The sequence below is a fragment of the Phragmites australis genome, chromosome 14 (genome assembly GCF_958298935.1).
Source record: "Phragmites australis chromosome 14, lpPhrAust1.1, whole genome shotgun sequence".
Classification (NCBI taxonomy): domain Eukaryota; kingdom Viridiplantae; phylum Streptophyta; class Magnoliopsida; order Poales; family Poaceae; genus Phragmites; species Phragmites australis.
In genome coordinates, this window is record NC_084934.1 from 15,642,181 (window position 1) to 15,714,269 (window position 72,089).

The 72,089-nt window shown below is 41.9% G+C and overlaps 1 protein-coding gene across 2 annotated transcripts; it reads right to left on the reverse strand.

Annotated features, from left to right (window-relative positions):
* Positions 1-10,283: 10,283 nt before the first annotated feature.
* LOC133890932 (putative aldehyde oxidase-like protein) lies at positions 10,284-33,932 on the reverse strand. 2 transcript variants are annotated; one of them, XM_062331573.1, is made up of 10 exons: positions 33,628-33,932; positions 20,416-22,071; positions 20,054-20,313; positions 19,706-19,915; positions 18,770-18,988; positions 17,257-18,222; positions 17,035-17,130; positions 16,826-16,924; positions 10,819-11,008; positions 10,284-10,725 (listed from the first exon to the last, which is right to left on the reverse strand). In XM_062331573.1, the coding sequence occupies exons 1-10, from the start codon at positions 33,788-33,790 to the stop codon at positions 10,493-10,495; spliced, it is 4,092 nt and encodes a 1,363-aa protein (XP_062187557.1). In that variant the 5' UTR covers positions 33,791-33,932; the 3' UTR covers positions 10,284-10,492. The 2 variants fall into 2 exon arrangements, with proteins under 2 accessions (XP_062187557.1, XP_062187558.1); XM_062331574.1 differs by lacking the exon at positions 33,628-33,932 and adding an exon at positions 22,838-23,215.
* Between the last annotated feature and the right edge of the window lie 38,157 nt (positions 33,933-72,089).

A 72,089-nucleotide genomic window follows, 5' to 3' on the forward strand; every position in this document is an offset into this window, starting at 1 on the left:
CCGCCATCCCCATTACGCCATGGTCAGTAGCCATCCCCTCCTCTCTCTCTCTCTCTGTATATACTCTCCTCTTTGATCTTGCAAAGGCCACTTGCTGAATGAGTCATGCACTGCTACACTTCTTTGTAGTGCTCAAATTTCATATCATGGTGTTGGGGATGATCTCCCGCCCCCCTCTTCGGAGGATAGCTCGAAGTCTACTGGAAAGACCACATGCTTGTCACATGTTTGTTTCAGGAACTGCATCTGAAGGTTGCGAAGATTGCGAAGCTCCATCGGTCGAAGGGTGTAGGTGTGCCCGCAGTCTTGGTTTCCCATGCCGGCAAAGACGGTGGCGAGCCTTCGACCGAAGGCTAAAGTCCGTGCCAGCAGTCTTGATTGATCGCGGTGGGCGAAGGTAGCAGTCGGTCTTCGTTCAGAAGCCGAAGGCCATCCCGCGGACGACGGAATAGAGAAGACTTCGACGGATCTTTGGAGCCAAAGATCACGACTGGATAGTGGGGCCCACTTTGGTCGCTCGGGGCAGAGTTGTAATTATGTAAATATGCTTAATTGTACCATAATGCCCCCGAATATTCCGAGAATGTAGCAGGTAAAGGGGTACGACCTGTAAACCACGTCTGGAGTCGTCGAGTACAGGCTATAAATAGGACCATACTGTACCAGAAAAATCGATCGAAAAACTGTTCCACCCCAAGCACGTGTCACCCCGAAGACCCTTCGGCATTTTCGTAAGTGAAGGTCCACATTGTCTGGGATTTCGGTCCCAACACATGGTTTCTGCAAGGCAACATATTTTAAACATGCAAAAAAATAACTTGTTAATTATTTCATATGTGATATATACAAATGTTTGGTAATGGTGCACCCTTGCACCAAATTCAAATTTAACAAATGTGAGGTCAATGAGCTAATGAGGGTTACAACTCATGCAAAGGGAATCTTCTTCCCTCTACAGATGCAACGCATCATGGGTTGTAAAGGTCACACCACATGTCACCGATTGGATGCAAGAATAGATGAGGCTCATTAGCTTTTATGTTAATTCACCAGCTCGTCAATTCATCACAGAGAGAAAGCAAAAAGGTGGTTAGACTTTGAAGGCTCTCAATTTGAGCACATATATTTTTGCTAAAATCATGCAAAAATGAAGCAAAGAGTTGGAGAATATGAAAGTTAGCTACACCGAATTGGGCATGAGTTAGTTAGGCCTTCAATTCTCAAGTAGTTTCTTTAGTCAATGGAATCAAAGGTTAGAGTGAGATTTTTGCCTGGTATTGAAGAATGCCACGCTTTGTTAGTTGGGCATTAGCTTTGTTCATCTGTTAGAATGCTTCAATTCTCTCATGATCACAATGCTAGCACGTGTATTCATTCTGTTGCTCTATGAACACAATGCTGCAGTGTTCTGTAGCCTCATGTATCCAGCTCATGTGTTGCTTGACAAACTGTGGCCCTCTGGCTGTGTGTGATGATGCATATTTACTGCATGATGTCCCATGCCTTAATTCTCGTATTAGTTTTCTTTTTATTCTGTTGTTTAATAATCGCTAACAAAAGGCAGACATTCATCACCCTCACATCTATAAACCCCAGCCCTCCATATCCCTTTGGTCTGCACAAAACTCCTCGTTTAACAGCAAAACCATCTGATTATTCTTTTTGCTGTATATACTGTACATTCTTTTTGCTGTTGTGTTAATAGAAGCAGCAAAACCATCTGATTAACAGCAAAACCAGAGGTGTATTACAATATTGATATCACCTGGCTACACACTTGGTAGGGAGTCCAGGGTATGTAGAGGACACATTTGTTATCATCTCTTACAAATTCATGTGAAAGATGTATCATTCCAACAATAATGCCCTCTATGGATGCACTAATATATTCCAAACCTTTGGCTATGACTTCTGTACTTCACTTGGTGGTGGTGTGCCTTGTTGTGTTAATGATGTGAGGTGAACAAATGTCCATACACCTCTATTATGGGATCTTTCTTTGTTTCTAACAACCGAAGTGGTGATGCCAAATCCCAGGGGGCAAGATTTTCATACTTCAACTGTCTAGCACCTCCTTGAAGGAAGCAAAAACAAGGGCCCTTTCCATCAAACAACTTCATCTTCACTTTCCTTGTTTTATTTTGAAAAGGGGCTTTGTGGTACAAAGCAATCTAGTTCTACTTGGAAGAAGTTGTACTTAGGACATGCATGGTGAGATATACTCCTATCATTGTGAATGCGTTTTACTTGGTGAAATGCATCTCCACATGTATACGTAGGTACATGCATGTCCTATATATCCTAAAGGAATTACAACGAATTGAACATGGGTTGGTTGATTATTTTAGTTTTGCAAAGTTTGTAACAATCTCAGTCGAGGCACATCTGATGATCGATAGTACAAAAGGATCCAGGAAGAGCAAGGCATCTGATAGCGAAGTAGAAACAAGTTACCATCTGGTACTTATACAATAACACAAGTTGGTATTGAAAAGGAGCCTGTTGCACCTCGTGAGGCATGCACCAAATTTCACAACAGTTGCGGATTTCTTGTCAATGAGTACATCCCAATAACAATAAATGATTAGCGGTTTCTGTCAGATGAGACGAAGGAGTTCCTGTGGGCAACATTGCAGAGAACCATCCGATTCCCTTCGGGAACAGAGGAAGCTGCCAAACAGAATGCATTGAAAACTATGGGAAAGAGCTTTGGGGGCTAGAAGAGTGAGCTGAATAAGGACTTCGTGAAGAAAAACTTGGTACCCTTTAATAAATATGGAAAGATTACATCAAACCAATGGGCGGAGTTTGCTAGGCAGAAGACCACACCTGAGGCCATCAAACTGGGTGAATCGTTCAAGTACCTTGCGAAGAAGAACAAGTACCACCATCACTTGGGCACGTCTGGGTACGCCCCAAAAATTTCTGAATGAAGGAGACAAGAAGAAGAGGCTGCCTGGGTTGGGAAACTCAACCCTTTGGAAAATTGTGATGAGTGAAGCAGGAACTGTGTCTACTCTCGGTTAGAACAAACCTAGTCTGGGGACTTAGCCTTCAAAAGCCCCGAGACCATGGAAGTGACCCAGACCATTCAAAGGATTGCTAGCAAAGGGTCTCTAGAGCCTGACAGGGAAAATGATCTGCCTACCAAGGCCCTGGGGAACAAGGAACACTCGGGTCGCACTCGAGGCATCGAATCAAAAGTGGGCTGTAAGCATGGGTTCCCAGATGCCGCGGGCCAGTATAAGACCCATAGTAGATATAAGAAGACCCTAGCAGAAGAGATGCAAGAACAGGTTAGGGTTCAGTTCATGAAAATATGGAATGAAAAGGAGAAGGAAAGGGCGGCATTAGTGATGATAGAGTAACCAACCAGCCCAGGTGATGAGAGAATTAGGCCCGATCTTCCGTTAGGTAATGGTAAGTCAATTGGTGAAGACTCGACGTTGACGATCCAAGGCTTCCGATTAGGACAGAACGCAACCCTTGCAATCGCTACACCACTGCTCTGTTGGTTATCAACCGCGCACGGCACGATTGACCTTGCCAAGAAGGCTAATTCCTGCAAGCGAATCGAGAACACAAGCAAGAACACGGATGAATCCAATCTGAAATTGCAAATATGATTAAGCTCATGAGTTGAGGTTTCACAAATCGAACGACGGCGAAACTGTTCAATGATAGATGAATCTAAGAAAAACCCAAAAAGTCTATGACAACAACTGCTAGATATATGAAGAGGGGCATGCTAGGGTTTTGGGCGACCAAGGGGGCATCCACAACTTGGTCTTAGAACCGAACACGTTTACAAGGCCCGATATGGCCCAAAATTGTGACACAGCACATTTTTTTTATGACACAAAATAATCCACGGTGAATCTGGAGCTGGGACCAGTACCAAGACAAAGCTATCGTCCTTAGCTTTCCAACGCATCAAATAACACCTTATTTGGACTCCATATGAAGTAGTTATGGCCGTTTTAGTGCAGCGCTGTCTGCTGAATCCGAACCGAGTTCCGACTCGGACTTGAAGTTGGCTTTAGCCCCGTCCGACTTGGCTGTTCCATAGGTGCTTCTCCCATATTCCTAAGCATCAAAAATTCACAAAAAATGAGTAGCATATCATCCTTATAATTAGTAGTATGGACAGCGAGTAACGAATTTACCTCATGAGTTAAACGACGTGCACGAGCCCGTGTAATCGGTCCTTGTAATGGATCAATCACCGGAGGATCACTTGTAGCGCGTGTATCTAAATGAGTGATGTCCTCATCACCAGGCTTTTGGAACAGTGTCGGATCTACGCAGGTCGATAACTAGAGATATCATGTGGATGATATCACAAAGGCTACCCCTTGCATGCTACATGTGCTGGTTGGCAAGGGAGACTTCACTGTCGAGGCTGCCATGGGCCATGCCATTCCAGGTCGTATGTTTCACAATTAAGACATTCTAGTCGGTTACGCCAAGGTACAAGTGGACTAGGTACAACCACTTTTTATAAAGTACAAGCTAGATATCAGCACACTTGAGAGTATCGAGATTCTCGATGAGGCTGTTGGCAACTTCATTTTATGACCCAGACGGGATATCATCTTCAGCCGTCAAAAGTCACAATTGCCAGCGTCACGGCCACCCCCGCACCTAGCATCTCTGCCCCAGGCACCTCCGCCACAGAGTCAAGCCTCTCCGTCTCAGGCACATTTGCCCAAGAGCCAAGCCTCTCCGCCTCATGCACCTTCGCCCTCACACCCATTATCTCCGCCTCAGACACCTTCGCCCCCACGCCTATTATCTCCGCCTTAGGCATCATATTGTGCTTCACCGTCTGTGATTCTAGCACCTCTGCCTCCAGCATCTGCTACTCTGGCATCTCCGCCTCCAGCGGTTGTGCCTCCGGCACCTTCACCTAAGCATCGAAGAGTCCCTATCATGGTTACCCCATACGAAAAAACTCTAACATCTCCGCTGAAGAGGTGGCTTCTATCCTCGAAAGCAAAGGCATCATCCGCTCCAAAATCTCCAGTGAAGGGCGATCTTACGAAAGAGACCGGCAAAAAATTAAGTACCCATCAATTGGATTTCTTGCCTACACTAGATGTTCCTGAGAAATATGAGAATGGAAAGCCATTTGTACCATTGTTCAACTCCAAGAAGGTCCATGGGAGATGAGGAGATTCCACTAATGGTACATGAGGGCATGTTGCGCAGGGTTCTCCATAATCAATGTTTCTATCCCTGCTAACATTTTTTTAAGCGGAGACTCCTATCTCATGGTAGATTTTAAGGACATGCATGCTTTGTTCCACCACGACGTACTAGACATCAATCTCATGAGAGTGTGGTGCCTATAAGTGCATACAATCTACCCCTATATTCATATATCTACCAATATATGCTATAAAAGCTAATGACTAGTGACTTATTCTGTAGAATGCAATTTAGCGATGCAGAAAAGTTGAAGGTATCGGATTCATTAATCCGCAACGAATTTTTCAGCCTAACTTGATCGTGAAGTTGAGGACAAATGACCCCCAGATTAAGGAAAAGACTAACAAGGAGAAAGTAAATGTCATAAGAGAAATGATCAAATCACACATGCTTGACATGTCAACCTACATAGGAAGGGCTATGCTAGAAATACAAGATAAGGACTACATCATGGCTCCCTACAACTTTAAGTAAGTGTGATACGTCCAGAACCTAACATAAGTATTCAATTTAATTGGTCGATCAAGAACCTAACATAAAGATTCATGTAGTGATCACACTTTATTTGTATAATGTTGATACCGAAGTCGAGTAGACCTGTAGTCCTTGACGCAACCGATCTCCCCAAAAAAATATTACAAAAATCTCATCGATATTATACAGAGGTAAAGAAAATCCACATATAGAAAATTCTTCTAAATCATTTATGAATTGATAATTACTTATTGGCATTCGAATAAGTCCTACAAGTGGTACGTAACGAAAGGTGGGATACACGATACGGCCAAGCCAGATGCGATGATGTTCCATACATACTTTCTGGTAATAACACTTCTAATACTTGTATCTCACTATTTATAACTAAGAGTCTTATTAAACTAACGAATACATTGTTTTTTTATTTGAAGTGCTACAAACAAGGTTTTAACACCGTTCTTTGTGGATATTATGTTTGCCAGTTCAATGTGACATATGTCGGTTCATTATGCACGAAGTCATTCATAAGAGTAGTAGGTTCTTTGACCTCGGAAGTAAATTGGCTAGCCATCCGAGGTTTTGTGAGTGGGAGGTGAAAGAATACTTGCGTTGAATATTTGGTTTGTGATGTAAATTGACTTGTAATGTAAAATATTGTACTTGTGAATATTATTGTATTTTTATTAAATATTGGACTTGTGTCGATTCAAATGTTATTGAAATCTGTGATATTGAAAATATGTTAAAATCTAGAGGAATAAAATATATGATCATTATTAATTTTAAATAAAATAAATAACACAGGTGGATCATTATGTCACCTATTTGTAGAAATCTATCTATCTATAGGCAGACGCTAAAGTGGTTCACTTAAGTAACCGTCTGTGGTATTAATTTTTTATAGTCGGTTACTTAAGACAATCACCTATATAAATCTATTTTCGCAGACGGTTATCCTAAGAACCCACCTTTGAAAATATATTTCTACAAACAGTTACTTAAGTAAACTGTCTGTGAAAATAAATTTTCACATATGGTCTATTTTAAACCTGTGAAAATCGTTCGTTTTTACAGGCCTTCGATTACAAACGGTTGCGTTAAACGTCTGTAAAAAACGGTTGTAAATTGTCTCTAAAAATAATTTCTGTAGTAGTGTATTAGCATGTTACGAGGATCAACACCGGAATTGTACAAAGGAACCTCATCTTTTTTTTTCACGTCCGAGCGACGAGTGTACACCCAACACCTGATGGTAACCTATAAGATACCTGACTCTAAACCGTCGCATGCACTTCTACAGGTATAACCATGCCAAAGCAAACAATATATTGTGATCACGACCACGATCAACATAATCACCAAATTAGTGAACAGGTATAACCATAGATTAGCGTGTGCACCTGAGACGTACACAACCGATCGAGGAGGGCGCTCCTATACTATACTAGTAATTAGTTGACAGCACAACCGCAATTAGCACCCTATCGTTGTACATCGGGTGTACACCATGTGTACTTTCCAAATTTAGAATATATTGTGTTCTTTCACAAACGAGAATTTGTTCAGTTTACTGAAACTTACTCACAGATCAAATATATTTTTTGGTACACCTCTCGTGTGCAATTTCGGGAGAAGTGAACCGGCTCTCAGATTTATGCAACAAACTTTTGTGTTCTTATCATAGACCCCGTGTTGTACACATATTTATAACAATTAATATAGTTTATTAGTGAACATACATTGAAAAATTGCACAAAAGATAATGTATGCCATGCCCTCCAGCAAGACATGAAATTATTCCTCCAATTCTGGTAAAATAAAAAAGCAACGAGCTTAACTTCTTAATTGGAATACGAAGATTTGTAATTTTTTTTACTATTCCATATTTGTTTATCTCGGATGCATAAAGACCAAAATTATTTCCTGCACACTTCGCAAAAAATTATTTCCTCAACAACAGGAAACAGTATAAACACTAGATTGGGAGATTCATGTATACTCACAAAAAACACAAATCACATAAATATATGTGTACATCAATTCCATATCACATTTCTGTAAACATGTTTTTTTGCTACAAAAAATCACATCCCAAATTAGTACAGTAGATCACATATTTACATTGAACAGATCACAACTACCTCTGCACCACAGTTTTTGTGCCAATTAGATGAACAGCTCGGCTACAAACAAAACATGTACAGATCCACAGCCAAGAACATTGTTTTTTCAACCTAAAAAAAAACAAGTACACCCATACGCCAAGAACCTCGTCCGGGCCGCACGCGCTACTGCTCATAATTGGGCCCGATCCGGAGAATAGAAAGGATGTGCGTTTGTGCCTGAGATCCAAACAAACCCAAACCGAGCTCTCTGATTTTACACCGCCTCCTCTTCCTCTCCATCTCTAGCAAGTGCCGCCTCAATTCTTTTTGCCCCCACAACACCTCCTTGACGCAAGAACTCATTTTTTTTTTCACGAACGAGACCCACACTCCCAGTTTTAGAGGGCTAGGGACGTCTCGCGGGTGAGCAATACCCACCAAGGCAGGGATGCACCACGAAAGGGCAGTGCGCCCGTATACAAACACCGGGGTTCGAACCCACAGCAGCAAGCAAGGCTCCACCGAGCCTTACCGCTGGGCTACGAGCCCGTTTGCAATGCAAGAACCCATATGAGGCATCAATTTCGCTATCCCGTGAGCGAAGGTCCGTCACTACGGGCGTCTTCCTCCTCCGTCCCTAGTCACCGCTGTCGCACCGCCTCGGTCATCCGTTGCCCCATTTACTAGCACTGTCAGGTTCCTTGCAACGTGAGGATGTGGATGCACAACTAAAATGGAGTCTTTGCTGCAGCCACGCGCCGATATGCCCCCCTCCTCCTGTGAAAGGGTAGCAGCGACTTCTTTCGAAAATAAAAACTACAGGGTTATTTTAGTCCTATTTCATGAGCCCTAGAAAGTCAACAGAGCTTCTTGACCAGATGGAATGAGATGGCAATGGTAGTTGTGAACAGCAATTTGCAAAAAGAGTGGCAAAAATGAAACATGTGAAAAGAGAATGGCAGAAGCAAGATATCCGGAATCTAAATCTTATTAGAAAGTTCTTTCTTTCCTTTGTCTGGCTTAACGGCAAAAACAATATTGTCCCTACAATAAAAGTTTTCTGTTATTAGTGATATACCCTAGATGCAAGATCAAGATGATTGTGTGACTTCTGTCTTAACTTTTACTAATATGTTATTATGCCCTTTCAAAAATATTATTTTTCGTATATTGATCAGCAAGTGTGTAGTTTGTTGGAGTCTTCTTATTTATAAGGGTGACATTATTCTAAATGAGCCCTTCTCTAATCAGCAATATGTTGTGACTTTTATAAGGTGTTTTCTTATCACGTCTGATAATGAACCTACATGGTTTACACACATAGTAAGTCTATAAGATGTTTAATTGTTAAGTAAACTGTATTTTGCACCAGGTAAAGTGTTCTTTGTTTCAGTTTACACCAAGGTTAATAAACAATCTCACTTTGCACCCGGGTATGTTAAAGTAAGTTTTATTTCGCACTAGGGTACACTACTATAGAAAACGCTATTAGTACTGATTCATAACTGGCATTGCTGTCGGTTTTTGAATCGGCACTGTGAATTCGGTACTGATAATCGTCGATTATCGCTACCTGTTCATGTCATGAACCGACACTAATAATCGATCCTCAAATTCTATATTTTCAGGGCTGAAAAGAAAACAAAAAAAAGTATTATCGCATACCATGGTGAAATGAAACACGGTGCACCTTACCTAGTGCAAAGTGCAATTTACTCTTATAATAGTTAAAAAAAAATATATTAAGAGGCCTGTCACCCCTTCTGGCTCTCGAGGCTCCTACCCATAGCCGGGAAAAAAGGCTAGCGCAGCCCTCTAGAGATACATACAGATAAAAAAGTACAATTCTGTTCAGGATACATTCGACATTAACACACGTATAAGGATCTTTATTTAGCATTAGTCCTGAACGAAGCTACAAATTCCGCACTAGTTCAAGGTCAAGCTAGTGCGTTGATACATCTCCCATATTATGATCCCTATATATACACTCTAAATAAACTTGCAGCGAAGAACTCTAAATAAATTGGAAATAATAACCATATACCGAAGGGTATGCCTAAAAGAAAACGGCTATGGTTGATGCAACATTGTGATCTTCTCCTTCAATATTTTGATCATCTCTTATAAGAACATGCATAGTATAAATAAAAAGGATAGTGTTATTCCACCAAAATCATGATGGGCCATCTTATCTATTAGAAGTTGATTTCTCGAATCAAACACCGAGCGATCCTGTTTTCTGTTTTTCTTTGCTACTTCCTATTACAAAGCCATGCAAAGCTTTTTCATGCTGTCGAAAACCAATCCTAAAAAGAATACAGGTAAAGGGAACAATAAACCTTTTTATACAGATAGCATTGATCCTAAGTCATAAAATGTTCGTTCAAACAAAACGGTTCAAATTTCTGCCTTGCATTTTGTTTAACTATGTTAGCAGAAGAATGTTCTGTAAAACCAGCACCTGAATTTCATAACAAATAAATCATATAAACATTAAACACAACCACTTCATTTAGGTTTAAATAGGATTTATCAATACAAACCATTTATGTTTTAATTTTCGGGTGGCGTGGAGGCACAGCCATACAATGTTTAAACGATTCAAGCATTTGTGCCTATTTGACCATTCCCCTTTATTGTAAACAACACACGATAGGATCATACTGCTCCTTTGGATGAGACAACAGGACTGTAGATTATGCCCCAGTTCCAAGTTCATGGGTAGATAGGCTTTCTAAGTACTTATCCACAATATCGAAACCGCATAGTTCCTTCACCACTGTCATTGGTGCAGGGACGTCCATCTGAAATGCCAGTGGTGAGCTTCCAGATCTATTGCTGTTTGCAAACTCCTTTCTAGCTGCTCGGATAGCTTCTCTCAATGCACAATGGACGGATGATGCAAGAACCAAGGCAGGTTCACCAGAAGCTGGCAGAAGCAGTAGCTAATTGATATCAGCCAAGTTCATTTCAATCTGAAAAAAAAAACTTACTGAATTGAGGAAATCACAAAAGTGTCTACCTTTTGAAGAAAGCACACGGTTCTTGTGGATTCCAGTGTTCAGCACCTCGGCATTGAACTGCTTTGGGATGGTGTCGACGCTTGGGATCTTGTAGTCCCATGTGCTATTGCTAATCATCAGGCCATCACTGTTCGTGAGGTATTCTTCATATATGAAGAAACCAATTCCCTGTATAAAGGAACCTTCAATCTGCAAGTTAGATGACATAGATCAGATATGGTTCCTTTGTAAGAATCTACTAGAGCTCAATAAGTATGTTGCAAAACCGATGCAAGTATTTAGTTGTATGTGATCATTGCAAAGTAGGATAGTGAACTGAATATATATTTTCAAAACAGATGTCCATGTTTGTTTCAGAAATAATGTAGAACATAGTGGCATATCACGGGAACATAGTGTACAGCATAGTGGAACATAAGGGAACATAGTGTTGCCTGCACTTACTTCAGACCTTCACATGTCTCTGTATCTTTGTCACGTTTCATTCCTTATTTGATTCACAAGCATCTATCCAATCTATTGTGTATTAAGTTGTGTGTATGTGTGACATGATTCACCTTAACACAACCAGTCCAATGCATTATCTCTTAAGTTACCCAAAAAACATTTATCTTTTGCAGTTAATTTACACAAGGTGAGAAGCGCTATTGTGGACATGGCCTAGCCTGGCCAACGCACAGCATCAGCTTTACAGCATACTAAGTCAGTGCCAACCACCCGCACACATGGGTGAAGGATCAGCATGGCGCGCAACAGGCAAGAGAAAACTCTCAACAAGGGAGATGGCCAAATAGCTCAATGTAGATTCTATCAGTTATTGTGAGCATGTTCTGTTCCACACCACCAGCGATCATGCACACCACCCACCGCCGCGCGCTGTCAGCCAATATGGAGTTCCCAGATTCCATAAGCTGGATTTTCCCAGATTCGACAGGAGAGAGGATCCACTTGGTTGGTTAAACCAGTGTGATCAATTCTTCTGTGGCCAACGGACGATTGAGGAAGACAAGGTCTGGCTTGCCTCGTACCACCTAACCGGCATCGCTCAGCATGGTACCTCATGCTGGAACACGACGCGGGTATGCCGAGCTGGGATCGCTTCAAGGAGTTGTCACCTACGGCCCACCACTCCGTAGCAACAAACTCGGCGAACTCACGCGCCTGCAATTCCATGGTACGGTTGATGATTATCAGGAGAAATTCTTGGCTCTTCTTTGCCACGCAGGATAGCTTGGGTCGCTCCAACAAGTTCAGTTGTTCATGGCTGGCCTACCAGAGCATGTTTGTATCGATGTCGAGCTCTACAATCCCCAGGACATTTAGCAAGCCATGAGTCTTGCGTGCGCTTATGAGCATTGGACTCAAGCCACCGACGGCACATCGCAGCAACAGCCGGGGCGACCCGCGCCTCGCCCAGTGGCCGCGTGTCAACACCCAAGCCCACAACCACAACCGCAACACCGACAGCCACGCCAGCCCCACCGCCCCATCTCTTCCGGCGGCTCAGGCCGACAGAGCTCACGGAGAGGCACAAGTAGGGCCTTTGCTATAACTGCGATGAGCAATACGTTCGAGGCCACCGCTACAAATGTTTGTTCTACATTGAAGTATTCGACTACGATGACGATGGTAGTCTGGACGCGATCCCAGAGTTTGACTCCAACACGCCAATGGTGTCTCTTCATGCCCTCAGCGGCATCCGCATGGAAGACACCATGCAGGTCCATGTCACCATCAATGGTCATGAGCTCGTGGCCCACCTCGACACCAGCTCCATGCACAACTTCATCGAGTCAGTGGCCCGGAGCACCCACCTGCCTGTCTCGCCAAGCGCTGGCCTGCAAGTTGTGGTGGCAAATGGGGACCGAGTGGCGTGCGATGGGCTATGCCGGGACATGCACGTGCGCATTGGTCTCGAGGATTTCATGATCAATTGCTAAGCCATTTCCTTGGGGGCGGGGGGCTATGATCTTATCCTCGAGGTACAGTACCTTCGCACGCTCGGGCCAATACTATGGGATTTCGGCGACTTATGCATGGCATTCTGGCGGGGTGACCATCACGTTTTCTGGAAAGGCCTGGGATCCTCTTGTCGTGACATCGAACACATGGCCGTGCGCGCCATGCATGCTGAAGGCGTGCCTATGTTGAACTGACTCTTGAGCGTGTTTGATGGCCTATTCATGGAGCCAACCGGGTTACCACCTGCGCGTTCCCAGGATCACAGGATTCACCTCCTACCGGGGACAGCGCCGGTGTCCGTGCGGCCATACCACTACCCGGTTGCAGAAGGACAAGCCCGAACGACAATGTGACGCCATGCTCGCCCAAGGCATCATCCGCCCCAGCACATTGGCTTTCTCGGCACCAGTACTATTGGTCAAGAAGCAGGACAACTCATGAAAGTTTTGCATTGATTACCGAGCGCTCAACGAGAAGACCGTGAAGGACAAATACCCCATCCCGGTGGTCGACAAAATACTCAATAAATTGCACGGCGCCAAGTACTTCACCCAGCTCGACCATCGCTCCAGCTACCAACAAGTTCGCGTGCACCCAGTCGATGTCGAGAAGTGACGTTTCGAACACATCACGGCCAATTCGAGTTCCTTGTGATACCATTCGGGTTAACCAACGCACCAGCAACATTCATCGTTGCGACCCTTTCTCCATTTATTTGTCCTTGTATTTTTTGATGACATCACGATATATAGTTCATCCTGGTCAGAGCACTTGCAGCATGTCAAGACTAACTTGGAGCTTCTACGGGCGCACTCTCTTTTTCTCAAATGCTCCAAGTGCACGTTCGGCGCCGGCTCGGTCTCCTACATCGACCACATCATCTCGGTGGACAGAGTGTCAATGGACGGCGACAAAGTGCAGGCAGTAGCCTCCTGGCCAACACCGAGCTCAGCTCGGGGATTACAAGGATTCCTAGGTCTCGCCGGGTATTACCGCAAGTTCATACAAGATTTTGGCATCATCACTGCGCCGCTCACCAAATTGCTCAAGGAGGCCTTTCACTGGTCTCCGGAGGTGGACACAGCATTTCAGGCCCTTAAGAACGCTTTTTCCACAGCGCCCGTCCTCTAGCTCCTGACCTTCGACAATGGAGGAAGTAGTGGTGGTAGACCGGTGGGCGGGACTTGGACCCTCGGCGTTCAGGTGCTGTCGCGACGCCCGACAGTGATGTGAGTATGCAAACGATATGAGGCAAGAGACTCTTTTATTGGATCTTGCTTGAACTGATGGAATACATTGCCGTGGTACTTATAACTGGCTGGCTAACCAAAAGATCCTAACAACAAACTAACAATTAACTAATCAAATCTCTAACCTAACCAACTGGAGTCTCTGATGTTTATCCGGCTGCCGCGTAAACCGCAACCGCGTTGCCTTTTGCTACACTGGTATGTTTGCCTGATCATAACATCTCTCATGTCCCCGAGAAACAGCTTGTCCTCGAGCTGATAATTTGGGAAAGACGTCCGAAACGTGTCCACCAGTTCCAACATTGCATCGGCTTCAGCCATGCTACTCCATTGAACCAGGACGTGCCAAATCCCTCGGCGTAGGCTAGCTCGGAGGACTCGATCTAGCATTGGCAGGGCTCGGCCGTTCTCCATGGGTGGTAGAGCTGGCAAGGTTGCTGGAGGCGCACCATGGAACGGCTTGAGCAACCCGATGTGGAACACGTCATGCAGTTGCACACCCTCTGGCAGATGAAAGCGGTAAGCGATAGAACCGACGCGAGCTGCCACTTGGAACAGTCCTACGTAGCGAGGTCCCAATTTGCCAGTAGATCAGACTTCCAGGGACGACGCTTGGCGATGGAGAAGGCGAAGCCATAACCAGTCCCCGACGTTGAATTGCAGCTTGGGGTGGTTCTCGTCGTAGTACTTCTTGGTGTACTGCTGGGCTTGAAGGAGTCGCTCCCGTACGTCCTCCAGGAAGGCATCGCGATCGAGCATCATCTCTTTGGCTATCGCCGTCCGGGCCATGCCGGGGGTGAATGGGATCAGTGCCCGCGGCGAGCGGCCATAGACAACCTGAAAGGGCGTTGTGCAGAGAGTCGAGTGGAACGACGTGTTGTAGCAAAATTCCGCCCATGGCAGCCACTCCAAGAGTGTGGGTGATCGCCGGTGATGCAGCGCAGATACATGGATATGGCTTTGTTCACAGCCTTAGACTGCCCATCGAACTACGGGTGGAATGTTGTGCTCATGTGGAGGCGAACACCCGCTATCTTGAACAGATCGCGCCATAGATTGCTGGTTAAGATGGGGTCTCGATCGCTCACGATGGAGTTGGGAAACCCATGTAGCCGCACAATTCCGTCGAAGAAGGTGCGAGCGACCAAAGACGCCATGTACAAATGGCCTAGTGCAATGAAGTGCGTGTACTTGGAGAACCTATCGACCACGGTGAGGATAACGGACTTGCCATGGGCCTTGGGAAGGCTCTCGATGAAGTCCATCAAGATATCTTCCCAGACTTGAGACGACATGTTGAGAGGTTGGAGAAGGCCAGCGGGGTGGAGAGCTTCTATCTTGTTTTGTTGGCACATTGTACAGGCGCGCACGAAATCATGGACAAGGCCACGGTCATGCGACACATGAAAATCGCGCAACCTGTGCAATGTCTTCTGGATCCCCTCGTGACTGGCTGCGTGCGTTACTTCAAGCAGCACTGGAAGTAGAGGTGATGACGCCGCTAGGAAGAAACAGCGCCCATACAAGATGAGACTGTCCTGCAGGCACCATGGCTCACCACGGTCACCAGCTCGAATCTGGTCTCGGATGGCCACCATGTCCAGGTTGGCATTGACTTCGCATCAGATGTCATTGTAGAGCTTGAACATTGGGCCAGAGACAGCAAGGAGCATGCCCTAGTCCACATCAGGGCATGAGAGGGCGTCAGCTACCGTGTTCAGGCACCCTGGCTGATGTTCAACAGCAAAATTAAAGATGAATAGCTTGCTAATCCACCGGTGTTGTGGTATAGGGGAGAGGCATTGATCCAACATAAACTTCAGGCTGTAGTGGTCACTGCGGATGCTAAAGCGCTTCCCCCACAGGTATGGCCTCCAATGGCGCACCGCTTGCACTAGCCCGATGAGCTCACGCTCATAAGCTGCTAGCTTGCCGTGGCGCACCATGAATGGGCGACTGGAGAAGGCCAGCGGACCTGCTCCTTGGTGCAGCACCGCGCTAAGCCGGTGCCAAAGGCATCATAGTCCACTATGAACAGTATGTGCAGAAGCTTGCAGCGGAAGGGTGGTGGAGACAGCAGGGGCGCTATGCTCGGCCGTGGCGAAAGATGCGACCTCCAAGGAACGTTGCTCCATGGTGGAGATGCGGGAGGACATGTTGGACATCTGCTGCTTCTGCACGTCGGCCATCATCTTAGTCATGGCGTCCATGGCTTGCACCAGTGCGGCCGCCGCAGACCCATCCCCATCTTTGGAGCCCGGCATCTTTGATACCAGATTGGTAGAACAACTGGATGACTACGAAGGGAGTAGTGATGGTAGACCGACGGGCAAGGCTTGGAACCCCGGCGGGTAGGTGCCATGGCAGCGCTCGGCAGCGATGCGAGTATGCGAACGATGTGAGGCAAGAGACTCTTTTATTGGATCTTGCTTAAACTGATGGAATACATTGTTGTGGTACTTATAGCCGGCCAGCTAACCAAAAGATCCTAACAGCAAACTAACAATCTAACTTATTAAATCTCTATCCTAACCGACTGGAGTCTCTGATGTTTATCCGGCTGCCGCGCAAACCTCAATCATGTTGCCTTTTGCTACGCTAGTATGTTTTCCCGACCATAACATCTACCAATATCAAACAAAGAACAAATAATGTGATTCATATTTCTCATGTCCTTAGTTGTGTTGTCCTCATCCTGTCTTTTACTTAAGATATGATATGGTCTATAAATGAAAGAACCATATCCAGTCAGAATCCAGAATTGATTAAAACAGGAAAAGGATCAACAGCAAACCTGGCCTAAGTCCACTGCAGGGTTCATGCTCTTCCCACAGTCATACACAAGATCACCCCTTAGTAAAGTAACTGCTCCTGTAAGAAGATCAATCTCCACCTGCACTTTTCATTAGATTTTGAACAGAAAGAGTATCACCTATAAGACATCCAAAAAATAATTTAACTGCACAGTTGTAAATTAGCCTTTAGAAGGAAAATTTGGTCCACCTCACTTATACCAGCTCCATAATTCACGTACTTATTAGAATATTGGCCAGGTACCCAGTATGCACTTGCAGACAAATTAACATTTTCCTGAGAGGCCTGCTTGGGACATCGTGTTACAAGATTAATTAATATTGTATTATTTCACACAAAAAGATAATAATCTCCATGGAAAAACTAGGTATCCTACACAGCATGAGGAAAAATTAGAGGGGAATAAATCACCTGAGAAATCAAAGTATCCCATGAGACATTTTCTGATTGCAGCTGCAGCCTATCCATGACTGGCTTTAATCTATCAATCAGCATATTGCACGCTTGAAGGGTTGCTGCACAACTAGATTCAGATGTAGTGCTACCAGCAGTAAGTCCGCCTTGTATTAAGTTCAAGGTATCAGCCTGTAGAACACGCACTCTCTCTAAAAGGCCTTCACACCCCTTTGGCCATAACTGTCCCAGAGCAAAAGCTGTCATCTGCTGTACTTTCGTCCACAGTCCTTGCCCAATTTCAATTCCTCCAACCTCAACCACGATGGAGCCATCATTGAGCACGGAAACTCTTCCTGGAGCTGCCCTCGGTTCAACATTGAAAATGAGGGGCACACAAGAGATGCCCCGTTTCCGCCACTTATTGCACTTGTTAAACTGCTTGATGGATTCAGCTCGATCCAGGTAGCTCGAAGTAGACACCAATCTATCAAAAATGGAATGTAATGTGTATGTAGAAGCTTCACCTGCACTATCTGGGTAGAACAACTGAAGACTATCATAGCTGTGAAAATTCTTTTCCCTCACGCTGTTAGCATCAACTGATAGCACCGAAGCAACATGCTCAATGATAGCATCAGCAATTAAAGAGCCTTGCGTATCTCCAGGAGCACGCATTACAGATTTAGATGTATTATTTGTTTTGCAGAGCTTGATGTCAAATGACAGAGCACCCCAGTTGTACTTCTTCACACTTGATATAATAGTGCCTGGTATTATGGGGCTTGCATCTTCCGATATCCCAGCATTAATTAGTAGATCTAGGTGCAAGGCCGTAATTTTCCCATCAGATTTGAATCCAACAGAGTAATTAGCTTTCACTGGGTGCCTACCGCCAACCATAACCATATCGGTGTTGCGATTAAGGTACATCCGTACAGGACGACGTAACTTGTATGCACAAACTGCAGCTGCTGTTGCAACCTACAGAAGCATGTACCATATCAGTGAGAAGCAGCTGCTAATTTACACTAGGCCTTTATGCTTTAATGAGATCGTTATTAGATTGTCAGATATAATTATCATGGATGGAATAATGTCAGTTTGCTACGAACTATCAATAGAACATCTAGTATCCAATGATCTGTTGATCCTATATTCGCATGTTAGTGGTAGACATATATTACAACTAATAATGCAGTTGACAATGCATTTCAGTATAAATCTGTATAAATAGAAAGAAGATAATAATATTTTCAGCTGTACCACAAGTGCAAATTTCGGATGCTCTTTTTCATTTTGAATGTCTAAAGAAATAAGCCATCGAAATGAGGACCAATATAGATTTACAAATGCACACAAGAACATTTTGACACCGCTAGCCCCAATCTAAACATGCATAGACCTCACAAGTGCAAAAGATACAGAAGTACTATAAATTCTCTTTCAGATTAAAACTTTTGAATTATTTAGTTGCAGAAAAAGAACATTTGAATTATTAAACTAATGATCTAGTTTTGCAGATTCTCACATGGAATGATCTGAATGCCTTTCCACCGAAGCCACCTCCAACCCTTCTTGTAATGACACGCACATTGCTGAATGGAATTCCCAGGCACTTAGCTATGACACTTTGTGCAAGCTCAGGGTCCTGCGACGAACTGTAAACTACTAAGGTGTTATCTTCATCTGGAATGGCTAGTGCTGTCTGTGTTTCCATGTAGAAGTAGTACTCAGAGGCAAGTTTTACCTGCAGTCATCGACATCACATGAGATGAGGTATGCTCTTTTGGCCTCACTGAAAAGAAAAGTAGGATTGGTTGGAAAGGTACAATGATAGGTCTTATTATATGATTTAGAGAAAATTTCATTGCTTCAATTTTGAACTTCCATATTTGTTACTCCCTCCGTATGTGACGCTTTAATAATCCATGCGACGAAACATTCCAAATTTTGAACATCTATATGTTTAAAATTGAAAATGTTGGATCTATACATAAAATACATCACTAGATTTGTCTATAAAAATACTTAAGAATAAACATTTTTCTATAAATTCTAGTGTAAAATTATAAAAAGTAATGGCCTAAGCTGCATAAAACATTTTAACTGGAACGCAGTAGGTACACCACAAAAGTTAGTTATTGATTTAAACTACTATAAAAATAGTGATACGGAAATATTTAAAGAAGTGTGGTGCACAAAATGGAATTAAAAGGAGAATTAAGTAGTTTATTTTCTGTTCACTGGTTTAACTTAACTTTTGAACTCTCAAATGTGGTATTTTTGTTCCTATATTGATATAATGCAATAGTATGTATGCTATAGTTTAAAATAAACTCTACACCGGATCAAAATTTAAAATTCTGGATAGACTAGTAGAAGTGCATCCTGCAATTTTCATTCATTTTCTAAGGATGCAAGTGAAACAAAATTATTAAAAGGTCTGGAGGGTTGTTGAACTTACTTCAGCTGATGGGATCTTGTGATCAGCTTCTGCCATGCCCTTGGGAACATCACCAACTTCTTTTGGATACAAATCCGGGGGAACTTTGAAGTAGCTATTGTTTTCCACTGCTTGTTCCACAGTTAAGATTGGTGGGCTCAAATCTTTAGTGTCATATTCAATAACAGCCTGCTTTGCTGCCATGTCAGCATATCTCTGTGTTTCTGCAATCTGAGGTAAAAGGCAATGTTTTAGCTATATTGAGTATGGTAACTGCCAGTAATATTCATAAATCTCATCTATTATAGAGTGTTTTAAGTCAGCAGTAATCCCTGGGAGTGGGTACTACAAAGATGAAAAGGTGAGTACCACAACTGCAAGAGCTTGTCCGGCAAACTGGGCAATTGGATCGCCAAATAGTGGTTCATCCCCAAACATGAAGGTTGATCCAATGTTTTGTCCTCCACTTGGAATATCCTTTGCAGAAACAACAGCAATGATCTTCTCTGATGCTAAAGAAGACTTGAATTTAATACTCTTGACATAAGCAAAAGGTTGTGTGCTGTAAATAAATTCTCCATAGAGGCAATTCTTTGGAGCAGGAATATCATCCACATATACTGCCTCCCCTGTATTAAACAATAAAAAGTTCAAATCTAGCCCTGCAAGTAGGAAATTTTGGGAAATATCTTCACCGCTGCATGAAAAATTCTGATGACGTAAGCACATACCAGAAGCTTGAATTTCAACACCATACTTCTTAATTGGCTCGCCAACTGGTTTATATTCATCACTGGAAATTGTTTCTCGACGTGATGATAACGGCAGGTTACAGACATCATCTGTATCTGCCGAATTAGCAGAACTCATGGTCAGAGTTTTTCCAGGCTCTGTAATGCCTTTAGAAAGTGGAGACAGGAAACTGAAGAGAAAACCAACAGCCGCACTAACCCTATATTCAGGATGTGATGTTCCCTCCATTGGTACAATTGTCTCTCTGAGTAACTGAATTGCTCCAAGTACAATAGATGCAGTGAGTGATTTACCAGTTAGGAATTTCTCCACCTTCCTTGTTCTAATAGCATGTTCTGTTCCGTATGCACCAAAAGCCAAGTGCAGATTACTCAATACAAGAGTATCTGACAGTTCATCCAATGAAACATGTCCCAAGAAAGCAGAATTTACATATGAAACAGCATTGCCAAGAGGACGAGGTGCTGCTCGGTATGTTTCAAAGACCAAATTTGTTTCTGTCTGAGAATCTGAAACCCAATGTGGAATAAATATGTTCAGGAGTAAAGTGGTGGTATCCAAAGGAGGCTGCTGTAGGAACTGTTCCAATGTAATATGTCTTCGTTCTGCAACAACCTGAAGACAAACAGTTGAACCAGCACCGAGAAGTATGGTTGCAATGTCTGAGGGAAATGGGTATTTCTGTGCCAAAATTAAGTTTCCTCCAAGGCTAGCTGTGTTACGGACAAATGGTGTAGCAACTTTGCTCATGTGCTCAGCAAGTTTTCTGAAAACCACACTCCCATTTGGAGAGTATATGGATTCACATCCTTGCTGAAGTATCTCGATGGTCCTAGAAACTGTTGTAGCCGCTCCAATTTCAATTCCCGCTTCTCGTCTTACAATATTTGAAAGTTCTGGAATGCCCCCAATGTCAATATACTTATTATAGAGGTCTTGATCCTTGTATACACCAGTACTAGTGTTCCCAACAACCACTTTGGTGGACTCACCAAATAAACCAGAATTTATTAACTCATAATATTGTTTGATACTTCTCGGATGATACCAGCCCTCCCTGGAGACTGCAATACAAGCATCATTCGGATGATTAAGTGAAGATTTGATCTCAGATTTTAGAAAGTCCGGGAAAGTGCAGATTCCACCACCAAGAGTGTAACTAGGCAATTTACTAACGTCTGGGTTCCTATCACTTCTCTTCCAGAATATATTAAGGCCCAAATCCTCCAAATCAACATCTGATGCAAAACTTTTGCAGGCATCAACAATTGGACGGTAACCAGTGCATCTACACAAGTTGCCAGAGAAAGCCTTTTCTGCTTCTGATACTGTTAGTTTTGAGAAGCCATTTAGTGGTTCAGGCCTCTTGGATTTGTCAGCATTGATAAGGGAAGAGAAAATAGACATGCACATGCCAGGAGTGCAAAAGCCACACTGAGAGGCATGAAATCCAGACATCCTTTTCTGAACAGCATGAAAACCATCTTGTGTATTCCCCAGACCCTCAGTAGTGATAACTGAACAGAAATTTATACTGTAAAGAAGTGTTAGGCATGAACTTGCTGAAAATTCAGTAACTTCATCTGCTGCGGGGTTATACTTTGCTATAAGGACTACACAGGCCCCACACCCGCCTGCAATGAATTAGTGACAACATGTTATATTCTATCAATCATCATACATGTGCACGAATAGGCTGAACTGAAACATTATAACCTTAACTGAACTAAAATAATCAAATTTATTAAAATTTTCTTTATTCCAATTTGATACGGATTTTTATTTCAAAACCTTAATTAAACAAAAGAACCAAGATAACTACATAAAAGGTTTGACATATATGTCAAATTAATTCAATTCACAAAATAACCAGATGTAAAATGCTATGAGTAGTTATTCAATTCTCCACTTTTTATTTAAAAAACAAACTAGCTGCTAGATACAGATCACCTTACTTGAAAAGTCAAGAGCAATATGACTATACACATGCAAGTACCTGTATGCCCATACACGAGCTGCAGGTTGTATGAACATTATCTTGAGCATAACGTGGAAACTGAATCTGAAGAGTATGTAATAATCATGTTTATGTTCAAAACAGAGATTCTGTAACATGCTTTGAACATTATATTTTAGATGGGCCAAGGCAGTGCCGTTCAACTAAATAATTTTCTATCCGGTGCAGTATCGAAGGACTTGCCCTACATCTTTCTAAATCCCCACCAAAACAATCTCGCGTTGGGCAGGCAATTCACTATCTAGATTCAACTCCTACAATGCTGACATGTTAGTAGTTTCCGTTACATAAATTCCTACAGAAATCGAGAAATATAGAGCTCACTTGATCGGAAAGTCGTACTACAGTAGGTATTACGGTCTTACGGAACATTATTTTGTTACCTTGTCACTGGTGGATGCAACGGGAAGCGCAAGCAAAGGGCCGCCCCCAAAGGATGAACGCACTGACGGAGCTCGGTGCTGGTGGCATCTCTGCCGCCAGTTCCGTCTGTCCCAGAGTTGCGTCTTGGCGGAGCGGACGACACCGATGTGCCTGCCGAGCACGGGGAGCGGCGAAGAGTCCCATGCCGCCGTGCGAGGCAAGGCATAGGAATGGTGGCGGCGAAGGTCGCCGGAGAGCTACGTAGGATGTCGCCGATGGCGGGCTCGAAAGGGCAACGGCACCGGGCGACGGGGCCACAGCAAAAAGGTGGTCGGAAGCTGTTCGACGAAACGCCTCAACGGCGGTACGGGGTTCTGTTTCTGTTTGGTGGTGGTAGATTCATGCGCAATTTTAGGGATGAAACCGAAATTTGGGGTCACACAACTAAAATATGGTTTTTTTTTATAGAACACAATTTTTTAATATATATTGTCAGATACTATTAAAATTTAGTTATTTGTCGAAACACACTTTAATCATTAAAATACTAAATTCTATGATTTTGGTAAGAGAAATTTTTGCAAATGACGTTGGATGCCCCCAGCTTACCACGTGCCCCCTCTCTTTCCCCATTGCCATCTCTCCACCTCCGCTCTGTCTGAGAGTTGCTGCCGCCCTGCCTAAGAGACATCGCCGCCCGGAGCGTGAGTCGCCGACGCCCTTCGCAACATGCGCTACCGCCCACCCTAGAGGCTACAGCCCGCCCAGCCTCCCGCCGCCCTATGGTTAGGTTGTGGTCCGGTGGCCGAGCCTTGTGTCGCGCCAAGGTGGTGCCGCCGCCCGGTAGCTAATCTTTGTTGTGCGTGTTCCTGCAGCTGCTGCCAAGCGCGTCCGTCCAAAGGCTTGCATCACGTCGTTCCTGACACCGCCTTGTGTCACGTTACTGTCTAGCCGGGCTATGTTCCAGCTGCCGCCTATGCTGACTCCCTCTGCACGCTCAAGGCGCTCGCCCACGTCCTCTCCGCCAACTGAGCTCGCCACCGTCTTCTAAGACTCTTCCGTTGTCAACCTACTGCTAAGGAGATCATCAAGAGCCCTTGAAGCCTTGGTCACCATTTATTTTCCCTCTCACCACTAGAAGTTGCCACACCATGGCCTTTCTTTTCCACCTCCAGCCAAAGGACCGCGTGCGCCGCCGCCAAATTGGTCCTGCACGGTGAGCCATCATCCAATCCTTCTCTCCCACATCCTTCTCACCCCTTAGTTTATCCCCTTGACCCTACATCTTCCTGGATCTGCAACCCACCGAGTCACGCTGGCTATTTCTCCGTACGCCAACCTCCATGGCTGCCGTGAGCCGCCTCACCATTGACCGGCCGCTCTGAGCCATCCCCGACCGAACTAAGGCCGCGAAGAGCCTCCCCACGCTCCATGGATGTCAATGCCCACGACTATTTGGCTCGAGCTCGACGACAGCCGGCCCTCCGTCATGCGACCTCCCTACGTTGTGCCACCTCACCATCGTCATCCGTGCTCTAGTAGGGCCTATCGGCCGAATACCCCCCTGGCTAAGTTCGCCTTCGTGTGCTCAACGCGCTGCTACCCTCCTTTGGCCGAGCTATGGCTCAGCTCCCCATCAATCCAAGGTCGTCGTGAGCTGTGCCATCGACCGTCCACTCTAAGCCATCCCCGACTGAGTCGTGGCCACGAAGAGCCTCTCCACGCTCCATGGATGCTAATGCCCGCGGCCGTTTGGCTCGAGCTTGGCGATGATCGGCCCTCCGCCATGCGAAAAGAACATTTGGAGGGGATGAGGAAAGGAGAAGAGAAAAGGAGTAGGAGGTAGAAGATAAATCTGACATACGCGCCTAAGGGCAAAAATAACATTTGATCCTGTTTCAAAGTGGATATTAATATATTTAATGCCCGTGATGTCTTCTGGTAAATACCCATATTTCTAGAGTGTCTACATATATATATATTCATCTCACCAGGACATGGTAAATACTCATCTCACCAAGACATGGTCGGGGCTGAGACGAAGGACGTGGGTGCATGATACCTACGTGAATAGTCCGTTGAAATAGGGTCCAGATGTAGCCTTATTTTGTAGTTTTATTCCTTTTGTTGCGTGAAAAAATAGCCAACATGCTTGTATACAGAAAATCGTGTTGGTTAAGAGTCCAATTGTAGCAAGTCTCAACTACGCAATCTTCTACCGGCTGCCGCCACAAAGAATACAAGTAATTAGGATTTTTCCTATTCTTCTCTTCTGCATCACAACACGTAGTCTACTTCGTCGATGTGCACCGGCGGTCGAGAGAGCAGGTCTTCAGAACTTATCGTCCTTGTGGTCCTACATTAGGAGAGGACAAATGAGGTTTTTGGAAGCGATTACGCGTAATTGCTCGTGATATGCTTTCTTATCGCCATCAACTGCTTGCACAATTTGCTTCCTGCTCGTCGTTGCCATCAGCATTGTTATCACGGGGGCTTCGACATCTCTCGCTGTCGATCGGTATGTTTGCTATATTTGATCTTCTTTTAATCATCCTGAGCAGTACTCTATCGTTAATGTTTTAGAGTATATTAGATATGTATAGTTCTGTTACATACGTGTCTAGGTTATACTTTTGTTTCATAATAATGATGGTATATCAGTTCTTTTTTATGATTTATCCAGGAATTAAATTAATTATAAAAGTATGTATTTATCCAACAATCTAGAAATCTTATTGTATACACTTTGATTTAATAATGGCTAGTTTTGCTAAGGCATTGTGGCTGGACAAGTTTACTGGTGTGCACTTTATAAGATGATAGGTCAAATCGACTTATGTGGCTTATGGCTATGAATGTCTATTGGATTGTCTGATAAACCTAAAGGAACTCATACCTCCGGAAGGGGAGAAGTTCGATGATGACAACATACTCTTTGTAGGATGCATTCTTAGTGTTCTTACTGATCATATCTATGATGTGTATATGCACATAAGGATGCAAAAGGAGTTATGAGATACACTAAATACTAAATTCAGTGTGTTAGATACATGCAGTGAATTGTATATCATAGAGCAGTATCACAACTACAAGATGGTTGATAATCGGTTTATAATTGAGTAGGCTTACAAATATAGTGCATTGTAAGAGAACTTGAACTCCTTAAGTATCAGCTACCCGACGAGTTTGTAGTTGGAGGCATTATTGCAAAACTACCTCCTTCATAGATGAATTTTGCTACTACTCTAAAACACAAGAGTCAAAAAGTTACTGTTGTCCAACAAGCAATTCAGTCGTAGCTTTTTTGTTGCATCCTAAAGGCTAAGTGATAGGTATTTAGTAAGTGTTTATAGGATTCCAGCTCTAGCCTACAACAAGCAACTGGGCGAATAGACAATGGGAGGTTGGGCTACGAAGGTGGAAGCCTGGGAGGCATGTTGCCTGTTGGCCTGTGGGTCATGCCCGAGTTCAGATGGACCATAGGAATTCCAAGCGGTACTTCTTGACCTAAAACGAAAGAACTTGAAAACTATCGGAAAAAGCCAAAATCATTTCTACAAGGTTTTCATGTTTCATTTTGTTTTTTTGGATATATTGTTTACAGGTGCTATTATAAAAAAAGTGTTTGAAACTGATCTCCAAAATACCTATAATTACCATTTTTTTCATCCCTATATATACATATATGTATGCATCAATGCATGTAGAAATACTAGAAATAGGAAATTTAGAAAATTGAATAGAAAAGAAGAAATCAACTCGGGCCAAACCCTTATTCCTAGCACGTGGTTGTAGCCTTTTTGAGATTGTTAATAAAGAGGATAATTTTAATGACTAAAGCAAGATATAAGATTGTTGACAAAAAGAGAAGCATGATGCAAGAGCACGTATGGAAAGGATTACAAGTGATATCAAGCTAAAAAGCACACAAAGCAAGAAGCTCTTGCATGAGTTGATCAAGAGAAATAGTGGTAGTGGAGAAATGAAGAGAATTATCTTTATGGCAGTCATAACAAAAGAGGGACAAAGTTAAGATAATAATAATGTATGACAAAGATGGGATCTTTCCCTTACAATTGGTATCGTTGGTTGTTCTTACCATACATTCAAGAAATTGGGCACTTTACAATTGTTGTTATTTATTATTTATGCACTTTACAATTGATATCATTTATTATTTATCACTTACTTTAGTTGTGTTGTCATTAACCATCAAAAGGGGGGAGATTGTAGGAAACATGATCCTTTTATGACATGTATATGATTTTGGTGAGTAATGACAACAGTCAATAGGACTAACATGTTTGTCAAGTATATGATTTAGTAGGTCTCATTGATACAGCACATGAAGAAGCCACCCCAATGGGATAAAGATTGGATTGAGTTGAATAAGTCTTAGGAAAATTGTACACACTGGATGGTCCGATGCAGAGGCGTTGGTACACACCGGAACATTATTCCCTTTTATTTTGTACATGCCGAATGGTCCGAAGGTATGGAGGTTATACACGCCAAAGTATTATCAAAAGAAGGTTCAAAGGCTATAAATATCAGATGGTCCGGTGATGAAGAGTTAGCTACATCGAAGCATTTTTCAGAAGAGGTTGCAACTGTTGAAGATTGAAGATCAACACACCGGATATTTCAATGCTTACACCGGATGCTTACCTTAGAGTAATGGTCGTACATGCTAGATGTTCTGGCACATTGAAGATCTACACACTAACAAATGCACAATGAAAAGGAATTGGCTCAGTTGGCTCAAGTCTACACACCGGATAGTCTAGTGATGGAGTTCAAGGTAACATCAGAATATCCAATATTCACAATAAGATTGAGTGGGGTCCAACAGCTAGTTATTGCTTCTATACATGCCAGATGTCCTGGTACCTGAACTACTGTTAACGCCAGAACATCTTGCGTTCATAGTCTTTTTGAGCCATTGGAGTAATGACTAGTTCATGGGGTTAAAGCTATATATATATACCCACTCGGTCATTTGAGTGTGCTGAAATCCTGGGAAGCTCATATACACTTAAGAAGAAATCCAAGCTACAAAAATGCTAAAAGTGATCATCCTAGAAAATTAGTAAAAGATTAGAGAGTAATTAGTGCTATTAGGCTTAGAGAGAGTTGCTGCTAGGTATTGCTGCCTAGAGAGAGGACCAAAGAGTGATCCTACCTTATACCAAGTGATACGTTGACACTTTAGGATCTTGGTGACTTGCTAGTATCGTGAGCATTGGTGGCTCAAGCTTGTCGACCATTCAGCTTCATGTGGAGCAACAACAAGAAACTTATATGGGGATGTGGAGATCCTTACCTTGGTGGCTCAAACTCTGAAGTGAAGACGGCGATAAGTGACCAGAAGAAAAGCTTGTGGTGAGTCTTATCTTTGTGGTTTGGTGGTTTAACCTACTTGAAGCCTAGGTGGCTCAAGGATCGTAACTGGATGCCGTCTGAGGGCAATAGTCTAGATTGCTACTCCAACGTGTACTAAGAGGGTGCAGTGGTGGGGGCAGGACATTTTCTTGCACCTCCACGCTCCCTCCGTTGCATACACGCGCCTCAACAAGATAGACTCGCCACTCATCTCCTTCCGCGACGCCCGCCTCCCCTCCTAGGTCGTATCCTTCTCCGCGCCGTCGCCCTCTCACAAATTCACGCGCTTCGTCACCTCCGCCAGCGCCGAGCCCAAGGTGCCATCTTTACCACCTCATGATTTCCTTTTTTAACCTACAAATGGAGTGGCTACTGGGCCTGTGGGTTGCGGAGAGCTCTCACCTCACAGAGTGGTGTAAAGTTTGCAGCTCTTTTCATTTTGCGGGGGGAGATTTTTGTTTTAGAAGCTGAATTGCAATCTTGGCCATGTAGGTAGTTGTGGACATCTATCTGCCCTAAATGTAAAAGTTCAATTTAATTTGATAGGCATATGAAATTGAAGTCACGTACTACAATTCCTGGTAAACAAAACTGTAAATCGAGCTTCATCATCAGTGACATATGTTTCTCTTTCTTTGTGATAAAAGTGATTCCTTGTCCAGACACTCGGAGCCCATTTGACACTAGTACCTTCAGGGGGCCCTATATTTGTACCTCCATATTAGTCATAGTAGTGTGAGGAAGTAAATGTGCCGTCGTATGTTTTGATGATTGCCTTGCCCAGACGAGGAGCATGACAAAGTTTTCTTTATTTAGGAGAGAAAGGATTTAGGTACAAGGGATCTAGTTTCCACCATGTCATGATTCAAGGAGGAGACTTTGGCAAGGGCAATGTACGTTTTTACCTACTCTCACTTAACTCTGGTGCCCTGCATTTGCATATTTATACCATCTTACAGGTTGAATGAAGAGAAATTAAAGAATATCGCATGCTACTGAGCCAATATGTTTTCTCAAAAGACTTAATGATTTTACGTATCTTTCTCTAGAAATGTTTGGGCATATTGAGTTGGATTGGATTTACAACAGTTTGGAGTACTTTATGCTGGGCATTTAGGTTGTCAATGAGAAAGAGGAGTTGTCCTACACACAAGTTTTTAGATGGTTTTAGTAGCTTTGTGCTATACATCAACCTTTGCCATGCTGCCAAACTCTTGTTATTGTAAATTATGCCCCTGATCTAATTGTCTTGCTACATACATGTGTTTATATCCTTGTCTTGTTTGCGATTAATGGCTGAAATTAGAAGTGGTTGACATCGCGCTCTCCTTTCCATATGGCTGCACACATTTTTATCATAAAAGCTATTTGTTGTCCACTCATTGTTGTTTCATGCACCAAGCACTTGACGGTATTTTTGCTAGCATGAAAACAAGGATCTGAAAATCAGTACATGTGTTCTTTTGATCATCCAAGCTGATAGCGATTACAAAGTCCCAACTGTTTAACTATATATGCCGCATAAGTGGCAATAATATAATAAAGATAGGACCACCCATTCCTTGTGTAAGGTCTAGTTGTTCTGTTTTTAGAACACTCAAAAAAGCTATGTTTTTGTGTTTGAACGCTTTCAGATAACATAATATTAAGATGCAGATTTAGCATGTGATTGAATAGAAATGATGTTTGCAGGGTACTTGAGGGAAAAGCATATATGGCCGCACTTTTAAAGTTGAAAACTTCAAGTGTATGCTTTACATGTGAACTCCTCCAATCATTCGCTGAGTTCACGAGAAAAAAATGGATTGCTGCTTCTGCGAGTACACATGAAACATTGAGGTTATGGATTTTTTCTACCACTGGCGATTTTTATTCTCCTCTCTATGACGCCAGATCTGTCACAGCAATACGCCTTGGAGGCCGCCCTTGGCTTGTAATCTCAGCAGCACGCCACCCATGGGGGAATCTGAGGAGATCAGAGGAGCAGGGAGGTAACAGCACTAGCACCGTCGACTTTAAGCGGAGGCGCTGGGGTGTTGGAGGCGACTGAAGGAAATATGGGACAGAGGGCAACATGCCTAGGCAGCTGACCATTTCCTATTCCCCTCCTTGCATTCTCCGTTTATGGAGGAGCAGGACAACGACTATGGCAGCCATCTATGCATGGCAAGGAGATCTATTTGAAGCTCATCTATTCATGCCCTTCTTTTGATGATTAATTTGGCTTCAACTGTGATGTATGTCAATTGTTTGTGATGTTTTCTGTACAAAGGTTGGATGACCAATTGTTTGTAATGCATATTATTAGCATGTCTTCATTGCAAAGTTCGATTGATTTTAGCAATCCAATTATTCCTGGGATATAGACATGATGTAATAGATATAGACAAGAACACTGGAAATGATGAATTAACCAACATTAACTTGTGTTTTTAGTTGAGATTGAGTCTTTAAAATATAAGTGTGATGATGAGAACATGGAAGACTCAGATTGCTGATGCAACATGCTTTAAATCAAGAAGAACATGTTTGATGCTAATTTTAAATCGCATAAGTAGCATATGTGGTTTTGATGTAGGTTTGGTTCTGTTGACTTTCATGCTTTTGCTACATCTACTACATATGATAGAGAAGGAAGAGAGAGAAAACATCAAGAGAAAAAATGCTGTTGTCACATTTTGTAGCTTCCACTATGCATAGGATTAATTATAATGTCAATCGTACATCTAGCGCTACGTGAAGTAGTAATTATTGAAAGCCATATCTATAGCTAAACAACTGAAAATTTGAGATATATAAATTAAATACCATAGTTTTAAGGGTTATTTAGATGTTTTCAAAATATTATTATACATTTAGTATATACTTCTGGCTCGGGAACTACTCGATCTTGTTGTGATGATAAAGAGCGAGGGTACAACTCCACTTACCAGATTTAGATAATAGTGTCTATGATTTACACATACTCAAGTGCTTTTAGATGTATTATTTTGCACACGTGTGACACACACTCGCGAATATGCGAGTGCGGGGTGTATTTGGTGGTGTCTGTGTACGCATAAAAAGAAAATGAAGTAGTATTGTCTGTGTTCCTTTAGTCTATTCTTTATCAACGATTCGTTTTGGAACTTTGGGACCATGTGCATAATGTATGTTGGTGCCAAAGAATGTTAGGAGACAAATCTCCATTCATAGTTTACACTGATCATGCAGTGGACGTATACAAAGAATGTTAGGAGACAAATCTCCATTCATAGTTTACACTGATCATGCAGTGGACGTATATATCTGATCAGAGTTATATTGCGCTAAAAAAAGTTAAATTGCACTCACAGATCGATCAGATCAGTATGCGCAAAAAAAATAATGATGCAACCAATGAAATACATGCTGACCACTGACAGTCAGATAACCGTATGTAACACTTAAAAAAAATAGTTTTCAAAAGCGAGAGGTAACCCATTTATAAAAGCGATTGGTCATCTGTCTCTGATCAAAGACCTATATAAATGAATGATTTTAATATGCACAAAAGAGACCGTCTGTATAAACCGATTACTAGATACGGTTCCTTAAGCAAACTACCTGTAAAAATTGATTTCTACATATGATTCTTTAAGCAGACTGTCTATAAAAACTGATTACTAAGTGCAGTTACTTAAGCGGGCTATCTATGGAAACTGATTTCTATAGATGGTTACTTAAACGGATCGCTTGTGGTTATCGGTCCCGAATCGATATTTTTTGCTTGAAAAAAGAAAAAAAATCACAAGCACATGATTTTTTAGAATCGTCGAGGGCTGAGAATCCAGGCCAGAACTTGCTCCCTTGCTATTGTTGAGAATTGAACCCGGAACCTGCCTCTTTGCATGAAGCTACCTTACCATCACCCCATAAAGTGTTTGTGGATGGCAATGGGATATATTTTCGTTTTGTTTCTTATTTATTAAAATTTAGATGATCATTTAGACATGTAAATAACTTCAAAAATGAAAAACTTTATACTTAAAAAAATGTAGATCTTATCAAGGGTTACAATTTTTATATAAGTTTGTTCTCATCCGAATTCATTTAAAAAAGTTATGAATTTTTTAAGATAAATTGTTATTCAATATTAGAGTCGGTTCATATAAGGAACCGTCCGTGATAATAGATGATAGGTTACTTAAAAAATTCATAATTTTTTCATAAGAAGTTGGATATGGAAAAATTTTATATGAAAATTATAGCCTCGACAAGATTTACAATGTTGTAGTTGAAAACTTTTTCATATAAAGTCATTTAGATATTCAAATAATTGTTTGAAGTTTTAGATATAAGAGATAAAAATAATGCATATGTTGTTGTTATCACTAGTACTTCTATAAACTAAGTTTCAAATCCTCCTTACCCTTTGAACTCAAAGTCTTTTAAGGAATCAAACCTTCTTAGAGTCATTTATATTATCCTGAAATCCTTAGACATTCAAATGGTTGGTCTCTTCAATATCTTATATTTCAACCTTATAGACCATTACCTTATTATTTTTCTTCTTCTTTAAAAGGTAGTGGAGGTCTTTCATCTTCTTCTGATTATTCTTACTAGAGATATTGGACTTGATAGTTTTTTTTTCTCCTATTTATTCTTGAGTTGCTTGTATTAATAGACTTGTGGTAACAATAATATATACACTCCATTTGACTCTTATGTCTGAAAGTTCAAACAATTGTTTAGACATTTAAATGATTTTAAATAAAAAAATTTAACTAAAAAGTTGTAGATCTCATCAAGAGCTCTAATTTTCATATAAGATTTGTTCTCATATGACTTTATATTAAAAAATTATGAATTTTTTAAAATAAGCTATCATCTATTACCGAAACCGTCTCTAGAAATAGGATCCCATTATCGAGCATGTAAAAATAACCTTTTACACTATTAATTTCTTATGTGAACTGCCTTTAATAATTATCACATTATCAAAGACGGTTCATATAAAGAACTGCTTCTAGAAATAACCTTTTACACAGATAATTCCTTATATAAACCATCTATGGTATTACCATAGGTGATTCACACGAGTAACCGCATTTGAAAATGGTCTTATGCACAGATAGTTTCTCGTATCGTTTGTCTATAGAAATCGCATATTATCAGAGACGATTCACATAATAAACCTCTTTTGAAAATAATCTTTACACAAATAACTTCTTATATTACCCGTCCCTATAAATTATTCAAATAGTTTAATGTAAATTATTCAAAGATCATCGTATGAGTGGTCTCTTAAAAGACATCCTGATGTCTCGAAAAATAAATTTTTATAGTGTAAGACTGCCACGGAAGCGGATGTATAAGATGCAATCGTGCGAGAAATTGACTGATACACGCATTAGGATTGGAAGCTAGAACAGCAAGCTGCATGCACAGGCACGCAGTACGTACGTACCTTCGCCGCAGCCGAGCTTGGGTCCCTTGAACGGCGTCCGGGTGCGGATGAACTCCAGCAGCGGCATCGACGGGTCCACGTCGCCAGCGGCCACCTCGTACCGCAGCCCGTTCAAGGCGAACACCAGCCTATCGACCACCGGCTTCCCCGCCACCGTCTCCATGGACGATGACCGCCTTTCTCTCTCCCTTGTCTCTCTCTCAGATTGCAGCGATCGTGCGATCAGCAGCTAGGCGAGTAAAGCTGTGCATGTTAGGTGCTGTGGTCGTTGAGGAGGGGGTCGTTGTTAAATGCTGTTTGGTTGCGTGACGGCGAGTGCGGCCAGCCCGGGGGAGGAAACTAATTTATAAGCAACCGACGCACCGCGTGTCACCCGTGGAACAGCGCGCGCGGTCTCGATCTGGCAGGTGCAGCACGTGCAATTAGTAACAAGCTGTAAGTCGTCTCTCTCCGACTGGACGTGCACTGTTGCCACGTCAGCTCTTTGACAATCGGGAAAAGCCATGGATGGTACGATCAGCCATCATCTCTTGTGCCAAAAAAAAGCAAAGAAAAGTGTTACAAGAAATCAATCTGCAATCGATCAATCAGCAGCTATTAAATTAGAATTGCTACAAATCCTGCAGCTACTTAAATATATATTTTAAGTTGCCAAATACGCTTAGGGAGATTTTTTAACATTTCCTCTCAATCTCAGTCGATCACTATGAGATTGAGATTGTGTCTACCAAATATATATTATGAGTTGCCAGATACGCTTAGAGAGATATTTTAACATTTCCACTCAATCTCAATCGATCACTATGAGGCTGAGATTGCGTCGTAATCGCTCCAACATCAATTTGGTAGCAGGTTTGATAAAAGCATCTGCTACTTGGTCGATACAAACCGAACATAAAATGTACCAAGTGCAACTTTTTCATGGACAAAATGAAAAAATAAAAATCCACCTCACACTATTATAGAACTAGCCTTTTATACCGATCCATCACTGCTGGCTCTTAATAGGTCGGCAGTGATTGGGGTATCACTATCGGTTCATAAGTCACACGGAAAGAATCAGTCATCGTGGCTTATAAGCTAACAGTTATAAGGGTCATCACTGTCGGCCGATAGCTTGAGCTAGCAGTGATACCCAGCTCCCTTATCACTATCGGCTTATGCCACTATCCGTCAGTGATAACAAGGCATCACTGTCGGCTGGTTATATGAGCCGGTAGTGATGTCTCAGCTATATAAAAGTCGCCCTCTCCTTCTCTAAGCTTGAGTTTTGTCGGCAGTGATGTACTGTTCTCTAATAGTGTTAATGAGTTTTGTCTGGGCATGAAACACTGGGTTTGCTATCAAATAAGTGGCACAAAGATTATCACACCACAACGCTAGTGCATGTGGTTGAGAAACCCCTAATTCCTTGAGTAGGGATTGTATCCAGATAACTTCACCTGTACCATTTAATAGAACTTTATATTCCACTTCCATGCTTGAGCGAGGGACCATGGGTTGTTTGCGAGAGCTCCATGAGATTAGGTTAGGTCTGTGAAACTATGAAGCCTATAATAGATTGTCAGTCATCATCACAACTAGCCCAATCAGAATTAGCGAAAACACTAAGAAGTGTTGACTTAGACCGACAAATTTTTAAACCAATAGTCAAGGTACCCTTAATATATGGCAAAATGCGCTTGACTGTCTCCCAGTGTAGCGGGTTTAGACAACCATTGGCACACCTTGTTAATTTAAAGGAGATATCTGGACGAGTCAAAGTGAGGTACTGAAGGCTGCCCATCGTGCTGCGACATCTGAACACATCATCTTCTCCAAGCGGAGTTCCAAGATCAGATGCTAGTTTATCAGTGACTGACATGGGAGTTGAAACTGCCTTGCAATTCTCCATATGAGCATGATGAAGTAAGTCAATAGCATATTTACGCTGAGACAAGACCATTCCACCTAAATTGTAGGTGGATTAAATACCAAGAAAATAGCCAAGGCGACCAAGATCCTTAACGGGGAAGGTGACAGTAAGTTGCCATAGTAGACTCAAGTTTCTAGGAGTTGTTCTTGCGAAAGCTTGGCCAGCATGCGAACCCAAACATGTGAAGAAATGAGTAATCAGGTGTGATATGTAGGAGACAACCAATGGGAATGGCACGATGAAGAACTTGGCTAGGCATATGGTTATTGAGGTAGCAAGCAGTAAGAAAAACTTCATCCCAATACCAAACAAGAAGAGATGAATGAGGAGTGCTAGCCAAGTTTCAACTAGGTACACTACTACAGAAACCTCCTTCACTGTCAGTTTTGGAGTCGACAGTGGGCAACGGGTAGTGGTAGTCAGGGACTATCACTGTCGGTTTGGTGGAACGGCAGTGATGGGGGTTATCACTGCCGGCTGAAGGATTTAGCCGGCAGTGATTCACTGGAATCACTGCCGGCTAAAGCCTTTGGCCGGTAGTGATTCTGTAAGTATTTCTGGTTCACAAGCCCAGGATAGATGAATCCTACTTTCTTATCTAAGTCTTGTTCGTATGCTTGGATATCTATTCTACAAAAGGGAGAAGTTAGCTATACAATTTCAAAATACAAGATCGTGTAACGTGAATTATATACATAAGTCACTTACAGAGTCCACACTCTGACTATAGCCATACCGATGACATCTTCCTTGCACAGTTCATACAAGTGCAAGAATTCCAACCAGAAGAAGCTGCCCCTATTGAGGAAATATTCATCCCTGTATCTTACGGGGAATGCCTGGAAACACTGGCTAGACTGCTCCAAGTACCACTGATGTAATCGGCACATTTGAGTTCTAAGGTTTCTTTCTATATCTGGTTTGACCAAAGTTTTGCTCAACTCAAACGGCCATGTAACATCCAAATTTGATATATCCACTTCCATAGTAAGCCGTGCTAGTTACTGTGTTGTTATTCTTTAATCAGTTAGGAAGTCCACAATGCTTCGATCATTCTTAATGATTGGGCCTGGTTTGCTCTTGACCTACTTCTTGCTGATGCATTCACAGTCAGTCGGCGGCTTATTTGAAGCCACAGCTGTCTGTTTAGCTTTGGCCATTTTCATGAAAAAATTCAAGGCATCTTCAGGCACAACAAGCTTCAATGGATGTGGTGGAGGATGGAAATGAGACGTGACACTGGCATCTACAATAGTTTTGGTTTCCTCAGCAGTGAGTGAATGGACATCCTTGGGTTCCGCCAACTTCTTAGATGCCACTGACTTCTTACATGATGTAGTCTACTTGGATGCTGCAAAACCTGATCTTGTTTTCTGAGCTGATGGCCGGCTTCTTGATGGTCTTGGATTCTTAAGCAATGGAATTCTTTGACACGATGGCTGAGGAGGTGGACTTCTTTTGGGAGATGGATGAGGAGAAGAAGATCTTCGAGGCGACGGTGGCCCGGGGTGTAGTGGAGAGTAGAAATTCTCAGGAGGTGTCCCTGGTGGAAACACTATATAGACCTTCTCCCATGCAATAAATGTGTGCTCGTTCTCTCCTATAGTGTTCGCCTCCTTCTCTGTGGGGTAGTCCACCTCAACATAGTGGTATTGACCAACTGCCTCATCTACTTCGACCGCGATGTAGCCCTCCGGTATTGGACATCTGTGCAAATATTCATGGGATCCTTTGGGATAAGCCACGCCAGAAGCCACCTTGATGGTAATGTTCCTAGCACCAATGTGTAGTTTACATGGTGTCCGTGTTGTGATGACGTCTATAGCATAAGTGATGGAGTCAGCTCCCAGAACTCCTGTGAACACACAGCTACTTCGATGACCACCAGAGCTGGAGTGCATAACATTAGGAGACGCTGCCGACCATTCCTGTTTCCTCATAATGGCACCCCGCTCACGCATGAAGGCTTGTCGTACTACTTGTGCTATTTTTTCTTTTGTATGTTCCCTCTCCTTTTATAGCGCTTGTTCAAGCATTTTCATCATCCTAACTTGTTATGCCTCTCGTTTCGCATCTCACTCCTCTTGGGACCTCTTTCAACTCTTGTAACTGTCGACATCGCCTGAGAATCCATATTTCCAACCCATCACCCCAATGCCTCATGTGCAACCACCATGCTCCTTGTTTCCCAGGGCCAAGGCGAGCTCGTCCCTATCCCTCTTAGGCTTGGAAGAGCCTTGTGCAGATTGCTCATGGGCTTCCCTAAGCTTTTTTGCAAGATCTTGCATCACATCCGGGTCTTTAGAGGTTGTAAAGGATAAGCTTCCATCAGACGAGTAAGAAGTACCCCTCCCAAGAAGGAAGTATGTCGATTTTTTGCTCCAGCCCCTGTCTCCGGCGTGACACCTCTCTCTCATAGTTCATTTAGCTGTTGTTGTCACTGCCTTTCTTTCCTCACGTACCCACGACTGCCGACTTTGTGGGGGTATAGGTTTTTCTTTGAGTTTGCTTTGTTCACCTCATTCAACTTTTGTGCTTTTTCTGACAACTTGTACTTCGTAAAAGCTTGCCAATGATCTTCCAGTTGCAGCCATTTGCAGAAATCTGGCGTTGTACCTTTCTTCATATACGTTCTATTCAGTGTCCCCTTCCAGTACTTAAATGAAATGCCCATAATCATTAGCGTCTTACGCTTAACTACTTCCATATTTGTCTCTTCAGGGAAGTCGAACTTCTCTAATATCTTGGGCCACAAGATGTCGTTCTTGATCGAATCATGAACCACATGCGGATCACCTCGTTCGCTAGTCCACAATCTATAGCTGATGGGCACGTGATCCTTAACAGCAATCTCATAGACTGACTTGTATGGCCCCAGAACTCTCTCTGGTGTAGTTGGCTCCCCTACTGGTGAGACCTCCGTGATCACAAAATGTCACGTAGGCATCTTTGAGGGACCTTGGACATGATGCTGCTCTTGGGATTGCTCATTATCGTGACCCTCTAGAGCATTAAGCATCTACGCATAAGTGAAAAAACTATTAGGAACCTATACGATAATATGTAGAACAGATGCATTTATCTATTTATGAATTACCTCATCACCTCCACGGGCATCTATTTGGTCCAGGTTGAGGTAGTGGCTCAGATTACCTTCTTCAATGTTAGACGGCGACACTACATATCCTTCTAGCACCTAGGCTGGATTGGCGGTTGGTGATGCCATCCCTTCCTGGGAGTTCTACATACGATGATGACAAGCGATTGAATATTCTACATATAAAGAGCAGAGGAAGGAGGGAGATACAGATAGAGCCGATGAGGGAGGGAGGGAGGTTGTCAAAAGAGTGAGATAACCATGAAGGAGTTGATAGGTAGAATGCATACACATATAATATTGTAAATAAGTACGTTACGACCATATTTAACAAAAAAAGTCACATCTTACATAGCAAAATAGGCATAAAGGTGCTGACAGTTGACACATTGATCCTACAAGTCACATAATCTTACATAGCAAAATAATGATGATTACAACCAGAACTAGGATCATGATATCTTTACACGTGAAATTATACTTCTTCTTATTTTTGAAATGGTACTTTCATTGTCGGCTCAAGAGGACTACTGCTGGTGAAACTACTTTCACTGCCAGCCCAATAAGTCCACCAACAGTGAAAGTAGTTTCAGTGCCGGCCTAATATGACCATCGGCAGTGAAACCCCTTTCACTACTGGTGCCGCGGGGTAAAAAAAATTATTTTAGCTTCGCGCACAGAGAGACTCGAACCCACGACCTGCACCAAGTAAGACCGAACAAACCGCTGCGCTACTCAAGTGATTTCGATTGAGTTTGTACTATCTTTATTTAGTAACATTCTATCGACCTAAAATCCTAATACATATTTATTAAAATTTGTACTTGCTATATGTCAAAATTAACTTTTATATATACCTAAATTTCATGGTTCAATTTTCTAATTCAATAAAAAATTAAAATAAATATGTTCATACCTAAGTTTCTATATTGGAGCTTGTTAATTAGTGAAATAGTATCTTCACTGCATACTCAACAGGACTACCAGTAGTGAAACTACTTTTACTGTCGGCCCAATAAGTCCATCGACAGTGAAAGTAGTTTTACTGTCAATCCAATATGTCCACTGATAGTGAAACCCCTTTCACTGCTAGTGCCGCGGGGTGCAAAAAATATGTTTTAGCTTTGAGTACGCGTATAGAGACTCAAACCCACGACCTGCACTAAGTAAGATCGAATAAACCGCTGCGCTATTCAAGTGATTTTGATTGAGTTTGTACTATATATATCTATTAACATTCAGTTTACCTAAAATCCTAATACATATTTGTTTAAATTCGAACTTGCTATATACCAAAATTAAGTTTTGTATATACCTTAATTTCCTGGTTCAATTGGCTAATTCAATTAAAAATTAAATAAATATGTTCATATCTAAGTTTCTATATTGGGGCTTGATAATTAGTGAAATAGTACCTTTACTGCTGGTTCAAGAGGACTACCGGCAGTGAAACTACTTTCACTGCTAGCCCAATAAGTCCCCCGGCAGTGAAAGTAGTTTCACTACCGACCCAATATGTTCACTGGCAGTGAAACCCCTTTTACTGCTGGTACCATGGGGTGCAAAAAATTTGTTTTAGCTTCGTGCGCGTGTTGAGACTCAAACCCACGACTTGCACCAAGTAAGACCGAACAAACCAATATGCTACTCAAGTGATTTCAATTGAGTTTGTACTATCTATATTTATTAATATTATGTTTTCCTAAAATCCTAATATATATTTTTTAAATTTGAACTTGCTATATACCAAAATTAAGTTTTATATATACCTAAATTCCCTTGTCCAATTTTTGAATTCAATAAAAAATTAAAATAAATATGTTCATACCTAAGTTTCTATATTGAGGCTTGCTAATTAATTTAAAAAATATAATTGGAGCTTCCTATATATCTTCATTTCATCGATACATATTTTGAATTATTAAAAATTGAAAATAAATATGGTCGTAGCTATAGGTAATTCATTAAAAAGAAAAAATAGTAATACATAGCAATAGTGCTAGCTTGTGCTATCGGTAATTCATGATTAAAAATAAAAAATCAATATGCTCAATAATAAAGACATCTTCCACCATAAACTACAAATTGAAGCTTGCATAAAAAAGTGAGATATAATTGCATCTAAAACAAATTCATACATATGAATTAACATAATTTAGCTACTTTGTCTTAACGATCCGCCCTTCATTATAATCATGATGTACATAGGGAGGTTCGTCGGTATCTTCCATGGGACCTAGGTCGACATCCTCTCTGAAAGGAGGTAGCGCGTTGAATTAATTGTTGTCTTCCTCGTCAATAACATTCTTCACTCTAACAATCCTTCTTTTTCCTTGAAGAACCACGTGGCGCTCCTCCTTGTTAGCTAGGTCCAGGTCCTTTACATAAAAGACTTGCATAACTTCATTCGCAAGTACGAATGGTTCTTCTCTGTATCCAACGAGTTTTTTGTCTATTATAGTCGTATCGTACTTGTCGATCTTCACACTCCCTAGGAGTCTGACCCATTGGCACCGGAAAAGATGAACCTTTAACACTCCATAGTCGAGCTCCTAGATCTCCTCTATGAATCTGTAGTAGGTCTCCCTATTTCTATTACACTTGTAGGCATTTATACGGACACCATGGTTGGCACTCTTATTATCCTGAGCTCTCGTATAAAATGTATAGCCATGTCCTATCCTTGAAATGTGAGGATTGTAGTTGATGGTCCGTGAGCTAACAAAGTCAATTGAGCACACTCTATCTGCTTATACATCACCTGTCTATGTAATCAGGCGCCAAAATGATCTCGGTGTTTCTGGTGTGTAGCATCTTCTGGTGTTCTTCGACATATGAGTCTACTATAATTTATCGTTGTAGAAATACAAAATATACTTTTGTGAATGAAACAGGGTCATTGGTGTAGAATGAATTTGCACCTATCGTCCCTTTCCCCTGTAGCCTCCCCCCATGGCGAGATACATGCACACCAACCGATTTGAGATTCATGTAGTCGACGAAGAAATCAATGACCTCCTTAGTTCCCCAGCTCTCAGCCATTTAGCCTTCCGATCAATTTTGGTTATGAACATATTTCTTCAAAACTCCCATGAACTTTTCAAAAGGGTACATCTGATGCAGAAATAAGAGGCTAATAATCCGCATCTCTTTCACAATGTGAACAATGAGATGGACCATGATATCAAAAAATGATGGAGGGAACAACACCTCAAGCTGGGATAGAGTCTTTACCACGTCTCCCTATAGCTTATCTAGCTTGGTCGGATCGATGGCTTTCTGTGATATTGCGTTGAAGAACAAACACAACTTTATGATTTGGTTTCGAACCTTCGACGACAGAATACCTCTAATTGCAATTGGAAGCATCTGTGTCATCATCACATGACAATCATGAGACTTCATGCCAGTTAATTTCGAACTTTTCATATTTACTAGTCTCTTTATGTTGGCTGAGTAACTAGATGCAACTTTGATTCCATGCAAGCACTTTCACATTGCAATTTTCTCCGCCTTTCTCAGAATGTAGCTAGCAGGACCAAGATATTTATCACCTTCTTCCATATCTTTAGGATGTAGATCATGTCTGAGTTTCAAACATTTCAGGTCCTTCCGTGCTTGGAGTGTATCCTTTGTTTTGCCAGGTATGTCAAGTAACGGACCAATCAAACTATCACACACGTTCTTCTCAATGTGCATGACATTGATTGTGTGTCGTTCCACAAAATCAAGCCAATAAGCTAATTAATAAAAAAATAGATTTCTTTTCGAACACAGGGGCTCTAACATTAGATTTTAGAACCGATGTACTCCCGCGTCCCTTTTCAAGGATAACCCTAAGTCCCTTTACAATCTCATATGCCTATTTCCCAGTGCGATGTTTAGGAGGTATCTGTAACACCCTGAATTTCAAACTTTTGCAATAGTTTAAAATTTTGCTAGAATTTTAAATAGGAGTTGCAATTTTGTTCCATAGAAGAAATTAATTTCTACATTTAATTTTGCCATAGGTTATATATAAGTTTGATGAATTCGTGCCGTTATAGTTGCAATAGGATTTTATGCTTGAAAAATATTTGCAAAAGATCCCTAGAAGTCGCTCGTTCAAACCCCTTTTGAAATTTGTTCAAAATGTAATAAAAAGCTTTTCAAAATTATTAAAAGGTTCTCAGGCCGATTCCTTTTTCCCTGGCCCATTTCTTTCCTTCCCTCTCTCCCTTTCTTTCCTCCCTACATGGGCCATTCTTTTTTTCCCCGCTGGCCCACTTGGCCGAGCCAGCCTACGCCTGCCCAAGATGGCCCCTTTCCCGCCCTGTCTCGCTGGCGCGTGGGCCTCGCCCTGAGCCGAGCCGCACAGAAAGAGATCGAGCTGCCTGAGCTGGCTCCTGTTCTCCTTCCTCCCGCCACTCGGATCGCCCCCAAATTTCACCGCCGCCAATTCAAATTGCCGCCTCCCTGGGCTGTTTCAACTCAATTAAACCCCGTGGCCGAGATCCCCGCCCCTATTCATCCCTTCCCGGCCATTTCCCCCTCCTTATCCCTCACAAATGCGGAAATCGCCGCACTCATCTCCATTGGCCGCCGACCATTTCTCTTCATATCCGGATGATTCGTTGCCTCTCTTGAGTATTTAAGCTACCCATTGACTTCCTTGCGATGTTCCGCACCCATTTCACCGCTCCCACCTCACTTTCCGCTCGGATTCACCTTAACGTCGTGTTCTTCTTCAACGCTGGTGAGTAGCTCCGCCACTTCAATCCATCGCCGGTGAGTTCCCTTTGACCATTCTGACACTCTTCCCATGTACTCAGGTGTCTGTGGGTTCATTTGCGCTGCCATCGGCCTCCCTCCATCATTGGATGTTACCCTCACTGACATGAAGCCCACCGGCTGCCCCTCTCTGTCCCCGACCTTCCTCAGCCCCTCTCTACCGGCAAGAAGCCTCGATAAAGATTCCCCGTGTCGTCCTCTTCATTTGGTGCCGCTTCCTGTCAAAATCCGTGGCCGGATGCGCATTCCCACACATCTCCGATGATGCGCTGGCAACCCCGCCGCTGTCGGTAGGCTGCCGGCCGTGTTTGCGCCACCCAGCCAAGCTCCTTTGATCCTCGGCCGCCTGATTAAAATACATCAGCTAAAATAGAATACCCCTTCGTTTGTGTAACCAGTCCACCATGGACCCCTGGACCAGCCTCCAGGCCGTGGTCCATGGGCTCGTAAACTATTTCCACCGGTTTTTCAATTGAGAAATAATTCAGATAATGTTTTATGATGTCATAATTAGGATTTTTAGTATAAAACAATTCGGTTTATTCTCTAAAAATCAAGTAAAATTTGCACATAAGGCCCTAAAACTTCAAAAGCTCAATACTTTTTGCTCGTAGCTCCGATTTGGGTGATTTTCATGCTCAAATGTTCGTAGCGTCGTGTCAAATCTTTTTATAGGGTTTCTACCTAGATTTAGTACTGTTTGGTGTACTGTTCTTAGTAGTTTTCCTTGTGTACTTTTTCCGGTGTGTTGATTAGAAGGTGGTCAGTTCGGGAATCTGCAAGAGCAAGTTTTCAAAGACTTTGAGCAACCATCAGCTGAAGGCAAGTGCCCTTGAACATCTTGCTCCTGTTTTAGGATTCATGAGTGGTTATTTATCCTTTATTGCATGCTTGTGTAAATTAGAATCCCATGTTAGGGTTTACTAGCTTTGTACGATTATTCCTTGTCGTCGTTGTTTAACCATGGGTTAAAATGGATAGTATATGCTTGTACAATTGTAGTTGGGGGAAAATATTAATCTTGAGTAATGCCTATGCAACATAAATCGGGAGTGATAATCTTTTGTAGCAACATGGTATAGGGATCCTATTGGGATGGTTGGTTTGAGGTGGTGCTGAACAGCAAGCTTGCGTTTGTTGCTGTGTGGGGTCCTAAGGACCGATTCTTGAATGTGTAACTAAGTGAATCCGCACAACCACGAGACCTATATGGGTACGGCCTGGCCAACTAATTAGTCACTCCTCTAACTCTGTGGGCACCGTTGGACAGTTGAGTGGCACAAGAGGGGGCTTCTACAACGATACAATCGTCTGTCAGCGGTGAAACCTCAGTGGGTGCCTGCAAGTTGGCGGGAGGTTTGTAAAGGCCTTGTAGTGAGACCCCGAATCCACATCCCATAAGTGTGAAGCAATACGGGAATCACGTCTCATGGGGAAAGCAATGAAAACTCTGGAGAATATCAAATTGATCGGTTAGTCATTCTCACGGACAAGAGCGGACTTGGACTTCTTTAGGATTAGACGGGATCAGGGTTTGGTCTGGTTGGTTGGGTAGCCATGTAATGGAATTACCTGGTGATTCTTGGTAGTCGGATGGTATCCGATGAGTCAATGCTTTTCGTTATGGTGGTGTCTTCACATCTAATGATTAGGATGCATGTTGTTGGAGTCATTAGGTTAAAGTTTGCTTAGTGCAGTTAACCGTGTCTAACCTTTCCTTGCCTTAAACCCCATAGCATGTTTCCCCCTCACTTGCGGAGTACATTTTTGTGATCACACTCGTTGCCCCTTCTCTTGACTTCTACCGTTGTCCAGAAGCCGTCAATGAAGTTGCAACCTTTGATGAAGACGACTTCGACCCAGAGTTGCTGTTCTAGGCTGGACTGCCCCCAGTTGATGCATATGGAAGATGGAAGCCCCGTTGGTGCTGAAGATCTTTAGTTCCGCTTTGTTTTCTTTTAGACCCTCGGGTCCTTTTGTAATAAGTTAATAACGTTATTGTAATTTTAACACTGTGATGATACACTGATGAAGTAAACACATGTATGAAACCTGATCCTGGTATACATGTGTTGTGCCCAGTTTTGTTCCTTTAAAACTGGGTGTTACATGATCGAGTCTCAACTTTCCCATCAAAAACTCTCCTGTTGCTACGGTATGAGTGATCCTAGTGAAAAAATTTATGTTGACCTAGGTACACCATTTTTTGGCTATTCTTCAGCCACAAGCTCTCTGTTTCATCCAAACAATGCACAAATGCATGATAGCCTTTGGCAGTCTGGCCCGATAGGTTGCAAGGGCTGGCCAATCCTAGATTGTTATGAATAGCATTACGCGTAGGGTGAAGTTCTCTCGTTTGTATGCATCCGATATATGCACACCATCGTTCCATAGTATTACAAGATCTTCCATTAATAGTTTTAGGTAGATATCGATATCGTTGCCAGGTTGCCTCGGCCTTGGTATCTGCACTAACATCATTATGTACTTCCGCTACATACACAACTAAGGAGGTTGGTTGTAGATACATAGAGTTACAGGCCAAATGCTATGACTACTGCTCATGTTGCTGAATGGATTCATCTCATCCGTATTCAACCCAAATCATAGATTGCTCACATCTTCTGCAAACGGCTCCTTGTATTTTCTATCATTGTTTCTCCAGTGCGTAGAATCAGCGGGGTGTCTCAGGATTCCATCATCCTTGTGCTCCTCGGCATGCCACTACATCATTTCGGCATGCCTTTTATTCGCGAATAAACGCTCCAAACAGGGGACTATAGGAAAATACCATATCACCTTGACGGGAGGCCTTTTATTCTTTCCTTCACCATCGATGTCATTATGTTCACGCTTATACAGTGATGCACCACAGACTAGACATGCTTCCAAGTCTGCATGCTCTCCACGATACAATATGCAATCATTTGGACATGCATGTATTTTCTGCACTTTCAACCCCAATGGGCATACAACCTGCTTGGCCTGGTACGTGTTTTCTGGCAGCACATTTCCCTTTGGAAGTAATTTTTGCAAGAATAGTAATAACTCTGTGAAACTTGTATCAGACCACCTGTTGCTTGCCTTCAATTGTAGCAGTTTTGTGCTCCTTCTCGTAGACCAGGAACAATGGTGTTTTAGAGTCCTCTATCATACACTAGAACTTTTAAAACTCTCATTCATTGGTAAAGTTCCCCTTCCCATCGCATAACATCTGCTCCAGGTCATCGACGTTGATGTCGGCATCAGCCAATATCTCCTCTAGGTCATCATCGATTAACGTATCTCCGATAGGTGGCATATCGGCGTATTCGTCAGCCAGTATATTGGTGCACAAGTCTTCATCTTCTCTAGCAATGTATTGCCCTTCCTGTACGATTTCAGCTTCACCGTGCTCGGTCCAATGAGTATAGCTAGGCATAAAGCCCCTTGGCATCAAGTGGGAATGTATCTACTGGGTGGTGGAAAATTACTTCTTGTTCTCGCAATCGACGCATGGACATCACATGTATTGAGACTATGTTTTTGACTTGTGTGCTGTGACTTGTACCTGGAATTAATCCACATCGTTCTTGTACTCTACTCTCAAATGGCTTGCATCGTACATCCATCTTCTGTCCATCTACAATTATATAATTATTGTAAATTAAAATTCATAACATCTAGAAGATTTTGCAATCACCAAAAAAAAATTATCTCGTCATCTCCTACCGGCAATTGGCTCGGGTTGGAGGAGCCACATTTTGCTTTCTTTCGCCTCCGCTTCGGATGAGTATTTATTGGTGCCATCCCTAGAAATTTTCTTTATTATTCAACCCTTTATCTATGACTCATTAAGGAAACATGAAAAATAAATACGTTCATACATAAAGTTTCTATATTGGAGCTTGCTAATTAAATAAAATATCAAAAATACAATTGGATCTTGCTACATACCGAAATATCATGGGGAGATTTTCCAATTCATTGAAAATCAAAATAATGGATAAGATCAACTTTGGTTTTTAAGGTAACATTTTGATTTAAAATGCTAAATATAGGATTTAACTTGGGGATTTCAACTTACTTTAGCTCAAGAGGCTCCTAGAAGCTTGCTTGCTGTTTGGGAAAAGTCCAGGGTTCACTTGCTAAAAAATGAAGAAAAGGAAAATGAGCAAATGGAGAGGAAAGAATGGATTTTGTTTGGATAGCTAGATAGAGCTCATCTAGACCTTCTTCTTGACCAAAAATGAGCTTGAGTGGTGGGGGAATCAAATGGGGAGAAGGATTGAAGTGGGTCCTGCCATGTGAGACTTTGTGAGAGGAAGAGAAAGTTCTGATCAAACTGTCTGTTAGCTTGAGCTTGGAGAAGGCGGGGAAGGGGTGGCAAGGGGGCATCATTGCCAGCTCATTTAACCAGCTGGCAGTGATATGTTGCTATCACTGCTGGTTGGTGGATTAAGCCAAAAGTGGTGAGGGAGTAGTGCATCACTGCCGGCTCAATCCATCGATCAACATTGATGACACTTATCACTACCGATTTATAAGCTACGATGGCTAATTCTTCCCGCGCAGCTTACGAACCGACATTGATGCCACATCACTACCGGCCCATTAGGAATCAACAGTGATGGGCTGGCATATAATTCTAGTATTGTAGTAGTGGTAGCGATATTTACGTTTGGCAATTCCATTTTGTTGGGATGTATGTGGAGAAGACACACAATGAGAGATCCCAACACATTGAAAATACATGTGAAGCCTATGAAAACTCGCCACCCCAATCGGATTGGATGGCACGAATTTTGGTGTTGAGAAGAATTCAACATGATTTTGGAAGTTGTAGAAAACTTGTTCAACATTGGACTTATGCTTGAGTAGGTAAATCCAAGTGAAATGACTAAAGTCATCAACAAAGCTAACGTAAAATTTATAACCACGAGAAGATGCAAGAGCAGGGCCCTAGACATCAATATGAACAATTTCAAGGGGAACAATGGTAACACGAGTAGAATTAATATAAGGAAGTTGATAAATTTTTTCACACTGACAAGAGTCACACACAAAAGATTCATGGCTAGACAAGCACATAAGTTATTGGATCAAACAACAGAATCAACTATATTATTTGATGGATGACCAAGATGGTGATGCCACTGACTCGACGAGACCCGAATGCTGGAGGATGCTTGATGCAATGACATGGAGGATGGATGAACGATCAAAATTGGGTAGAGCCCACCTTTACTTCTACCGTGCAGAAGGACATTCCTCGTGACCTTGTCCTTTACAAGGAAAAAAATTCAGATGAAATTCCATAAAAAACATTATTATGGGTCACAAGGTGGTTAACAGAAAGAAGATGCTTATGGATGTGAGGAACATGCATGATATCTTTAAGGATAAGAGAATTTTGTGAGCCAAGAAGTTTAGAATGAGCAATATGTGAAATTTGCAAACTTGCACCATTTTCCACTCGAACTTGATCCTTGCCAACATTGCCCTCATGCATGGTCAGCTCGGTCAAGGTCACTAGTAAGGTGGTCAATGACGCCCGTGTCCGCATACCAATTGATGTTGACACTCCCCGTGGATGCCGAGTTGCAAGAGCGAGAGTCTTATGCTTGATAGGTGTGATTGAAGCGTTGATGACACTTCAATGCATCGTGTCCAACTTCACACAGATCTGTCACTTATGCCGATTACGTATACGGACTCATCCATTGCCATAGCAATGGTTGCGTCTGTGTCCCTGCCTACCGCATCCTCCACCATCATGGCCACCATTGCCATCACGGGAGCAGAAGATATTGTTGTTGTCGATGTGGTGGGACACGTTGTTTGTAGAGGAGGAAAAAACACTGGTCAGGGTGTGTTTGTCCTGCCACACCTCATAGCCGAGGAGGTATTCGTAGAAGTTGTTTAGGATGATCGGGACATTGAAGACCGTGAGAGAAGCCATCAAGGCATCATACTCCGGTCCAAGACCGACAAGTATATAGCTGATTACTTTATCATCGGACAGAGGTTGCCCGACAGTTGCCCTAGGGACTACGTACCCCTTCGTCTTGTGAAAATACTCGATAGCCGTCATGTCCTTTTCTTCACCCGAGACAATTGGCACTGGATATGCCTCACGCTTGCCCTATTCTATGATGAGAACATGGCGAGGAGAGCAGTCCACACTTTAGCAGATGAAGTCTGGTTGATCATATGATCAAGAATCACTACTATAGAAAATACTTTCATTGCTGGCTCCAAAACCTTCACTGCCGGTTTTAGAGCCGACACTTTGCAATGGGCAACTGACTATCACTGCCGGTCTGGAGATTGGCAGTGAAGGGGGTTATCACTTCTGGCTGAAGGCTTTAACCGATAGTGATAGTCTATCCCTGATTTGACGTCTTTGGGGTCGAAAAAATTAAAAAAATTGCATTCGAGGAACCCCCGCGGCCCATGTCATCGCAAGTCACGCAATTTTTCACACGAAATATTTGCCCGTGAGGTTGTGGCACTTGAACCCGGGACCTCTCAGCTCACGCAATACATCTTTACCATCCTACCATAGAAGTACTAGTGATAACAATAACATATGCAATCATGTTGATCTCTTATGTCTAAAGCTTCAAATGATTATTTGAACATCTAAATGACTTCAAATAAAACAATTTCAGCTACAATGCTGTAGATCTCGTTGAGGGCTATAATTTTCATATAAAATTTGTCCCTATCTAACTTCGTATGAAAAGTTAAGAATTTTTTAAGATAAGTTGTCATCCATTATCACTGCCGGTTCATAATATGGACCGACAGTGATATCCATTATCACTGCTGGTTTGTAACACGGATAAACAGTGATACTTGATGAACTATCATTACCAGTTCGTGGCTAGAGCCGGTAGTGATAGTTAAGTTTCGCTGCCGGTTCATAAGAAGTATTGACAGTGATAGTATCACTGCCGGTATGTGGCTAGAATCAATAGTGATAGTCAGTTATCATTGCCGGTTCTTTTCAAATAGACTTTTAGTGTCGGTCCTTGATACGAACTGGCAGTGAAAGACTGACATATAAGGCCTATTCTATAGTAGTGAATCTCCTCCGTCATGAAGGACGGAAGCATGCCGAGCACACACTGGCCTTGCTGGAACCAATGAGTGTACTTAGGTTCAACACTTCGCAAGCACCATCACCGGAGCATTCAAGGATCGTCATGGATAGGGTGCTATTGGTTCCATCAAGGAACCCGGAGAGATTTTTCCCTGTCCGGGCACTACATGAAAAAGAGACAAAGGAGACATAATTCAGTGACAGGTCATCATACGACCCGTCACTTATATAGTCTCAGGTTGGGACCGAACCTTTACCCGTCACTTATCACATTGGTGATGGGTAATAACGTCATAAGTGACAGGTCTCCCTTCACCAATCATAAGTGACGGGTCTCCCTGCACCAGTCATAAGTGACGGGTCTCCCTGCACCAATCAGAAGTGACGGGTCTCCCTACACCAGTCATAAGTGACTGGTCATATTACGAGTCGTCACTTATGACTTAGATCTGTTATTAGATCTGGCCAGATATTGCATGCCCAATAGTTACTCAATAGAACTCAACAGTATTACGCGCCCCCAGCTGTGGTAATTTTCTTCGGTTCCACTAGAGACTCTCTAATATCTTGTTGATTTGAAATTTGAATGTTACTAGGTCTTTGAAGGTTTGCATTTCCCTCTTTCCTCCTCCTCTAATCCCCTATCTGTAGGACCAAACATGACGACTAGAGGCGGGGGGGGGGGGGGTGAATAGGCGCCTCACAAAATTTCTTGCGAAACTTGATGGTCTTCTCCTACTTGATCACCCAACGCTCCTCAAAGAAAAAGAAGGTGGAAGCAAAACGAGAGAAACACAAGAGGAACCCGCAACCTTGTGACTCTATGGATAAAGTATGAACATGAGGTTTGATATAAAGTCAATCCATGATCCTTGTCACAAAAAGCTTAAAACTTCACAAAGAAGACTAAAAGATGGGCATCGGGCAAGAAAGATCTCAAAGTTGATGTCTTAGAGGTAAGGGAATGCAATATCCAAATTTGTACCATTATACGCGCATTTTATGCCCCTAGCAACAAGAAGATCAACCTCGCATGGTGCTGAAAATTTTAGCTCAAAAGGAGAAACGAAATCACAAACCAAAAAACAAACTCTCAAGGAAACGCAGAGCCAAAAGAAAGAGACTAGAAGGAGGTGAGCACTTCATTAATCTTAGAGCCCAGCCCTATTTTAGGCAGATTACAAGAAGTTTCTCCTCTCTTAAAGCTCTAACCTATTACAAGGCTAAGCCTATCCTCTCCTCTCCCCTAAAGCCTATCTCTTGGATCTCAAATGGCTGGCTCAAGGGTTACCACCAGCCAACCCCTTCTATTATCGGCCTAGAGGGGTTGCTTAACCCTTAAGCATCATTGTCCCCAAATTACCTGTTGCTAACAATGGTCTCCCACCTACCACATGGGCATTTTGGTCCGAATTTTGCTCCGTCCATCGAACGGCCATGACACCTTCATGACTTAATTTTGCCTTAACGCTAGCGTCACGATGATGTCACGTACACTCCATCCTTCCACTGTTTTGAGGCCAAACGGCAAAACCGCCTTGCACGCTTCTCAAAGCGTGACTTGTCGCTGCTTGACTTGCCCTCAAGCAAGCATCCCGATGTTGACGCGTGTCCTCCGTCTTGTAATCTTGACTGCTGGCAAGTCTCTCTTGCTCCCAATCCCTTGGGCCGCCTTGTCACTTGCACCGGCATCTTTCGCTTGACTTTGTCAACACATCGTCTTCATCATCCTTCATCCCATGCCTTGCTTGATCTTCATGTGTGCAGCTAGGATCACCCTTGACTCCGCCTGGCCTCCTTGATCGTTTGGCACCAAGCACCCCACTTGGCCTCTATCACCTGTCGTCGATCGTCAAGTTGCATCCAACACCTGCACATCAATAGACAAGCAAACATGTATCTCCAGAGCCAAGTAATATCATCACATGTTAGTCCAAATCAAATCCCAATTGAGATGCACAGATATGTCCCAAAATGTGAACACCGGATGTTTCAGTGTGTTCATCCTCTGAACACCAGAGCATCCGATGAGTACATCTCCATTTTGCACCGAGAAAAATCCCTCTCTGGAAAACCCTGTTCGGTGTGTCTCCTTGCTCATCACCGGACAATCCGGTGAGATCAACTCATCCATGTTTTGCATTTGCACCCCTTTGTGGAAGATATAGTCCGGTGATCACTTGAGCACACACCGGACCATCTGGTGAGTACATCCCCACTGGAAACAAGTTTTGTAACCTCTCTGGAAATATTGGTCCAGTGATCACCTTTTGCCTACACCGGACAATCCGACGCTCACTCCAAATTTGGCGTCAATAACCTTCTCTGCAAGAATTAGCCCGGTGTTGTCCTCCGGTGATCTCATTCAACTAACCAGAGCATCCGATGAGTTCTTCTGCTCCAGGCACACATTTCAGCCTCTCTGAAAATATTAGTCCGGTGCTTACCCGTGCACACACCGGACCATCCAGCGCTTGATTCAAATTTTGGTGCCAGAAGACCTTCTCTGTAGAATCTAGACTGGACTACCCGGTGAGATCAAAAACCTACACACTGGATTGTCCAGTGAGTGAAAACCTTCTGCACCGAACTAACTCCAATTCCTTGCAACTTTGATTAGACAAGATTATCATTGCAGTACATACCTATGCATTGGCAATCAAACAAGCACTCAACCAAAGCCACACATTATCAATCATTCATCACAAAGCATAAACCAAGGCACATCTCAACTCGATTTCTCACTATCTATTGTTGCTAGGTCTTCGAAGGTTTGCATCTCCCTCTTTCCTCCTCCTCTAACCCCTATCTGGTATATTTTTTGTACTTTGAGTTGTAATCGATCATTTTTCATCTTTATGCAAAATCTTAGTACAAGGGAGTTGTATTTATGTTAGATTTGATACTAGGTTGGCCCAATCTACCACTTCATGCCACAGATCTATTGTAATTGTATAGAATTTTTAATTGCATGCTTAATCACATGATTAGGGTAATTGTTAGTGAAGAATGAATGTTTTTGCATTGTAGATGGTAGATAGAAGTTGGATGTACCTTGAGACCCAGATTGTCTGGAGTACCTGAGTGAGGTGAAGTATTTCATGAGTGCTGCTTTGGCGGATATGAAAGATCATGGTAAAACGATAATGTACCATATCAGGATTGCTGGAATGATGAAGTTCTCGAAATCAGACAATGTCCATGCACACTTGATCATGCATGGATTTAAAGAGAATTATACATGTTGGAACAAACATGGCAAGGAAAGCCTTAACAAAGGAGAGATGGATCGGGGCCTCCATGCCAATAGTGTGGATCAAGGACTTACACCCAGTGATATGAATCATGATATTAGGGATGAGGACATATTAGGTTTTAATGATAATGATATCGAGGATTTTTGGTGAATATGGACCAGATGGTGCGGGATATCGAGCGGCATGACAAGTATAATAATGGTGAGTTTTCTAAATTATGGAAATTTATGTGAGATTCCAAGGCACTCCTTTATCCTAACTGTAAGGAGAAGTAGATGTAGCTATTTGGGAGCTAAAGCTTCTAAAGTTGAAGGCAACCCATGGTTGTACAGATAAGAGTTTTGAAGCATTGCTAGATCTACTAAGGGACATGATACCAGAGGGGAACTTGGTGCGCGAGGGCGTCTATAACATGAAGAACATAATTTGTCCTTTAGAAATAAAAATAGAAGAAAATACATGCATGTAAGCAGTATTGTATCTTGTCTCATGGAGAGTATGCAGAGCTGGATCAATGCTCCATTTGTGGAACCCATCGATATAAGTGTAGAAACGATGGTGGTGATAGGGATGGAGGCAAGAAAAGTAAAGGGTCTCTTAGGAAGGTGATGTGGTATTTTCTTGTAATTCCCTGCCTAAAGCTTTTGTTTTCCAATAGAAATGATGCCCAATTCGTGCATTGGCATAAGGAGGGTCGTAAGAACGATGAAATGATATGACACCGAGTGGATTCAGCTTAATGATGAATAATTGATTTCACATTTGGTTGGTTCACTAAAGAATTGAGAAATATTAGATTTACTATGAGCACAGATGCCATGAAACCATTCGGTAACATGAGTATCTCATATAACACCTAGCTTGTTGTATTGTTGATCTACAACATTCCATCCTTGCTTTATAACAAGCGGATATACATTATGTTGTCGATCTTGATATCAGGACCGAAACAACCTAGCAATGATATTGATGTGTACCTCAGGCCTTTAGTTGATGATCTTAAGAAACTTTGGTTCGAAGGTGTCGAGGTTTGGGATCATTACAAGTAAGAGTACTTTATCTTGCACACCATGTTGTTTGTCACCATCAATGATCTGCCAACACTTAATAACTTGTCAGGTCAGAGCAAAAGAAAAGGTGAAGTTTACCCTCATTGCTTAGATGACACATGCAGTTTGTGGTTGAGCAACTGAAAGAAAATAGTGTATATGCATCATCGATGTTTCCTTCCCGTAAATTACCCGTAACGAAACATGGACAAGCAATTCGATGGCACAAGGGATAAAGCGTTACCTCCAAGGCATTTCAGCGGAGAATATGTCCACAACCAGGTTAAGAATATCGTTGTCCTTGGCAAGCATAAATGATCATCAAAGGATGAAGAAAAAAAGGAATGTGGAACAAGAAATTAATACTATTCGACCTAGAGTATTAGAAAAAATTAAATATCCGCCACTCTATTGACAACATGCATGTAAAGAAGAATATCTACGAGAGTCTGATCAGTACATTGCTCCATATGAAGGGAAAATGAAAGGATCATGAGAACGCACGAGCTGACCTTGAAGAAATGGGCTTAAGGCTGGAGCTCCATGCACATTATACAGACAAAGAAAAACACCTACTCCCAGCAGCTATCACTCTCTCCAAGAAGCAAAAATAATAATTCTGTGAGTTCTTGTATAGTGTGAAAGTTCACTCCAGTTACTCGTCCAATATCACAAGACTTATTTCGGTGAAAGAGCTAAAAATGAATTTCGTTATGATCAAGTCCCATGATTACCAGGTGATGATGATGTCACTGCTTGCGGTAACTATTAGAAACATCCTCCCAATTAAGGTTCACGAGGCTATCCTAAGCCTGTGCTTTTTCTTCAATGCAATTGAACAAAAAGGTGCTCGATCTAGAGTCACTGGAGGAGTTAGAAAAAAGACACTTTGAGACTCTATGTATTCTTGAGGTGTATTTCCCACCATCCTTTTTTATATCATGGTACGTCTCACTGCTCACCCTGTGAAGGACATACACTACCTTGGCCCTGTGTTCCTGCATCACTTGTTTCCATATAAGAGACATATGGGCGTTCTCAAGCCATACGTAAGGAATCGAGCCTTTCCTAAGGGATGCATCAAGTAGGGTTATGCAACAGAGGAGGTATTGGAGTGGTCTATTGATTACATTTACCCAAATAACCTGCCTAAATCTCGCCATGAGGGGAGGCTCCTAGGTGTAGGGGTTCTTGAGAAGAGGGCAATGACTCCTGATGCAAAGTCATACTACCAAGCACATTTCGTCGTGCCGCAACTAATGAGTGAAGTGTGCGCATATATCGATGAGCACAAGCAGATGCTACTTGAAGAGAATCTAAGGCAGACCAGAGCTTGGTGTGAGGCAACATATGCGAAGGTTCACAATTTGGTTTCGAGATTGAATCAGACCATCGAGTACTCTTGCAACTACTCTGATAAAAAAACTGGCGTTGGGCCCTATATACATAATTATGACATATCAAGGGTACGATATAAACGAATATATATTTTACACAGTTACCCAAGATGAGAAGAGTATATACCAGAACAGTGGTGTCTGTATAAATGTTTATGACAATGACATGCAGAGGGGCACATATTATGGTCAAATAGAGGAGATCTGGGAGCTGAACTACTTGGGATTCAAGGTAGCTCTATTTCAGTGCCGTTGGGTACATGGGGCAAAGGGCATGTCGGATTCACTAGCATTGATCTTAAACATGTCGGATACAAGTTTGAACCCTTCGTACTTGCTAAAGATGTTTGCGAAGTCTTTTATGTGACTGACACAACATAGAAGAAACACCATGTGATTGTCCTTGGGAAAAGACATATCGTCGGAGTTGCAAACGTCGTTGATGAGGAGGAGTTTAATCAATTCGATGAAATCCCCCATTTTGCTACTACAATCATGCCACGCCTTTCGTCAGCCGAGAAAACTTTATACTTGTGCTCTAGGCATAACAAAGGGGTCCATGTCAAGAAAGCATGAAAACGGCGAATTTTGATTTGACTATCAAATTTGTAATATTTGACACAAATTTGAATTTGTATATATGAAATTTGTATTGTTAATGTTAAATTTGTAATATTAATGTCAATTTTGAATTTTAGGTTTCAAATTATTTGAATTTGTAATATTAATGTCAAATTTGAATTTTAGGTTTTGATTTATTTGAATTTGTAATAGCAATATCAAATTTACGTTTTAGGTTTCAAGTTATTTGAATTTGTAATAGTAATGTCAAATTTACATTTTAGGTTTCAAGTTATTTGAATTTGTAATAGTAATATCAAATTTGTAATATTAATGTCAAATTTGTAATGGGTGATGGATGATACTATTAACGCGTCACTTGCTAGAATGAATAGGTGATGGGTGAATAATACCACCTGTCAAATTTAATTATATTCACCCGTCACCTATGACTTATTATAAGTGATGGGTGATTATTATAGGTGACAACTGACCTTTATAACCCATCACCTATGACCTATATGTATATATAGGCCGAGTCCCTGCACGCCTTCCTTCGTGTCGTGTTGCCTAAGTCATTTCCCTCACCCGTGCTAAGGTTCGCCGTCGCACTAGGGTTTCACCGTCGCATTCGAAGCCTCGCCACCCAGAGCTTCTCCACCACATTTGGAGCCCCGCCTCCCTCTGCCCTCCACCGCATGACCCTGAGCTGCCTCTGAGCACCTGGCCACCATCGACACCCTCTCCTTCGCGCGCCGCCACACTTAGAGCACCACCTTGTCCCCAATGCGCCCCGACCTGCTCACGTGCTGTTGTGCGTCTACATCATCCCTGACATGCCACTCGGAATCCTCATCCCCGATGCGCCGCCCTGGCCTCCTTCCCCACGAGGTGCGTGCACCAGCCTCCACCTTCCCCACGAGGCAAATGGTTAGGTTTTGAATTGGTGGTATGCTAGGCCAGTTTTGCTTGTCCTGGCTAGAATTGCTCGATTTGGGTTTCGCTTGTCCTGGCCGTGGTCTTTGTTAATCTGTGTGACGCTCCTTTGTGTGATGCCAAGCCCTTTGTGTGATTCTCCCTAAACCCTAACCTCGCTGTGTGATGCCCATGGTTAAACCCAGGCTATCCCCTTTGTTCATCTTGGGCTACTGCATCGTAGATCAAAAGCTGTGTAATACAAATGAAGATAAATGTTTTGGTAGTTCTATTGGCAAATAATAATATATTGGTCAATTTGCTCTGTATCTCAGAACTGTAGCAAAACTGTTAGGATTGTAGCAGTTAAATAACTTTCTATAAATTCAAAAGATGTAGGACTGTTGTTAAATTGTAATACCTATGATTTAATGGAATATAAATATTAGGGATGTGTGATAAAAATTTAATGAGTTTCATGTATGCCATGGTGCTTGACATTACTTGACAAACATGATTTTATGGTAGTGCTTAAATGGGGTTGTTCAGCTTGCTGCAATAGCTCAAAGCTACGAAAGGTAGATTTCCTGGTTTGTAAGTAGTCTTTAGTTGAAATATGGTGTAAAGATTGACTCAATGCTTATTCATTTGTAGTCAAAAGTTGGCCCTACTGTCAGTCAATGAACAAATATAAATAAATCCCATCAAAGTAACTTGTGAAATCAACTGAGTAATGGAGAGGAAGCATGTTGTAAAAGTTTGTACACTTTTACTAAATGGCAACTACTTTTGCTCATTAGCTAAGATTATTGTGGCTGTCATTCTTGATATGAGTAAAAGAAAATTTGATAGTCTTAAATATGTTATGGATATATGTTACAATACAGTGATTAGTCAACTATGAAACAGTTGATGGAAAAACACTTGTTTCCTTGTTCTTAACCTTGATTTCTTCTTTCCTCTAATAAACTATGAGGCAGAAAAGGACCGTCACCCTTAAGAAACCAGAAGCATAGAGGATGCACGTACTAGAGGCCGCCCTGCACAAAATGGGGCGGATAGGAGCCCAAGGCCGCACACATCGTCCTCCTCTAGCAGCAGCGAAAGCCAGTAGCACACCTCGAGCCCTATTCCGTGCAAGTAGGAGAGTCGACGTCAGGAAAGTAGCAAAGAATATGATCCCACAGAAGCGGTATTGAGAAGAGTCAATGCATTTTATACTTTTTGTAGGTGCTTATGATGATGAAAAGTATTTAGATTGGGAGATGATAGTCGAACAGAAGTTTAATGCTCATTTGGTTCCTGAAGTGCATAAAGTTAGACAAGCCACAAATGAATTTAAAGATTTTACAATCATCTGGTGGAATATAGTTTACATCAATGGGTCAGCGCCTACTACATTGAATGCTTTAAAAGTTGCTATGCGTAATAGATTTGTTCCACCCTCTTTTAAACGTGATTTGCGTAAGAAATTGCAGCGCTTAAACCAAGGTGATAGACCCGTAGAAGAATATTATCAGGAGCTACAAATTAGTATGTTGCATTGTGATATTATTGAGGATGAAAAGGCTGCAATGGACCGCTTTATGGAGGATTAAGGTATGAAATTCAGGATATAGTTGATTACAAAAAATACAATAGTGTTCCTAGATTGTTTCAACTTGTATGTCTGGCTGAAAAAGAATTGTAGTGACAACAACAGAGGCCAATGAACAATTTTGGAAGCTCGATTACATCAAAATCAACGTCAAGACAAGTGAAAATAGCCCCACGTTCTACACAATCTGCTGCCCCCTTCTAGAGTAGGGCACATTTAGCAGTACCTTCGACACCGTTACACGCTCCCGAGGTAAACAAATCCATAGATGTGCAAGGGTCCAGTCAAGAGTTCTTCTTCGGTTGATTCTACAGGCCAATTGACCAAGATTGTATGCCACCGATGCAAGGGAATAGGCCACATCATGAAGGATTTCCCAAGTCAATAAGCGTACATTGTAACAGAAGACGGTGGATATGTAAGTGCTAGTGATGTTGAGGATGAATATGCTCTTACGGCTAACCATGCAGGTGACGAGGATGGACATGAAATGGATATTGACCATGAGGAAGTGTTCGATGCAACTGTCACGGATGATTATCAGACTCTCATTGTGTAGCGAGTGTTAAGTACTCAAATGGAGCAAGCGGAATAGTTACAACGCCATAATTTATTTCAGCTGTTTCTCATAGTCAAGGATTTCTGTGTTCAAGTCATTATTGATGAAGAAAGCTGCAATAATTTGGTAAGTTCAAATTGGTCAAGAAAATTTTCTTGCCGACAAGAACACATCCTCATCCGTACCACATTCAGTGGTTCAACAATAGTGGTAAGATGAAGGTAACGCAAACAGCTAGGTGCATTTTTCTATTGGTTCATACCATGATTGCGCTGATTTCGATGGAGTACCTATGCAAGCATGTTCACTTTTGTTAGGACGACCACGGGAGTTTGATACTGAAGCAACACATCATGGTAGAAGTAATAAGTACACCTGTATGCGTAAAGGAAAGAAAATAACTTTTTTACCTTTAATCCCTGCTGAAATTGTGAAATATGAACAAGAGATAGCTGAAAATGAGAGAAAAGAGTTTGAGAATGAATCTGAAAATTAGCATGTAGCGGAAAACATTTTTGCACCCAAAAAGGAGAAAGCAACAACAACTTCTAAGTCTGATGGAACTAAATTGAAAGGGTGTGTTATGCTTGCCACTAAATCTGATCTTGCTGAAATTTGCGATAATGAGCTACTATGCTATGCTTTGATATGCAAAGAGGCCAACTTCTGAGGTGGATGAAGCAAAAATTGAAGCCATAAGACAACTTCTGAGACTGTTACACAAGTTTTAGAGATGGATGCAGATTTCTATCGGCGATTTGTGTGGGATTTCAGCACAATTGTTGCTCCATTAAATAAGTTGACAAAGAAAGGAGTAGTTTTCAAATAGGGACCTATACAAGAACAAGCATTCAAGTTGTTGAAGGAGAAGCTCATCCATGCTCCATTGCTCCAACTTCCTGATTTTGGTAAGACCTTTGAACTAGAATGTGATGCTAGTGGGATTGAAATTGGAGGTGTGCTAATTCAAGAAGGTAAACCTGTTGCCTATTTCAGCGAGAAATTAAGTGGGCCAAGTCTAAATTATTCTACCTATGATAAAGAATTGTATGCTTTAGTTCGAGTGCTTGAAACTTGGCAATATTATCTTTAGCCTAAAGAATTTGTTATACATTCTAATCATGAATCGTTGAAACATATTAGAAATCGAGCTAAACTAAATAAATGACATGCTAAATGGATAGAATATATTGAGTCTTTTTCATATGTCATAAAACATAAGAAAGGAAAGGATAATGTGATTGCTGATGCGCTTTCTATGCGTTATACTATGTTATCTCAACTTGATCATAAGATTTTTGGTTTTGAGACCATTGATGACTTGTATGCTGCTGATTTAGATTTTAAAGAAGTGCTTTAACATTATAAAGAAGGGAACACATGGAATAAACATGAGCTGAATAATGGATTGCTTTATCTTGCTAACAAGCTATGCATTCTAGCTAGCTCCGTTCGTCTTTTGTTGTTGCAGGAGGCGCATGGAGGAGTATTGATTGCACATTTTGCAGCAAAGAAGATTGAAGATGTGCTAATCACTCATTTCTTTTGACCAAAGATGAGACGTAACGTCGAATGCTACGTTTTACGTTGTACCACTTGTAACAAAACTAAGTATCACTTTAAATCCACATAATCTTTATATGCCTCTTCCTGTTACTAGTGCACAATGGAAGGATATTTCTATAGATTTTGTTTTAGAACTGCCTAAGATAATGAGGGGCAGGGATATCATATTTGTAGTTGTGGATACATTTTCTAAAATAGCACATTTTATGCCTTATCATAAGAGCGATGATGCTACAAACATAGCTGATTTATTTTTCAGGGAAATCATTCGACTATATGGAGTGCCTAATACTATCGTCTCGGATCGTGACACAATTTTTGAGTCACTTTTGGAGATCACTTTAGAATAAACTTTAGACAAAACTACTGTTTTCTACTACGTATCATTCCCAAACTGATGGTCAAACAGAGGTCGTCAACCGCACATTATCGATTATATTGCAGGTTGTTCTAAAGAAGAATTTAAGAATGTAGGAATAATATTTACCACATATTGAATTTGCTTACAATAGGTCGGTACACTTTACCACCAAGGTAAGTCTATTCCAGGTAGTGTATCGATTTAATCCCTATGCTCCTATTGATTTACTATATTTGCTTACTTTTGAAAGACTTAATCTAGATGCTAAAAAATATGCTGAATTTATTCTTAAGTTGCATGAAACAATTAAAAAGAATATAAAGAGCATGAGTAAAAAGTATAGGATTGCTGGAAGTAAAGGTAGGAAGGAAATACAATTTGAATCGAGTGATTTAGTTTAGTTGCATTTGAGGAATGATAGGTTTCCAGAACTAAGAAAATCAAAGTTGATGTCTAGAGTTGATCGACCATTTAAGATAATTGAGAAAATCAATGATAATGCATACAAATTGGACCTACGTGTAGATTTTGGGATTAGTCTCACATTTAACATTTTAGATTTGAAGCTCTACTTAGGAGAAGAAGAAGAGTTTGAGTCGAGGATGACTCCAATTTAAGAGGGGAAGGATGATGAGCCCATGGCTCATTCATATATGATCAATACTATTAATATTTCTCAAATCATATAAGGTCCAATTACAAGAGCATGTACACGACAATTAGACCGTCAGGTAAACTCGTTTCTCGCTATTCATGCTTCCTTAGATGGATTACAACTAAATCCTTATGATATTTTATTACCTAAGAACATGCGAGAAGCATCACATCCTTACCTGAACATTATCCCTCGAAGGCCAAGTCTACTCAGACTCGAGGCTGAGCTCCAGTCGTGGTCGTGGTCGAAGTCGTGGTACTAGTCATGGTCGAGTCTCAGGAAAGCATGTCAGTAAAACGGGTATAACTCTCTCATACGAAGTCCGTTTTAGGCGACCTTGGATATTCTGGAAAGCTTATGATGAACCCTTTCCAATGGGTCTATGCTCGACTAAATATTCCTTATAGTTCAGTCAGAGTCAAGGAAATAAGGTGCAACGTTACCGTTTTGGACCCTGTTGGGTCTTGTAATGGTGTCGGGGTCAGAGTCTAGGTTGTGCACGCCTCTTTCCACGGCTGTACAACCCTAGGTCGGCTTTCTCACGTCCCTCCTATATATACACAGTAGTCGTTATAGTTTAGGCTTGAATTTAGTTTAGATTATTCTGTTTTAGACAGTTTCATCGTTTATCGGTTTGTTGAACCCAACTCGAGTACTTCATTGGTAATTAGCAATATTCAAATTGCATCTATATGTTCTTGCTTGTGTTCTCAATTCGCTTGCAGAAAAATCCTTCTTGACGAGGTCAACCGCGTCTTGACACAGTTGATAACCATGAAGTAGTGGTATAGTGGTTACGAAGGTTCTCGATCTGTTCTGGTCAAAGCCTTTAGATCATCAACATCGAAACTCTACCAATCAACTTATCGTATTAACTTCGAAAGATCGTACAAAGGCGCATCAGTTATACTTCTATGCAATGATCAAACAATAACTCTACGAAATAACTGTGCAGGATCAAAGATAAGTGTTATCAAGCGTAGCAGTACCACACCATCTTTCTAGTTGCACTCTCAATCGAAGGATGCACAAAAAGTACATAAGTGAATCTGCTTCGCTCGCTAACACGTAGGCTTTATAAAGATTAGGCGCCAACTAATAACAAAAGTAACCAACAAAAATCTAACAGAAGCTGATATCGTATCAATCTGCGCCACTACATCGCTTCAAGTATAATTCTTCAGCCGGAGCACCCTCACTAATTCTTTTTCTAACCGTTAGCAATGCTGCCAATCTTCTCCATCCAAAGCCAGTACTTTATCTTCCATATCCAGGACACCCTGATGCACCCTTGAATCTGAATCACTTCTCCGAATGTCGCTGTTTCTCCATGTAAAATGATTTGTTGATATAAATATTCAGTGCAGTATTAAGGAGCATAAGGATATGATATGACTGAGCAAACTCTAGTCAAGTCGACCATCGTGCCATGAGAAAAATGAATCTCTCACAAAGGAGACACGAGATCCTATCCAACTTTTCCCAGACATGATGATCATCTTGTTTGTTCGTCCCAGTGAATTTGGCACCCTCTCTCCTTAGCTCCATATGTGGTTGTTACCAATGATGTCGTTCAACAACTTGATCAAGCCGTTGTCCAAATTACAGTTTTTTTAATCACCAGCATTACTAATGAGGATAAAATCACCCCCATTACAAGTGGGAGAGAAGAGATCATACAGTGGTCACGCAATTCAGATAGAAATGCAAGAGAAAGCTCATGCTGAGCTAGACCATATACCACAAACAATTCCCATTGAAATTGATCTTTTTCTTGTAAAATTTACATACTCATAAGGCACTTCCCTAGACCAAAATTTCCAACCTAAAGAATATCTTCTTTTCCCCCAAGAAATGACCCCTAAACGTCGTGAAGGTGGCAGACAAAGCCAAATGAATTGCAATGCCTACCACCCCCCTCCCCCAGCGCTAGATGCTTGAGCTATTTATTAGTAAAATCTTGTTTCATTATCTCTTGAACACCCACAATATCTGGAATTAAGGTAAACTGCCTTTTCCTATCCAGACGACCCAAAACCCTGAAGATCCAAAAATGATCTTCATGATGTTTCCCTAGATTTTTTTTTCTCATCAGCATGTTTAGCCACATAATTCTCCTGAGACTGAGCCACCTAAATCAGTCTCAACCAAATTATCATTAGAAATCTGCAGCAGTCCCTGGCTTTGATGCAGTCAAAGTTACAACAATTGAGTTTTGTCAAAAATTAGTTCCTGACAATATGTTTATAAATTGACTAGGTACCTTAGAGTGTAGGAATTAATCACGAGGCGAGACAAACGATGTATACAGGTTCGAGCCACTGATTGGAGTAATACCTTACGTCCTATGGGGGTGTTGCTGCCTTGTATTGATGATCTCGAGTACAAGCAAGATGGCTAAGACTATTACAAGAAGTTCATTGGATCTAATCTATGCTAGGGCTAAATTCATCAAGTAACTCCTCTGTTGATACTTGCCTCTCTCTCTTGTTCTCTCGCGTGTTTCGCTTTGTTGTCTTTCGTGTTGCTCGTTGTCCTCCCCTAACCTTTCTGCCTTATATAGGGGTGAGGTACCGACTCCTATCCAATCCTAGTTGATAGGGAGTTATCTTCCTTGACGTCCAAGTAGATAGATCTATTTTGAATATAGGTCGTATCGGGTTGGGTAACCTTCTTGATATGCACTTCCTTGATTCTGGGTGTATCAGGTACCGCTGATGCAGTTCCGTGATATCTGAAGTTGCCAAATATGCGTCATATATACCCTATCTGTATATGATGTGCTTCTTATGCGCATATACCCTATAGTTAGATATTTGACAGTAGCCCCCTAATTCTACTCTGAAGGAGAGGTTTGTATAAGCACTCACTCGAGTACTGCCAAGTTTAAGCTTGGTCGAGTAAAGTGGATCAGGCTCATAGTCGAAGAATTAAGTATGGATAGATCCTTCCTCGAGTATCGAGTGGAAGCTTAGTTGGGTCGAGTGCCCTGTGGCTAACCGCACTCGATTGAAGAAAATGATTTAAAGAACTCAACTGATCGACACCTGATTTCAAGTAGAGTTAAAAAAACCTTTCAAAATTTGAAACGGCGGGTGTAGGCATATTTAATGCGGGCAGAAGGGTGTGCAGAGATTCGCACGTCGTTATCATTCCTTTTTTTCACGCCGGTCGAAGCGTTGTAAAGGTGGGAGTGGTTGAAGAGCTGGTAACTTTTTGGTTATTTACCCGTAAGACCCAAACTTGCAGTGGCCATTCCTCGTCATTGCCACCAATCTTCCTGCACAAGCCTCTCAACTTTCTCTGCCCCAGCACGCACCACCGCCAGAAAGAAGTTTAGATCCATGGATCCCAACTCTTCCTCGATGATTCCGACTTCCTCCTCACCAGAGAAGCGGTCAGACGCAGCAGCCGCCGGCACCTCGCCCGATCAGTATGACGAGGCGAGGTTCATGATTGAGGCCTAGATGCCCTCAGCTATGCAAGAATCTTGGCTAGCGGAACTCGAAGCAGAAGGAGTGGTGCCGCTGTGCAGTCTGGTCAAATGGAGGACGACATCAGGTGAGAGATTCCCTTCCTGCAAGATCGAGCACGAGTTCATAGTTTTTGAGTCTTTCTTCCCTTGTGGTTTTAACATTCCTCCTTCCAAGTTTCTTCTCAATATGCTCGATTGATACCAGATTGAACTCCACCACCTGAACCCCAATTTGGTCACCATGTTGAGTGTTTTGTTCATCTTTGTGAGGCTTCCCTTGGCATCGAGCCAAGTTTGAATCTTTTTTAGTATTTTTATAAACTAAAGAGGATCATCGAGAATAAATGTGTCGGGGGATGTGGTTTCCAGTTGAGGAGTGGGATGAAAAACTCATATATCTTGGTTCCCCTAACTTCCTCTTGGTCGAAAGATTGGAAGAAACTTTGGTTTTACGTCTCCAATCCTAACATGATCGGTTTTCCATTAGTGTATAGAGGGCTTTTTCCTGTCCAAAAATCTTTCTTGGACACAAGAGCATTGAGAGTCTGGCCACACCACCTACTTCGCCAACAAGATTGGTATGTTGAGGAAATTTGGTCTTACTGGGTGGCATGTGGCCAGAGACTTTATTAGTAAGAGATTGAGTCCCATGAAGGCGTGAACGTGCCTGGTTTGAGAGTACAGTGGGGATGTGGATGCTTCCAGGGATGCGACCGGATGTAAGGCTTAGTTAGCACTTTTCCCTTTTCGTTTGGCTATGATCTTCGAGCTTCGTCGAGCAAACCTTTCTTCTCTTTTTCAGCATTGCCTACCCAGGATGTCACCGTCTGGTTGAACAAGCTTTTTTTCTTCCGGCGCACCAGAGTGTTGTATTGTGCCTTACTACTTAGTGAATCCTCGACCAGACGTAAGGATTTTCTTAATGGAACAGTAAGACCTGTTATTTTCTATTTGATCTCGACGGCACTACTTCCGTGACGCCATCAACAAGGGGAAAGGATCGACCAATGAGGAGGCCGAGGGGTCTCTTCGATTGAAGAGATCGTCCCTGTCTTCTCACCTGTTGCCGGATCCGAGCCCTCTCAAGCGCAAGCGAAGGAGCCCTCAGGTATGCTGATTGAAGTTCTTATTATCTTCTTATTTCCTTTTAAATTATCAAATAGATACTTGAATGCACTCGGTTTGGATGAGTGGCCTTTTGTTAGGGAATAGCGAGTCTACTAGCCCAATCGCCTCCTCGAGCAACAGCCACTCTCGATTGCTCGACCAAAAAGGTAACTCTTCTCGAGTTATCGATTTTCTTTCGGTCATTCTACTAATGACGAGTTTGCATGGGTGGCTCTTTTTTAGGGACGTCCGGCGTGTCCTCGCAGTCGCCAGTTCGAGGGACCATCATATCTGATGACTCGACTAAAGAGGTATGTTCAGTTGAATTATTGCTCTTTAGTTGGTCATATTTTTAGTCGATAATGAATTCTTATTATCTGGTTCTTTGCAGGCTACTGATGCATTGACTCTGCCTAGTCCATGTGTAACTCCTCCAACGGCTCCGCGTGTCGGACCAAGAACAAAGAAGGTGACCACAAAAAGGCTAAAGTCAAGCATCATTTCGCACTTTTCGATTTCAAACAGGTTTGTCCTGGATTCTGATCTCAACTGGTCGATTGGCAGTCCTTTCTTTTCCTCTTCTCTTATTCTGTTGACTGCAGACTATCAACTGAGGCGCAAACCAAGGCTGCCAGCGTCTCGACTAGTCATCCGGGGCTAACTTCCCCGGTTGACTCGGCCTCGACTCCAATTAGAGATCCTGCCTCGAGCATGCTCGAAGAAGACCTGCAACTCAGGGGAAATGAAACATCAATATCAATCCCGACCGATGATCCGTGGGCGGTGATAAAAACTCTTCTCCAGGTTACAAGCGCTCAGGTAGCTGCTGTCGAAGTTACAACAATTGAGTTTTGTTGAAGATTAGTTCCCGACAATATATCCGTAAATTGACTGTGTACCTTCAAGTGTAGGAATTAATCACGAAGCGAGACAAGCAATGTATACAGGTTCAGGCCTCCGATTGGAATAATACCTTATGTCCTGTGGGGGTGTTACTGCCTTATATTGATGATCTCGAGTACAAGGAAGGTGGCTAAGACTATTACAAGGAGTTGATTGGATCTAATCTATTCTAGGGCTAAAGTCGTCGAGTAACTCCTCTGATGATGCTTGCCTTTCTCTCTTGTTGTATCACGTGTTTCGTGTTGTTGTCTTTCGTGTTGCTCGTTGTCCTTCCGCTCACCCTTTCCGCCTTATATAGGGGTGAGGTACCAACTCCTATCCAGTCGTAGTCGATAGAAAGTTGTCTTCCTTTATGTCTAAGTAGATAGATCTGTTTTGAATACATGTCATATTGGGTTGGGTAACCTTCTTGATATGTACTTCCTTGATTCCGGGTGTATCAAGTACTGGTGATTCGGTTCTGTGATATCTAGAGTTACCGAATATGCGTCGTATATACCCTATCTGTATATGATGTACTACTTATGGGTATATACCTATAGTTAGATATTCGACAAGTTTAGCCTCAACATAATTATCTTTTTGTTCCTTCTGCTACTTTAGTTTAAAGTTGGAAACTATTAATCCTGCATCACTGAGATCTCCTCCTTTGCATCCCCAGCTTCTTGATTACAATTAGAAGCTACCTCTTCTTTGCTGTCCACATCTTCCAAATACTCGGTAGACATTCTCTTCCTTTTTTTAACTTTGGGACACAACATCAGTAGAAATTGTCTTTTGTAAAACCGTAATGATACTGAAATTTGTAAATATTCTTATTACTAACTGGATTTTAAAGCACAAACGTAGCAACCACAAACTGAACTGAAACTTCGGCTGTAGGTAATGTGAAGCAAAAAGTATCAATGGATATCAATCTTGAGCAGCAATCAGAACACAACAGTCTTTTCTTCTCTTTTTTGCTACTGTTGGCAACCATGCAAGGGATGTCTCTTCCTGAAGATACCAAAAAGATTAGAGCTCTTTTACGGTGGTCCATACTACCTAGAGGTAGGAGGTAGTATAAATCTAATCCAACGATCCACGTAATTGGATATTTTGGTAATTATGATAATTTTGTTAAAATTACCCACCATGCTTTTGCTAATAGAAAGATCGACGTCGCAAACATTGGATCGCTAACCCTAGCTGATGGGTAGCAAATGAACTCTCATATCAAATACAGATTAAAACATTAAAACGGTAATGAAATATTACTTTCATACCATATATTTTTCTCCCAAAAATAACCCTAATACTACCATACTACTCACATATACTACCTATACTACCGGTAAGAAATGAGTAATATCCTGGTTAATCTAGACCGTTAGACTCTAAAAATAGATGGCTCATATTAGTTTTGAACTACCGTAAAATTTCTCAAAGATTAAAGCCATACACAAGTAGTATGCAATATCTGAGGTTAAGAGCATTACTATAGGACGGGTCAATAACTCGGCAATAATTACTATATTTGCTTTGTTTCATCACCGCAACTAAACAAATGTATCAAACAGTACACAAAGTAACTCTGGTGGTGTAAATAGACCACATTGTCAATATACAATGGGACCTGTTTTTCATAGGCTTGCCACAGGCATGATGTAAAAAGTGGCCCGAGATGTGTAGCGGAGCTTCTTGGTGTCCTTGAGTCTAAACTCAATTGTAGTAACTACAACTGATCTGCCCTTGCTTAATATCTGCGGTTCAACATCCACCTCAGATTGCATCAACATAGAAAATTAATATCTGGAACAAATACACACTTGCACTCTGACAGGATAAAAATGTCTGAAAATATGAGGTAAAAAAACTTAAATGTGTTTATATACCTACTCTTGTCTAGATTGCAGTTTCTATTGAAAAAATATATATTTGAGGTTTAGCACAGCAGAGAGAGGTAGTTCGATGACATTGGGGCATTGAAGTTGCAATGCTTGAGAAGGAATATCAGAGATAGTTTAGGAAATTAGTCATAAAAACAGTGAAGAAACGAGTTCAATGGGGTCCCTCTTGGGTATGATCAATTGGCAATAGTTGACAGTAGCTGTATTTGCAATAAAATTGATGAGAATAAGTAGGCTACAAGATCCCCTTCAGGATCAGCAGATGAGATAACTTAGCCTTTCAATTTCATGCTGCTCTTACTATCATGTTCATGAAATCAAAACAGAATGCTTGATTATATGTGGTAAATTTAAAGCATAATTAGAGCTACATGGCATGCTTTACGGTCTCCTTTATCAAGTTCTGCAATGAGGAGACAAACTATGTAAATGAATGAATGAAGCATTACAAGTGATTAAGGTTCGGAAGAGACAATCTGAGGCTTTCTTATCGTTTTTGTCAGATTGGACAGAAATGGTTCAGAAGCCAAGGCACTTAGAATGTGAAAGTTACTGCATTCGGAAGCCAAGGCACTTTAAGTCTAGGTGTGGAGGCAGATTACTGAGGCTTAATCATCCCTTTCTCTTATATCTCTTACCGTGCTTCAAAGTCCAAACATATGAGCAAAGACACCAGCAATTTACGTGGACTATTACCATCCTAAGTGTTTCACCCAGAGACTCCGGGTTGACTCAGAGACTTCGGGTTCTAGTAGTTGCCTGGACCCTCCGCGTTTTACTCCGGCCAAGGTTCTCGGTTATGCGTTCTAGTGCCAACCCAGAGACTCTGAGTTGACCCAGATACTCCAGATCAATACAAAAAGCTGTGTAATGGCTATTTTTTTTGAGAAGGGTATAAATAACCCCTCTCCTTCACCCTTGTTTGCTGCTGCTTGGACACGAAGAAAACCTTCTAGAGCTAAAAGAACTCCCTCCCACTCCAATCTAGTGTGTGATTTGAGAAGAAAAATAAGTTAGGTTGAGAGATTGCAAGTTTGTGTGCAAGTGAGCTAAACTCCCATCTTAAGCACTCGAGTTCATCGACAAGAAGTTCATGAAGCGTTTGTTACTCTTGGGGATTCAATCCCCTAGGTGGTTATGCGTCGCTGGTGAGCACCCAAGGTTATGGTGTGCCGCAGGAAGTTTATGAAGACTTCGGTTTCGCCTTCGGAAGGGAAGAAACTAAAAGAGGAAACCTAGAGAGGAAAAAGATTGAGAGAGATCCGACTTAAGTGTGACCGCACCCCTCAACAGAAATATAGGAACCTCTAGAGAAGGTGTTTGAACTTCAGGAAATAAATCTTGTGTGTCCTCTCTTGTTTTCTTGTTCTTAAGTTCTTGCTTAATATTTTTGCATATTGCTCGATCTGCTTGCTCGTATGAAATTGATTGTGAGTTCTCCATGGATCTAATTGGAATTATCATTTGGAACACACGATTTCATTCGGTTTGAACTAGAACTCCTTAGGCGTTCTTTAATTTTGGTTTTGAGTTCATTCTATGCTAAACCCGGAGGTTCCAAATTGGAAACTCCGGATACTATACAATCAGATCTAAACCCGGAGTATCCGGTGAACAGTATTTTCAGGATTTTCGACTAGAGCTTTTTAATGTTTTGCTAGTTTTGAATAATTTTTGTCACCTTAGGATTGTAACTTTTACACATATTTAGGGTGATTGGGTATTAGTTGAGCCTAGCATATTTAGGATTTTCAATTGTGAAAAATTTGTTAGCTTATTTTTCCGCTGCAAGTTAGGCTAATGGTAAAAGGGAATTTTTTTTTTATAAAAATGTCTATTCACCCCCTTCTAGGAGACATCATTGTCCTTCTAATTGGTAGCAGAGCCAAGTTTCTCTTTTCAGGGCTTTACCGCCTAGAGAGTAAAGATGCCGACTAGTAGATTAGTGCGCATAGAGCCACTCCTATTAGATGGTTCTAATTATTCTGATTACAGTACTCGCATGCTTGATACTTTTAGGACTATGTGTCCTCATATAGAGCGAGTGTTAGATGTAAGCATTTTTTCCTCCTAGTGACATTTTTCTATCACCCAAAGAGTAAGAGAAATGCATACATCTTAATGCTCAAGCTATTAATGTCTTATTTGATGCTATGAGTATATATATAGTTGAATCAATCATGCCGTTTGAAGACGCTCATCTCATTTAGGCTACTCTTAAAGAAAGATATGACAATTCCACATGTGACGGAGAAGAACTTCTTCTGGACATGTCATTTGAGAAATACTCTACTTCATCTTC

Excerpts from the sequence above, each read along its gene's own strand:
- LOC133890932 (XM_062331573.1), bottom strand. The coding sequence starts at position 33,790 with ATGGAGACGGTGGCGGGGAAGCCGGTGGTCGATAGGCTGGTGTTCGCC. Across the intron at positions 16,925-17,034 it reads ATGGAGCTGGTATAAGTGAG|GTGGAGATTGATCTTCTTAC; the intron begins GTGGACCAAATT and ends TGAAAAGTGCAG. Across the intron at positions 11,009-16,825 it reads CTGCAGTGGACTTAGGCCAG|ATTGAAGGTTCCTTTATACA; the intron begins GTTTGCTGTTGA and ends TCTAACTTGCAG.